Below are 72,089 nucleotides of genomic sequence, written 5' to 3'. Positions count from 1 at the left end.
CAAGCACCACGCGCACTGTCGATGCTTGGCAGCATGTTTGACGGTGACGGAGGTCGATTCGGTCAGTCAAGCACTCCTGGAGCATCCAAACACCTTTACGAAGATAAAATCAACTCAAACATTCAACCAAAATCATGCCAAAATATTCAAAATACAACCGGAGCTTATCCAAAATGTTGATCGGTGACGGGATAGATTCGAACGACAAATCCAGTTGCGTTTTGGTCGAAATCTCCTAGGGAGCACAACGGCGGTTGGCGTGAGGCTCACCGGCAGTTGAATCGATCGAAATTTACAAGAAACTGAGGGTGGAGTTGGGTTTTTTACTATCATTTTGAATACTTCTCCATGAAGGATAATATGGGGTTTTGGTAAGTGGAACCCTGGGTTACGATCAGACAGATACAACGTTTCAAAAGGTTCTGGTAGTGTTTTCAATCTAGAAACGGTGGCGTCGAATCGAAGAGGATGAGTTTACGGATTTTCATGATTTCGTGCCTAACATCTGTCGGATTGGGTGATCTGAGAGCTGGGATTGGATCGCTAGTCACTGTTGAGCTCGGTGGTAATGACAATGCACTTGACCACCGATCGGAGTTGGCTAGCTAGAGGAACGACGGAGATAGATAGGTTAAGGGTTTTGGGTTTCACGGGGGGGGGGAGGTTGGTGCCTGATTCAAGAACGGGGGGGGGGTCTGAAATGGGTTAACACTCATAATATTAAAAATAAAAATAAAGTTTTACTTGTTTAATAAAAAACAGTAGCCTAGCCTAGTGGCTAGGGCATGGGCACCCACGACCCTAGGGTCACGGGTTTAAAGCCCTTCAGGCATCATTTCCTTTTTTATATTTTCTCTATAGAACCGTGATGGAAAAATTTAGGGCTTGATCCCTGGACTTCCAAGAAATCCGTGAACCATGCAAACATTTCCAGTTCTCATAAATTGGTCCCTAAAATTTCCATTAATTAATTCAAATTCAAAATTACAGGTGTGACAATTCTTTTCCCCTTAAAAGAATTTCGTCCTCAAAATTCACCATAGTCAAATAGGAAACATAACCTAGATATCTAATAGTTTCTTCAAATGGCAAAGACTTATTACTCTATTGACGATTATGGAAAATCATGCTAGACTCGGAGCGAAAACAATGTTCTCAAAGTCCTTAATTGAAAATCTAATGGTCTCAAGATAAGAGATTCGAATATCGACAGGGAGTAATTTGATATGCTTGACAATAAACAGAAATAACAATAAATATACCTACAGAAGTCCATGTCTCAACTCGATCACCAAAACGTCAGGTAACATAGACAAGGGCAGGTTGTCTAGCCTTAGAAACAGTTGGTCCTCTACTTTACACTTGAACTGTACTTTTGACCTTAGAAACAGATTTAGAAGTCCTACCCCGACTATGACTCCTAGCGGGGGTTTGAACAGAATCCTGAGAATATGCAGGAGTCTGAGCGAGGTTTTGATTAACAGAAGCTAGATGTGGACAATTTCTCAAAAAGTTCTCGCTGGAGCCACAATGATAAGAGGTACACATCTTCTTACGACACTCTACCTCGTGTCGATTTCCACAATGCTCAAAACTTGGTATCAGAGTGAAACCTGAAGAATCATTTGGACTAACTGTTGGGAGTGGAGGTAACACAGGCCTTGAATCATTATGACTCCTTTGATGAGAAGCAATACGAGTTCTCTTATCAGGGCGTACATAAGACTCATACTGACATGAAGGCCTCCTAGATCGATCTTGATCTACCCTATCTCTATCAGGTGCAGAAGCCTCGACTTCCTCAGTGTCTTTCGTTCTCCCAACTACAACATCAAATATATCATCCTGATGAGTAACCACATAACGATGTAGCATGTATCTGAGTCATTGAGCAAACTTACGGTACCTATCTCTCTAGGTAGGTACCAAATTGAAACCATACCTCAACAACTTCAGAAACTCTATCTCATATTCAGAAACAGTCATATCTCCCTGAACCAAGTCTTGAAACTGTTGTGGCCTCTGTGTGAGATAACGCTCTCCCAAAAAATGACTCCTAAAACGCTCTTTGAAGAAGTCCTAGGTCAGACGATCAGCTGATACAATACTCACTGCCGACTCCCATAAGGTGTGGGCATTCCCGTCCAATATCGAGATGACTCCCAAATAACGCCACTGCAGATCTAATCCTAGCTGATTTATGCGTCGCTCAGTATCGTAATGTAACACCCCAATCCGTACCCGATCCGAATACGAGTCCGAGATGTCATATTGACTTTTTAAAACACTTTTGCTTACAAATAACAAAACATTTGAACTTATTTTATGAAAATACGATAATAAACTATTGAATTATGTTTGTTATAAAATTTTAGGTAAAAATGTATTTGTGAACAGTAAAATACGTATGAACAATAATGATGCATTCCTTTTGAATATGAACATGTGATCTATCCATTCAATGATATAACATATAATTCAATATGGTAACATACAACAATAATAATGCAATTACCTTTGATAACATTTTATAAGCCCATGTATATTACTGAGAACTCAAGGAATTCGAGTACATTGAGGTTGTGCACTATTGCTGTCACCACAGCTCGTATAAGTCCCACTGAGTGGCATATGAAATTTGTCCCGAATGATATGTGAATATGTCTCGAAGGACCTATGAAACCCTCGACTCTTGGCATGCCAACTATACCTATAGCTCTCATATCGTATACTATGGGCATCATTCTTATATTTCATATGTTCATGTGCTCATGTCACTTATCATATCACATGTGCATTTGAATTTATTCACATATATCATTTATCGAATCATATGACCATATATACCTTATGCATGTATCATAATAATTATCATGTATACATGTTCATAACTATTGTTCTATAAAAATCAACATAGGAATTAGACTTATCACAAGTCTTATTCCATTGTACTATACTTATAATAGGCACTCACCTTGGCCTCGCTTTCGTTGATTCAATCCTAACTCTTCGATTGTTTTGGAATAGGATTACGTTTTATATCTACATAAACATAAATTTCGAGACAATTTTTAGAAGCCTAACCCTTGTAATTTGATACTAATAATAGACTTATTTAATGAACTAAACTTCAACTTTTCTTTTAGGGAGAATAGATTCCCCCCAGGGGGCATGTTCCCTCTGCATAATCTGTAATTTTATGTTCAAACCCGAAAATCATCAACTCTTCACTAAATTTCTCATACAAAGTTCCTTTCATACCACCAAACTTAACTACAACCATTTTAATTAATTTATATCAATTCCAATACTTTAAAATCTCCCATGCTTCATTCAAATTCTCAAAGCTAAAAATCATACCCAATTTTCAACATGTTTTAAATCTAACTCTAACACTCATATTCCTTAATTAACTTCTTGTCAAGTAAAAATCTTATTCGAACTTCAAAAACTCATTCATATCAAAATTTCATCTAAAAACCCATTTTCCAAATCTATCTCTAAAACACTTATCTTGTTGTTTTAATGTCATATAAGCTTTTCTTTAGCTTATATAACATCCAAACTTCAATTTCCAAGCTAAAAATCAAAGAAACAACCAAGTTCAGATTCTTACCTTAAGCTTGGGTCTTCACGTTTGGAAGAAGAAAAGAGTGAAGAAGATAAGAAAGAAGGAAGAAGAGATGAGAGAAATCTGGAAACATTTGTTTCCTACTCATGCCCCACGTGGGTTATAATATAACCCCATCCAAATTTCTAATTATTTTTTTCCTTGCAAATGACCATTTTGTCCTTTAATTCATTTCATATTTACTAACAATTATTTTTAAACTATTCAATTATTCTACTTTAATCACCAAAGTCTAAATTTTTACAATTTAGTCACTAACCCGTTATTTGGGATGTTACACGTAAAACCAAACCTCAGCGTTAGTCGGAGCTTCTCCAGTAGGGCCTCCAAAGGTCCTAACTCCGTTAACAATAAGGGTCTGAGAAATAGGAACTTCAGGTGCAACACATGCAGCTCTAATAGCTTCCTGAATCAATTGGAGAAATTGTCTACCGAGATTTTCATCTAGCACTACTCTAGCAGGCTCGATCTCAGAAACGATCACTCTTGTAACTTGGGTGATAAAACCTATTCCAGAGGCAAGGGCAAATCCATCGGGCTCATAGGAGCAGGATTATCTAACGGATTTGGGGGATCTACAAGTATATCGTCTATGGGGTCTGCAAACCTAATCACTCGACCTCGCCCACGGCCAGGTCAATGAGCACATCTAGCACTCATCTTGGTAAATCTTGAGGTTCACCGCAGAATGATAAAGCCTAAGATTAGATTGATACTTGGAATCCGTACACATTTAAACTCATAAAAACTTTGAGACATGGCCTTCGTGACTTATTTTGTAAAACATTTTAAAATCGTATTTTTAGTTTGAACCCATTCACAGTCTAAGGTTTTAAAAACCAAAAGCTCTTATACCAAAACTGTAATCCCCTAGATTCAATCTATGCGTTACGACTAAATCTAGCGAATTACTATAAAGTTTTCCAAAACATTTTCAATAATTTAAAACTATATTCCAAATAAACATCTTTAAAAATAGATTTGATAATATTAAAATTCAATTTTAGTAAATAAAAGTCATTGTAAAAACTAAATAAAAATAAAATATTCCAACATCAGTATCAAATGCAGTATAAATCAGAAAGCCAACATTTTCAAAATATAAACACATGTCATCCAAAATAAATGCAGCTCGGAAGATAAATATATTACAACAAAATATCAGTGTACTAATGTGTCGATCCTCCAAGTGCCAGGTCTGGGATGCCTATCCAAAATATTTGTAAGAGAGAAGTTTGGAGGAGTGAGCTAGGGAGTTCAGTGTGTTCCAACAGTACATAAATAAAATATATAGTTTAGATTTCAAAATCAGTTCATCAATAAAGTCATGAAATGTCGGTAGAGTTTTCAAAATCACTTCAGTTCCAAATTGTGAAAACGTTTATAATGTTTTTAACTTAAAATACAAAATCATTCTCCAACCGAACACCATATACAGTTCCCCTAAACTGCATCCATAAAGACTTACCCTAGTTGAAGCGTAGGTACCCACTAGAAGGGAGTACCCTCAGGCCCATAAGGACTTACCCAATGCACATAGCAGAGGTGTCACTCTAAATGAGTACCTTAGGGTCTATAAGGTCTTACCACTAGGCTCATTGGGCCCAAGACTGCCTTAGGTCCATAAGGAATTACCAGTTCGATCGGTCTGAACCTATATAAGGAATTACCAGTTTGATCAGATCTGAACCTGCAAAGACTTCATACAAGATCCCAGAGTACCCCGAAGAAAAAATATTTTTCAGACAGAAACCTTGTCCACGGTGGCCGAAAGGCTGGCTTGAGGCTCACTGGCAACCGGATTAGTCGAAATTAGCGAGAAACTAAGGGTGGAGTTGGGTTTTCTGACTGGTCTTTCGAACACTTCTCCACGGTGGCCGATGCAAGCTTTTGGCGAGTGGAACCTCGGGTTGCGATTGAATAAATGTAGCGCTTCAGATGGTGTTAGCGATGTCTCCAATCGACGAGTAGTGGCATCGAATCGAGGAGGGCGAGTCGAGGAGGACGAGTCGAGGAGGACGGCGGTGCACTTGATCGTCGTCCGGAGGTGGTTGACCAGAGGAATGATGAGTATAACTAGGTTTGGGGTTTGAGATTTCACGAGGGGTTTAAAATGGGTTAACACCCATAATATCAAAAATAAAAATAAAGTTTTACCTATTTAATCAAAAACAATAGCTTAGCCTGGTAGCTAGGGCATGGGCACAAATGACCCTAGAGTCATTGGTTCAAGCCCCCTCAGCCACTATTTCCCTTTTTTTTTATTTTCTCTACAGAATTGTGATGGACAAATTTAGGGTTTGATCCTTGAACTTTCAAGAAATCCGTGAACTAATCAAACATTTTTCATTTCTCGTAAATTGGTCCCTAAAATTTCCCTTAATTAATTTAATTTCAAAATTGGGGTGTGACAATTAGTGTTTGAAAGGTTGTGAGTCGATCAGATTTTGAAAGAAATAAACAACACACGTTAAAATTTACAATTAGCATGGAACTATTAATGTTATATGGAGTAATATAAAAGCAGTAACTAAAAATTAAAAATTATAGATAAGCGTGGGGATTAAAATTGTAAGTTAAACATTAAGGCTATTCCACATTAATGAGTAGTGATTAACATTATCTCATCCAAAAAGTTTGGCCAAACCCCATTAAATTAAGTCCATTTACTTTTACAATATGAAATACAATCTTTACAATTTAGCAGGTGTGCCCCCGTCAGCTCATGTTTGATAACTAATCTGTTTTTTCTTGAAAATATTTGGAGATTTTTTGCTAAGAATCTAAAATATTATCGACACCACTTGGTTTGAGTGACACAATAATGACACCATCAATTCTCTTTACAAGATATGTTTTAAATTAAGGCAATTAAGTACATTACCTTAGTTCTCACGCATAATGAATGGGGACAGGACTAGTCCCATAACAATATCAACAAAGATCGTGTGATGGCTCCTAGCCAAGTGGCAAGTTTATGTCCATGTGGCTAACCTATTGGCTAGGCTGATAATGGTGACTGATGGCGTGACGGTGGTGACCGGCGGTAGGGGTGTTCAGATCCAATCTGATCCAGAAAAATACCTGAAAACCAATCCAAAAAATCGATAACTAAAAAAATCAAAACCGATTTAGTGTGTTTTTTAAATCGATCGGTTCGATTCGGTTTCGGTTTGGAAATCCGGAACTGAACCGAACCGATGAAATATAATACCAAATTTACAAGCTTGAAACAAACCCAATCCATAGCTCAGTGATAGAGCATTTGACTGCAGATTAAGAGGTATTGGTTCGAACGTGGTTTGGCCTTAGTTTTTAATTTTTTTCCTTTTGCTTTCCTGAGAATACAAACTCTCCATGGGAATTAACAAGGGTATGTTTAGTCGAAAGCAAGCTGAGCCATTGGGAAAGAACTCATTTACCAGGAACTCTGCTCCATTACCAAATCCCAGCCACTATAGGTTGGAACACTAAGGGAGGTATCAAATAAGGTCCATAATGCAGAATTAAAGTTGTTCCTCGAAGTTGAGCTTGGAGTGGTAGTATGGTTTTCCATATCTTAAATTTTCTGTCTAGTGATGTTATTTATCTCATTCAGGATCTTCATTATCAGCCCCGAAATAAGAATAAGAGATCCAAACGGATAAGTCTTTTTTAGATTCTAAGAGCTTCCAAGTGCAAAAGGTTGTTTTTTCATAGTAGAAATTAGGCATTGCCAACAAGCCTTGTCATTTATTGGTAGACTACTGAACTCTGAGTTCCAGTGCAGTGAGTCCATGGATCTAAGCTTGGCAACCTAAAATGTATAAAAAAAATTATGCATCAGACTTCGAAGTTTTATGCTTCACTCATGTCCACTGTAGAATTACTTACTGTTACCCGTTCTTGAAATACAAGTTAGTGAGATTTGTAACTAGATCCCATTTGTTGAATTCTTCAGGCAGTGCTCTGTATGAATCTTGTAAAAATTATTTTGAAAAATTAGAATCCAAAAACCGCACAAATCCAAACCGAATCAAACCACACTTAATTGGATCAAATCGGATCGAATTATTTTAGAAACATCCAAACCGATCCAAACCGCAAACATTTATACTTTCCAGATCGGATGAATTTTTAGCCAAAAACCGATCCAACCCGACCACGAACACCCTAACTGACGGCGTGACTGGTGGCGATTGCTGCTCAATTTGATGAAGATATAAAAAGAAATTAGGGATCGGGCAGGAGAAAAATTGGGGGCTTTTATAAAACTATCGCGACGTTTTCAAACAAAACATCACGAACGATTTAACATATTGCGGTGTTTTTTTAAAAAAACGCCATAAACATTATGATATATTGCGGCGTTTGTCTCAAAAACATCACTAAAGAACGATTCTTTTACGGCGTTTTATTAGAAATGCCATTACGTACTAGGTTTTAACGGCGTTTGTCTAAAACGCCACAATATATGTACCCTATTGCGACGTTTGTTTAAAAATGTCACTAAAGAACGTTTCTTTTGCTCCGTTTGCTTAGAAACGCCACTAAAATAGGGTTCTATGGCGGCATTTGTTTAAAAACACCACTAAAGTACTTAAATTTAGAGGCGTTTGTGAGCCGCTACAGTACGAGTTTTAGCGGCGTTTATAGAAAAAACGCAATGAATGTTACCAATTTGTGGCATTTTGGATATAAATGTCGTGATATGTATAATTTTAGTGGTGTTTGCTTTGAAAACGCCGCTTCAAACACAGCTATATACATGTTTTGTTGTAGTAGAGTAATATAAAAGCAATAACTAAAATTTAAAAATTATTGATAAGCGCCGGAATTAAAATTGTAAGTTAAACATTAAGGCTATATATTCCACATTAATGAGTAGTGATTAACATCATCTCATCCGACAAGTTTAGCCAAACCCCATTAAATTAAGTCCATTTACTTTTACAATATGAAATACAATCTTTACAACTAATCTGTTTTTTTTTCCTTGAAAATATTAGGAGATTTTTTGCTAAGAATCTAAAATATTATCGACACCACTTGGTTTGAGTGACACAATAATGACACCATCAATTCTCTTTATAAGATATGTTTTAAATTAAGGCATATATATATATATATATATATATATATATATATATATATATATATATATATAAGTACATTACCTTATTTCACACGCATAATGAATGGGGATAGGACTAGTCCCATAACAATATCAACAAAGATCATGTGATGGCCCCTAGCTAAGTGGCAGCAAGTTTATGCCCATGTGGCTAACCTATTGGCTTGGCACCCACTATCACAACATCACCGCACCCATGTTCCTTTCCACCCCCACCAAGAAATCTGCCCATTTGTAAACCAATGAGCCTCTCCATGTGTGCTCAACTTGAAGCTTAATCCTCTTATTCCTTTGGATAGATGGACCATGCATCTGGACAATGACAATAGTAGAGTTTTATATTATGGGTAAACTTTTAAAATTTTAAGAGAAAAATATATAAAATTTTAAAAGACAAAAATAATTATCAACGAAAATATATAAAATATAATAATTTAAAATTTTCAGTAGATAATTGTCCTGTGGGTTCATCCATATGTAGGGGTGGGGGCTATTGCCATGAGTTGGGACAGAAATGCAGCCGGCAGTTTCTCAACTGTTTCATGCCTCCCACAAAGGTCCTTTAGCTCCTCCACCAACAAGTCAAAATATTTTCGGTGTTCCCCTCTCCAAGTAGTTGAAAGTGGGGTCGTTTACTTTGTTGGCTTTACCCTAAATTTTCTCAAGTTTTTCTTTGATGGGAATCAAACAAGAAATTGAGGCAAAAGAAATCACGATTGTTGGGAAGGTGACATGCACATGGGTTTTGAATTCCAATCTCATTTCTTTTAAACGCAAGCAATGATGCTTTTGTCTGCCAAAAAATAAATATATGTCACACCCACAACAAGAAGTCTTGTTTAGGAGGGAAAATTGTAGTGGGACAAGCCAATAATTTTTCTTTAGTATAAGTCGGTGATGCTTGCTCCCTTATCTTTATAATGAAAAAAAAATAAATGTATATTCCAAGCCCAAATGATAATACCTTTGTATATAAAATTGTTCAAACTCATTTATCGTGCATGGTATTTGTTTTTCACGATTTTCTTTTGTAAATTCACAAAAATAATCAAATTATAAAGTAGTTAAGGGGAGTTTAATAATTAGAAGGTTAATATTATGTATATTTATCAAGAAACGGAGAAGATAAAAATTGATTGATAATATGATTAACTTAACTTTAATTTATTTAATCGATTATTATATATTTTACAATTCATATGGTATGATGTTTATTTTGTATGATGATTATTAAGATTGCGACTTATAATATCTTAATTAATTACTCTTCATCCTCATAAAAATGAAAATTTTCAATTTCCAACTTTCCTTTATTAATATAAAGAATTATTCTTAAAATCTTTACCATCCAAAAGAAAAAGAAAATAAAAAATGATTACGTTGGAGGAGCTTCGAATATACAATAATATAATTAAAAGTTTGCGTACAAATGGATTTCATATGGTACGGTATTTGTTTATTTTGTTTAAATATTATTATTATTAACGTGGATGGAAATATTCAAAGTCTAGTGTCTATACAACTGTACCTAACTTTGCAATTTCCCCCTCACCTCTTAATATAATAGGAAAACTCGTTTCCTTTTGAATTATCAAAAAGAAGAAGAAAAATATCTATTTTAGTATCGAAACAATAAGTCAATAATCATGAATTCTTCGTTAGTAGTTTTATTAGCTTACCCATTTATTGTCCATAAATTAACATTCTAATAAAAGTTATTACATTTTATTTTCAATCTAACCCTAAATATTCGCTACAGTTTTTATTAATTTCAGAAAATTATTGGTATGTTGCTTTAAAAGTTAAAACAAAATTAAAATTATATGGAAAGTCAAAGACATAAAACTTTAATTAAAAAGATTTATATTAAATTATTTGAAGACCATAATAATAATATTACTATCTCGATCAGTGCCACATCCATTATATAATTTAAGAAGGTTAATTTCGTACATAAATAATACCATAGTCTTGATTTCATTCCGTTTCAAGTTTGTATTCTTTGAGATTGAGATTATGAATGGTATTTAATAAACGTGAAAATTAAGATTTTATATTCTTTATTTGACTACAAACTTTTGTCTGATGAGAAATCTCAATAATCAAATAATACTGTTTAGAATAATTGGCGTACAATGTTAAAAGTATAAAAGCATATGACATAAAAGTATTTTGTCTAAAATATAAAACACGTTTGATAAAAATGACTCGTACCAAATTCTAAACATTCATCATCGCCAACTTCGACGATCCAAAATCATCGAACTCCTACGGGATCTAGTGCCCATCAAATCACCCCTCCTCCGCTTAAATTAAAATTCTTCCTCACAGCAGGCCACGTCTATATTATTTTAATTAATTAATGATTAAAAATAAATTTATTAAAACCAACTATCATTATTTCTTTGTTTTCTCTTTTAGTTTAAATTTTAAGCATCAATACTGATTGGAAGTATATTTTGAGTAGGTGGGGGCCTAAGCCCATGGATGAAAGTAATTATTGTAGTTGGTTGGATCCGATAATAATTAAGCTCGTATTGTGGTTGAAGGGAAGAATATGTATGACAAATCTCACCTACACCATTACTTTTTTAAAACTACCAAAATGTCCTATAAAATAACAATAAAAAATTAATAAAGCTTCCTTTATGAAGTCTAACATTCTACATAGCTTTTCTTTTTCTTTGTTAGAGTATGACACAAATTTAACTTAAATTCATCAATAAATGTATAAATTAAAAGAAAATTAAAATTTAAAATTTAGTTTGGTTTGGTTTGGTTTGGTTTGGTTTGGTTAGAAGTAGAAATTTTAATTTTTCTTTTATATACAAAACATACTTTGAGAGTATTTCTAGTTTATAAGTTTTTTTTTGTAATTAAGTATATACTTTTATAAATAGATATTAAGCATTATGATTAGATAGGTTTTTCATGGGGATTTCTCTCGTATTATTCTTCTCTCGACATCAGTTAATTTTTTTCTCTTATGCCCATTATTTTTCCCGAAACGATTTTTTATATCTAATCTTAGTATCTATTTTATTAGATGATCATTGTGCATGTCGTTATATTCTAACATTCTCATTATTAATAATAAAACATTTAAAACATATTAAAATTTATATAATATAAATTAATAACATAAAAAATAAATATATAATACAATTTAAATGATTAGCTTGAAAAAACAGATACTAGTTAAAATCAAATATATAAAAGGAAGATTATAATTAATATGTCATGTCTCATTTTTCAACCTCACATCTTATATAATCATTTAATTTTAGTTTCAAACTTATTTAAAATTGAAATAATTTATTTCTAACATTCATCATATACTTTTTAAATAGTTTGAGATGATTACAAAATAGTATATGTTTAGCCAACGAATGTTGGTATAAGTGGTTGAGATTCATGAATTTAAGCTTGTAAGGTAAAGTTCGAATCACACAACCGTCGCTCTTGGTGATCATTCTGTAAATTCTTATGTAAATTCTAATTGGGTCTTAGGTATGCCATGACTTTGGATTGGGAGAATACCCTTTACCTAAACTTTAATATACAAAAAAAATTCAGTATCTCAAAAAATATCAATATTTTTTTAACTACTAAAATCATTTAATAGATTAGTGTATATATATATATATATATATATATATTAAAAAAGTTGTATGTATTTGGAACATAAAGGAATAGAAGCATATTCTAATAGAGTAATAATAAAATGGTCGGATACAATCGCAGCACATTATCTTGTTGATTGGCTGAACATACCTTTTCAAATATGCGCAGTCACCGTACACACGCGTTTCAGCCTAATCCCGACTAAGAAGCATCATCAGACAGCCGAATTGCTTTCAAATTCCAATTGATTGGCAATTATAATAATATATTTTATCAAAATTTCAAACTTGATCAGCAAATTTTGCATTTGTTTCTTTGTACAAAATTTATATTTAATTTGGTTTAGTGAGTAACTACCCAAAGGCTTGATCTCATGTTGGTTAGTTGTAATATTTTAAAGCGATGATCATGTTTTACAGGTGACCTAACTTTTTTTTATAAGTATAGCCGACAGAAGCATTATTAGGAAGTGCTTACACAATGTATAGGATAAGGAGGTAGTAGGGCCCCCATTGCTCTCCCACTTTAGCTTTCTACTAGTTAAGCAAGCATCCTCATTCTCGCCCTTTAATCATATTTTGTTTTCTATTTTTTTTTAAAAAATCATATTTTATTTTCGAAATAATCATAAAAAATATTCATAATATTTAATTAAATAATTATTTTAATTCTTATTTTAAAAATATTTTAATTATTAAATTTTATTTTAAAGTAAAATAACTCTTAATTATATAAAATTTATTAATTGATTAACTATCAATACTCTTCATTGATGAGATAAGATCTATTTATCAAAATTATTAATATAATATGTATATGAAGTATTAATGTGACACATATTATGCGTATATAAATAATGATATGATGTGTGTTATATTGTTATTTTAAATACATAATTTTTATTACATCAGTAAATATCATTAATTATTAATTAATTAATAATTTTTATCTAATTAAAAATTATTAAATCGAGTATCATGGATATCTTTTATCATTATAATTCTACTTTTCTAGTTGTAAGTATGAGAGAGAGAGAGAGAGAGAGTGGACATCTTTTTCCAATCTCAATGCTCGTAATTGTAAGCAGGGGGAGATTAAAACAGCCCACCAGCTTCTTGAAATAAGAAAAGAAATATTTGGTAAGCAAGGGTGACATGGTACCCATCTCCAACCAGTTAAACCGGGCATGGAGTGGGAGACAGTTCATGTGGTCTGTTGTAAAGGGAATTTGTTAGTATCCAATGATGCCCCCATTATTTCTAATTAATTAAGTCAGGCTTTAATAATTCCCCAATTCAATACTGTTATAGCATAGGTAACCTTCAAACGGGTGCAAAAACATAGGCCGTGTACATTAATTATTCAGTATTATTTTGGGAAAGTGCAAAAAGAATTTGTGATATACATATAAAAATTATTTTATTATTATATTATTTTTAATATATAATTTATTATTTATGCTTGAGGTTGAGGTTGATTATTATTCATTCTAATAATATTATTCTAAATTATGAATTTAATATTTTTCGTAAGAGTAAAAAAATTGAGGATTTCTTGTTGATGAGATAAGAAGAAAAGGAAGAAAGAATTATACATAAAAGAGAGAACCGGGTAGTAGTGGTGGAGGATCTAGAAATTTAAGAATTGTGGTCTAAATTTTTAATTTTCTTTTCTTAAAAATAATAGATATATAAAAATTATAATTTTTTTTTACTTAACATATTAAGTTAAATTTAACTACTTTTTCAAAATAATATATATACAATTGACCCTATCGAACTTCAAACTTAGTGCATCCGCCCTGGGAAGTAGTTAAAAATGGTAGATGAATGAGTGGAGTGGCGAAGTGTTGACAAATCATTCCCTTGATATGTTAAGAGCAGCCATGTGGATGGTGGGTATATCTCTATAGGAAAGTGCCTTGGTTGTTTATAAAGATAATGTTTGACAAATGTCGTGGGGTTCTAATGGTCAACCTTTGTATGAGGGGAAGAGAAGAAAAGAGTATGGTTTTTCTCATAACAATTCATTCCTCTTATTAATAATCATAGCCACCCACCCACCCACCCAACTTCCCTTCTTAAGACCCCTTTTGCACCCCTCTTTTCATTTCAAACCAGCCCCCTTCAACTTTCTCTTCATTCTCACATTTCATAAACCAAGCCAAAAACCTCTCCATTTCCATTGGTAAAACAAAAAAAATCTTGAGCTTAATGGGTCTTGATGAATGTAATACTGGCCTTGTTCTAGGATTAGGCTTCTCCTCCACCCTTGAAGGTCCCACCAAGAAGCCATCATGTCTCAAGTTTGAACAACCACCACCACCCACGACGGTAGCGCCACCATCATGTTTTGAACCTTCGTTGACCTTGGGGCTTTGTGGTGATCAGTTTCACCAAGTGGCCAAAAAGGTTGACGTCAGTAAAGGTGGTTATCTTCTTCATCGCCATGATCAGGAACCTACCTCCGGTGATTTGTATCGTCGTCAAGCTTCTCCCCATAGCGTTGTTTCTTCGTTTTCTAGTGGCAGAGTCAAGAGGGAAAGAGAGCTTAGCAGCGAGGAAGTAGAGGTAGAGAAGAATTCGTCTAGAGTTAGTGATGAAGACGAAGACGGTGTTAATGCAAGAAAGAAACTTAGGCTCACCAAAGAACAATCTGCTCTTCTTGAGGAAAGCTTCAAACAGCATAGCACTCTCAATCCCGTTAGTTCTCTCACCTTTTTTATTATCAAATCCTTCATCTCTCTCTATATATAAATCACGAAATCTAATCTTTGGCTCTTTTTTATGCTAAAACAGAAGCAAAAGCAATCTTTAGCGAAACAATTAAACATGACGGCTAGACAAGTTGAAGTTTGGTTCCAGAACAGGAGAGCAAGGTAAATCGATCGTCCATGAAGTTTTTGCCTTTTTCAATTCATCAAGCAAAATCATGAAAAAAAGTATCTTTGTTTTATATTTTCTGTGTGTGTTTGTGCAGGACAAAGCTTAAGCAAACTGAGGTGGACTGTGAGTTCTTGAAGAAGTGTTGTGAGACACTGACAAATGAAAACAGGAGACTGCAAAAGGAACTACAAGAACTCAAGGCACTGAAAATGGCGGCTCAGCCTTTTCACATGCAGATGCCGGCGGCTACTCTCACCATGTGCCCGTCTTGTGAAAGAATCGGCGGCGTTGCCGACGGCAATCCCAAAATCCCATTTTCGATGGCCTCGAAGCCTAATTTCTATAATCCCTTCTCCAATCCTTCTGCAGCATGTTGATTAAGTTCTTTAGAAAGTATAGGAGGAAGAAGAAGACAGAGAGGAAAGACTCCCTCCAGCAACCCATTTTTTGGTTAAAGGGGTTTGTAGTTAATAAGAAAATTAAGCCAATTTGTAGAAACAAAATCGTGTAATTACTGATCAATCTTTTTCATATATATATTTTTTAAATATATGTGTTTGTAAATGTTCATTAGAAGATGATATAGTATCTATGAAGCGATTACTCTTGCTAATTGTTATTAATTCTTTCCTTCCTTCCATATCTAATGATAGATTTCTTGTTTAAATTTTTTATTGTTAAGATAATATTATATGGATACGGATATACAACAACATTTGAAAGTATAATTGGACATGGTATTTTGCTCCAAAGGTGTAAATAAAAAAATACAAGTAAATGATACGGTGTTCGCATTGACTTTGTTCTTGGTGGTCATGTTAGTTGAGAATCAACCATGCACTTTCCCATGAAACTTCTTGTTACACGCACTTGTCAAAGAACTGGTTCTTAGTTTCTATATATTTAAGGTTGGAGGACCAATATTTATTGAAAACGGAGTATTGGTGGGATTAAACAAGAAATATCTGATAATGTTATCTTTGGTTGGAATAAAAATAAGAATGTTATTGTTGTGGGAAAGGGTGATCCCTCCAAGTATGAATTATGATGGTGGGAATAGTGTCAACCTTTTAGGATGAAGAAGAAAATGGGATATGGTTGAAGCTTATGATTAACTGAGAGAGGAAAAGGAGGTTAGGTCACGTGTTTTTGTGTTTCTTACATGAGAAAAATAAAATAAAATAAAAAGGGGTGGTGGTGAGAGGCGTCCACACAAAGAAAGGAATAGATGGTTGAGTTGTAAAAACAAAAGTCCCAAAAAAATGGGTCAAGGGAAAAGTGGAGGGCTCTAGGCTTAAGCCTAGTCATAGTCTCGTCTGATGCTCTCTCTTTAAGGGAACCTGTGGGTCATATCCCACGTGATGTGCCAATGGTTTCTATCTCTATACATAAGATTCAACTTTTGAGGCAGAAACAAGTCTTTTCTTTTCCCTCAATTCCATATCTCATCCCAAAAGTTATATATTCCACTTTACGACAAAGGAACCTTAGGTTTCATCAACTTGATCAAGTGGATGCTCCTCCACTCATTCCACTTCCTTTGCAACTCATTCATGTATTCCTTATAGGCACGCTCCAGAATTCGGTACAGAAAGTAACATGAATGATGGCTACTCAAACAATGATCGAATTTCTTTTTAGAATATCGAGAAATTAAACTTTTAATTTTTCAATAAATATTATATCAAAACAAAATTAGTATGATAATATTCTCTAAAGCTAGCGTGTGAATATATTAAGATCAAATACTTATATATACATATTATATTTAGTGGTAAATTTAAGAATTTTAAATTATGATATTATTTATTTTCAAATAATATTAATATTCTTTTAAGGTAGTATTAATTATATTTTTAATATTTTATATAAAATTTTACAAGTTTTTTAAAAAGTTGACCCTTTGTAAAAGAATAGTTCTATTCACGATAATATCTAATTAGTTATAATTTTACAATTCTTGAATTCGAGGCAATTATATTTTATACATTTGAAATCATGATTTTTAAAAGATCATCAGATAATAGATAGGATGCATATGGTTATAAAAAAAATCCATAAATAAAATACACTATAACTTATTAAACATGTTTACTACTTTTTTTTCTTAAGTAAAGTACATTAGAGCCTAGAGGTTAATAAATTATATGTAAATGGTCATTTTAATCATTAAAATTTTAAAATATTATGAAAAGATCTTTAATTTTATTAAAATATTATAAAATAGTCATTAAATTTGTTAAATTATTATAAAATAATCATTAAATTTTTTCATTTTTTATAATTTATTATATCACAATAATTATTTTATAATAAATTTTAAGAATTAAAACTATTGTTTTAATATAATTTAATGATATTAGATAGGGATGGCCATGGGTCGGGTTGGATTTTTGGTCCACCCTACCCAACCCGACCCAAGAACAATGACTTTCCCACCCGAGATCCTACCCGACCTGCATGAAACAAGATTTCACCCGACCCGATATATAACTTAAAAACCCGACCCGAAATAATAAAAAAATATTATTATTATTCAATAAAAACGTTGACTTAATTAAAAAAAATAATATATAGATGAATATTATTATAATTATTCCTAAATATATATAAGATAAAATTATAGTTTCCTAGCCGGGTTGAGTACTTTTACTCTAAACCGACCCGACCCGAACATCACATTTAAAAAACACGACCCGATCTGACCCGAACCTATTTTTTTTAAAAACCGACCCGATCGAGCCGGATCAGGTCAAAACCCGTTTAGTTCGGATCTCATACCCATCTCTAATATTATATACCCAATCGAACAAGAACCCGTTGGATTCGAGTCTCATGCTCATCCCTAATATTAGATGTATTTCATTTTTGTATGTGTACTATTATTGTAAATTGATGGCGTGAAATTAGGGTATGGACCAACAAATGAAATAATGATTAAGCAGTGAGAGCAGTTTCCTTGAAAAGAGTTAGACTTTCCAGGAAACTACTCGAGTCTTGGCTCCCTCATTCTCATCATCACTTTCGTCACCCAATACTTTTACCGTCGCCATCATCACTATACGAACTCTTCAACCCTCTTTTATGAAACTTCAAACATGGAAATTATTATTTAATTGGACAACCATTATTTACTTTGTTATTCCTACTCCATTTGCCTCTTTCAAAACGTATTTTCTTGTCTTTGGGTGATAACAAGTGGGGGAAAGATCAAAGCTTCTCCAGTGGGAACATTGACGTATCTCATCTAATTTAATACAAAAGATTCTCATCTATTTCTATTGGTATAAAAAACAAAGAATAATGGAGTATTAATTAATCAATAATCTCCACTTTTACATGATTAAAAGATTTTGCCTTACGTGTGTGCCCACATAATTTTTTTATACTTAAACATAAACTCAAAAGACATGTGTCTTGTCTTGGTTAATTTGTTGGTCCATGAAGCTTTCTTTCTTTTGGATATCAAGGAGTTGGATATGGTGCATTATTTGATTTTGTATTATTTTTCATTAATTAAGGTTTGATAGCAGCTATGTTGTTTTTTTAATGCAGACAATATCCGATTCTAATGAAACAGCGAAGCATATTTACAAAACAACCTACGTGTTGTTTTGTATTAAATGACAACCTCCCTCCAATTATGGATAACTTTGATTGCATGCCTGCACCAATCAAATTTACATCACTCATTAAAAAAATAAAGAAAGAAAGAAGACATTGTCAAGATCGAATTATTTATATTTAGTTTGGTTTAGGTTTGTTTAAAGTTGGGTTACCATCCGACTCCTCATATCAGTTGATTGGATTTCTATTTGAGATTTGATTAGTTCAAATCAATTATTAATTAATAAATAAAAAATGTTTTCATTTAACTTTTATTTTAGAAAAACTGGGGTAAACTTTTGTTTTATTTACAACGAGATCTATAACTTTAGGTTAATTTATAGTTTTTGCCTCTCTATCAGGATAAAATTAAATATTTAGTTATTTTTTTCGTATTTATTTCCGATTATTTTGTAGGTATAATTTTTCATTCTAATAATATTCTTTTTATGTTTACATGGGCTTTCTTCTTGAATATAAAATGCATCTTGCTATAATATCCTAATTTATTGATAATTTTAATATTTTAATTTTACAGAATTTGATATTATTAATTTATCAACAAATTTCTAGTATCCTATTCCTATTAAAATGCTATAAATTTATTTTATAAAGATTTATATGTCGAAAAAATGATTACGGATGAATTTAATGAGACCGTTCTTTAAGTTTTAAAAGTTTTACTTTTTTTTTACATTTCCTATCTAAGTAGAAGGGAATGAGAATTTTGCTCATAATGTATCCACGACCTAAAAAAAGATGTGCCAATTAAAAACTTTTATTTACCTATTTTAAAAATTATTAACAAAAAAAATTACAATTTAAATTTAATAGGGCTGAATTCAATGCATAATCACCTCTAATTCAATCAATATGCTTGAAAGAATGAAATAACTTTTTAAAAAAAAATGCTCGAAAGAAAAAAAAAAGTGTGAAATAATGAATTGAGTAGATTTTGGATGAATTATTTAAAGTAAACTTTTACTGTAAACCGACTTGGTAGTTGGTTTGATTAATATATAGGGCCAGATCTTGATTAGGGTTATGCAGGAGACTAGCTCATCATTATTGCTTTGATTAAACAGCCAGAACATGATTCCTCGGTGATTAACAAGTGGGATTAATGATAATTTCAGAGCTTTCAAATCGGAAAGAGAAACCGACCTAGAAGACCAGGAGTGAGATTAAAGCACAATAATAAAATGGCGATGAATATTTGATATGTGGATTATATATAGTTTTATATATTATTAATGAATTAGATTAATGATATCATTTTAAAATAAAAAAAATGATATTATTGATCAGTATTTAATTCATAAAAATAACTTTCTATTTGAGCATAGGTCATTTTAGTTAAACTCCTATTGAGATTGCACAATAATTAAAAGTCAAAAAGGAAATGGAGGGGAAGGTTTATCTTCACACACTCGATGGAAAGGCCCACTTAAATTAAGTATTGGAATGATGAGCCGAAACCAATGATATGGATACCTGTGATTTTGTTGCCTTTGTTCAATACGTTGAAGATTTACTTTTGAAAGCAAATGTAATAAAGGTGGTCGGCAGATCCAATTATGATTAAATTGGGTCTGGGTCCTCTTCCGTCGGTGAAATATTTTAGTTTCTATTAACTAATTTCTTATGATTAATTATTAAAAATAAATTCTCCTTTTCCCTCTTTATATATAAACCATTTAAAAAATATTAAAAATAAAACAAACATAACAAAATTTTTGTGTATGACATAAAAACACAAGCTTGTTGATATCTTGGGAGATTTGGTGAATATAATAAGGTGTTTAGAGATGGATCGAGAGAATGTTGGGGTGTGATCGTATCTCTTGAAAAATTTAATATTTTTAATATTTTATATATATATATTTTTTTATGAATGATTTAGATTTTGCCTCTCTAAATTTATACCATAAATTCTTAAAATCACTTATTCTTACATAAAATCTTGCATTTGTCCTTAAAGATGTTATTTATAGTACCGACTTATTTTATGAGAAATCTTTCAAATATCACTTCTTTTACTGTAAAAATTTCGTATTTCACACCACCCGTAAAAGAATTAAATCATAGAAACTTGAATCATAATCATTCAAACCTAACCTAATTTGTGTATTCTCGGATTGATAATGGAAAAAAACTTGGAAATTATGAGCCCAAAAATGAAGGAGGAGCATATTCCAAATGGAGTCAAGAAAAGGGGGCCCTGGGTAAGTAATGTTTCAATCAAAACACATGACGGGGAAACTTGTTTCATATATGTTATCAATGCCATCATCCTAAAGCAAAACCAAATCATTCATACGAATAGTATTTCCATGACCCCAACACTCGTCTTCCCAAGACCTTAATACAAACAAACAAAATATAAAAAAAAATTCTAAATAACGATTACAACACGAAACCGTCGTCGTTATTGTAATGCAAGGACATCAATCTTATCATTAGAAAGAGAATTAAACGAAAACAAAAGGCAAGTGTAAACAGAAAATAATGAGAAGTTGATAATGCAGTTTGTCAAACCTGAGGCCATTCCTTTATGGTTATGTTAATCTAATCATGAATTCACACCATTTCGATGGGTCCCGTTCATCTAATTTTTAGCTTTTTATTCTTTATTTTTTTAAAAAATGAAATTGAAATGATTAAAATCACAAAACATGACAAGAATTGGAATGAGACATTCAAACTCCATACTAAATAATCGGATGGATTTAGATTTATCAGACCATCTAAGTTTGGTCCAAAAATGACCACAGCATCTGCTGCACCGCTCTTTCTTTGTTTTTACCAATCAGTTTCTGAAGTGTTGCTTTGCAATTTCTTACTCTGTTTCAAACGGGCCAGATTTGCACAACAGAGCCACAAATTTTACACCCTTATATATTGGGCCATGGCTCCATAGTCCATACTTTACCAGATAAAAAATAACCAGAGTTTTTTTATAACTATTTTTAATAGGTTTATAACACAAAATGACCCACGAATTTATAACTTTGGTCAAATTGGTCTTAAACTTTTTCTTAGATCAAATTAGCCCTTAAACTTTGGCAATCTTTGTAAGACCTCCTATCCATTCTAGTCATAAACCGGACCGAAGAGGTTACATTAACTGGTTAGTATTTAGTTAGAAATAAAATATAAATTTTTTTGAAAGAGTTTTATATGATATATATATGAAGAAGCATACAAAACAAACCAATAATAAAGCCCTCATTAAAAAAACCTCCCTAAACCTAAATAGAAAAAAAGAGTGCACCTTACCATTGGGAGTAGCTGTTTATCTAAGGATCAATAAGCAACCAAGCATCCCATACTGAACAGTGGACAACCCCAACACTAAAAGAAATGCCGGCAAAGTAACCAAACAGTAAGTAACTTTAAAAAACATCTTTAGGACATGAATATCAACCTTCTAAGAATCGAATCTAGCGTTCAATATTGTTATTAAATTTAAAAAAGTTTTTTCGATCATCATTCTAAAAAAAATTAATTCAAGAAATTAATACAATCTTAGTAAACTAGCCCCTAAACAAATTTGTTTATTTTGGTGAGGTGCTAAGATACATTTTACTCTCTCGTATAATTGATGGCTGTCTGGAAAGGAATTGAGTTTTTATCCTATAAAATAGTTTATTTATCAACCTCAATAGATAAACATAATTAATGGTAGAAAACTAAGGGATTATATATGATATATCATCGGTGTATAATTCTTATATACCATTTATGAATTATATATATAATTTTATTTAATGAATAAAATAAAATAAAATATATTAAGAGATATGAAATCATTAAGTGGCTTGAGTGAAAAAAAATTAATGTTGTTCTTTTTAAAGGACTTGAGTTCAAGCAGTGTCGGATTTAGAAATTTAAGATTGAGGGTCCAAAAATTTTATAATATATATTTTTTTAAAAATGATGGGTATGCACCTGACCTCTTACCCTTATGGGACTTAGAGCATCCGCCTGTGAGTTCAAGTAATTATATTTGTGAGATGTATATGTATGTCAATAGCCTAAAAAAATTATAAACACATGATATATTATAATTATCTCATATTGTTTCCAAAAAATATTAAAATACATATTGTAATTTTATTACTTATTTATAAATACTTATATATTTTTATTGTATTCATAAGATAGATGACATATAATCTATTAACGGTGTATTGAATACAATCCACAAAATTAATTAAACATTCTATATATAGAAAAAGAAGAAGAAAAATCCAAGAAGACGAGGGACAAAAAGAAGGAAAAATAACCATAGGATTCACATGTACTATCAATTACCAGGGAAACAGAAAAAAGAGTATGAAAAAGATGATCAATCAAAGAAAATCACATCAGATTGTGCATCAAGACATGAGCTTATCGCAGGTGGTTTAACTATCATAATTGAAAACAATAAGAGAGATACGAGGAGAGAAGAAGATACATTTACATTATTTTCTCCTCTTTTCGTTACAAGGACCAAGGTATGGCGTGATTAATTGGAACTGCTCAGTAACCAACGAAAGGGAAATTACCCAAATTTCCCACAGCTTTTATTTCATGTCCTTTTGTGGGAACTCGGTGGCGTTTCTGATGTTCTTTGTTGAGCTCCTCTTTTTCCTGAGGCTTGAACTCCATTATCTTCTCTTCTTCAAGGTTTCTATTTTTACTGTCGTTTGCAGCATATCTTGTATTAACTTGTCTGTATTTGAAAATCTTTGTAGGAAAAAAGGGCTCAAGAAACGAGGTTATTAAATGATTTCTTCCTTCTTCACTATAATTTCTGCAGAACGCTTGCATTAATTTGTCCTTCCACGTTCCATCATTTCAACAGAGTGTGAGACAACGCTTATATTAAGCTGTCAATTCATTCACTGAAACGCCTATTGTGCTCTTCATCAAAATGGTTGCTACTCACAGTTTCATACTTTGCCCAAGACATTGCCACTTTTTCCTTATTTTTCTCTTGATTTTAAGCCCGACCCAAGTTAGATTCAAAGCTGAAGGTACGTAATTTAGCATCTTATTCATCACAACCAATAAGTTTTGAAAAATAGTTTTTGAATCCAAACTTGTTCTTGATTTTCAGCTAGGCCAAACCCCAAATCTAATACCTTTTCCAAGGTAAGACGCCAACAGTCAATTTGCATTAATTAAAAAAAACTGTGTTTCCTCATCTCATTATCATACAATGAATGCTAATAATGTTTCTTCTTCTTCTTCTTCTTCTTCTTCTTCTTCTTACGTTGGATAGGCAGCAAATGAAGAAAAGGAAATATTGAGAGGTCGGATAGGGTCAAGGCCGCCAAGGTGTGAGAGAAGATGCAGCTCATGCGAGCATTGTGAAGCCATTCAAGTGCCTATAGATCCACCAGTCAGAAATGGGAACATGAATATTTCAACATTGAACTTCCATGCTGCTTACGCTAGAGGACTTGATAATTCCAACCACAAGCCCATGAGTTGGAAATGCAAATGTGGGAACTTCATCTTCAACCCCTGAATATATTATTTTCCAGAAACAGGAGTTTAGGTAATCGCGTCGATTACCTATTTTTGCACTTTGTAAATCAGTGTAAGAGAATATATAGATTTGCTTTAGTACATGTTCTCTTGCTTTTGAGATTCAGATGTTTGAAGATGTTGCACCTTCATAGTTCATACTATTATTCTCATTAAATCAGTCGATTAATCTACTCTCAGAGATAAGAAACCAACGTTTAAACTTGATGGGATATTAAATTGGCATATTTTTATATCTGCGTTTATCTTTTTCTAAGCATTCTTCATGCAGAGATGATTAGACAAGTCTTTCGTTCCATATGTACTGCAATTTTGACTGTTTAAATCAATCAACTAAACAGTAGCTAAGCTCGCAAGCTATCAAATTCCTGAATGACAGCAGCGAAATTAAAGGCCAGACACAGCTGCAACAACCAAAAGTCATGGGGTCATAGCTAAGTAAATATATAATCAAAATTTCAACGACAGTAGCACGTGAAAAGGACTAACCTCAGTAATTCATTCAAAGGTTTGAATCCTCCGCCCTTTGCCTGTTAAGTGTACAAGCTATAAACAGGGAATTTAAGATCTAAATAATAAAATAGATTAATAATAGAAGTTAAGTGATACAGTTGAATGAAATTAAAGAATTGTAAGATACAAGCAAGTTAATGTTAAATTATATTATATTATCTCAACTTAAAATTATTTTATAAATTTATAAAAGAAAGAGATTAAATTATATCAAATTCAAATATATTGATTAAATAATAAATGTAAGTATAGTAGAGGGATCAAAATCAAAATAAGACCTTATAACCCAAATTGAAAGCGATTGAACCGAAAAACGGCGTAGTATACATATCATGTAATTACACGCGCCATTAAGAGTGTGAAGACAAAAGAGAATGAGAATGCAGGAGAATTTTTAGTTTTGCAGAGATCAATGGAATGCCACTTTAAGGAGCACGAATGCACCATTTATGTGTTCCAAACTCTCTGATTTGCCATTTCGAGATCCAATCTCATTTTGTCACCCACCCCATAGCTTTTAATTCTTGAATCAAGTTTCCTTCTTTTTTTCCATTTCGTCCAAATTCCTGGAAATATTACCATTCTCGGAATTCACTTTAAAAAGCAAAGAGTTTCCCTTGTTAGTCCTTCCTGATCATTTTGGATTCCAGGTGAGTCTCTATCCAAGCTTTTTCAATTTAATTTTCGGGTGTTAAAACCGGGTTTTCTTTTAAAATTTAAGTGGTTGATTTGTTTCAGATTTTTAGTGCAATTTTGATCCTGCATTGTATTCATCTTTTCCTTTGTTATCTCTTCATAAGACGTTTGTGTCTTGGTTAAAGCTGTAAGAGCGTTGGATTCCTGTTGTTTGGATGGTGTGCCATTGATATCTTTTCCGAATTTTGTCAACCTTCCTATTGTTCATTCATTATTTATCGTCATTCTGTGGATTGGATCAGTTGTAATTGTTAATATTAGTGTGTTCGACCATATTCTCATATGGAAATTTGAACTGAATATATTCATGTTCATGGTAATCTACCATTTGAGCTTTAGTTCATGGGATGATCTGTTTTTTTTTTGCATGTATTGCATTTTAACAATAGAAACATTGTCTGCTTGAGTTTTCGTTTTCATTCTGTCGTGTTATTAAATGTTCTCGATGTTGTAATGAATGACTGTGTAAATACAGAAGAAATTTGATGTTTTGTGGTGTTTTGGGGCAGATTTGTTGGAGAGAGTGCACCATGTTCAGGGTTTCATCTTATAGGAATCAAAGATCCAAAGGTTTGAAGGTAAAGCATGCTCTCCAAATATGTGTTCTGGCCGCTATTTGCATTTGGCTGCTTTGCCAAGTTTGGCACAATAGTGAGAAGAAAGCCGAGTACGAGAAATCCACCAAGGAAGTCATAAAGTTGGGGAGAAAGGACCTTCCTCAAGCAGAGGAAACAGTTATTAAGGATGTGCGGGTCAAGGATGAAGACGAGGAAGGAAGGAAGATTGGAGAAGAAGATAACAAGCTTGAGGAAACTGGAAGTGAAGGAAGAGGGAATGGAGAGGATTATGTGTTGGCTGAGCGCGATGATGTTAAGGCGGAAGAGGAAACCGGTCACACACAAATTCTATAGATGGAGAGAAGGAAAATGAAGAACGTCGGAACACTAAGATTGAAGAGAAGGGAAGCGAAGACCTGGAGAGTGAAGAGACTAAAGAGAATGTTAGCAAAGATAAAGTGTTAGAAGAGAGTAAAGAGGAGAGTGAAAACAAGGCGAGTGAAGTCAATGCAGAGGATGGGGAAAATAAGGCAGTTGAGGGGAAAGAAAACACCAAGGAGAGTCGAGAGAAGGAAAATAACCATATTGGGGAAGAGAGTAATGCAGCAGAAAGTGGCATGAAAGAGACTGAGAAGAGTGGAGGTGAGATAGAAAATTTAGGTACTTCAGATGATCATCTCCGTGATGGAGCTGACAGGAACAATGGAGAAGCAAGAGAAGAACACTACAAGGGGGGTGATGCTTCAAGCGAAGTAATCCATGATACCCGACATGTATCAGTTGACAATGAGACGGGTGGTTCAGAAAATTCAAACCAGTCTGAGCAATTGGAAAACAGAGGTAAAAATGAACTTGACCAGGAGAAAGGATCAAATAACAGTGACGCAACAAATGTCCATCTTAATGAGTCAAACGTGCAGGAAAATGAAACAAATGAAAACAATCAAGATAGTGGTAATGAGAGCACCGAGGCTTCAATGACAGATGCAAACTCAAATATGCATCAGAATGGTTCAGAGGCAACATCAAATTCAACTCAGAATGAAAGTGATCAGCAATCGGAGAAATCCAAATCAGGTGGTGATGGCGGACAGTTAGATTTAAATGCAATTGCTACTTTGACTGAGCACATGAATGGAGCTAACAGAGGTTCTGCAAGTTCTACCAGTAACTCTGAATCTGTTGAATCAAATGGGCAGACTGAGAACTCTGATGCACGGAGAGGAACGGACAGCAATTCTTCATCCTCAGTTACAAGCCAAAATGATGGAGTTCAGATTGACGAATCCAACAATTATTCTGGAGTAGAGGGTACACGAGAAAACCTTGTTTCGTTAAACACAATTGGTAATTCAAATAATGGCCAGAATGAAGAAGACCATTCTTCTGATTCTTCAATTGCCAAAGGGAGGACAGCATCCTTGAACACTAATGATAATGCCGGTTCTGTTCAGAATGAGAATGAGAGTGGCAGCGATACCAACAATAATGTAAATGGGAGAGACAACAGCAGTGACAATCAGAGCAACACTAATGTTATTGCAAATGCAAATGAAGATGTTACTGAAAAGGATAATAACAATTCAAGTTTAAATGAAAATGCTGCTCAGAACAACAACAGCAACTGGAATGCTGGTCAGAATGAGAATGAGAGTGGCGGCGAAACCAACAATGCTGCAAATGTAAATGGGAGAGAGAGCAGCAGTGGCAATCAGAGAAACACTAATGATATTGCAAATGCAAATGGAGATGCTCAGAACAACAACAACAGCAGCAACGAGAATGCTGTTCAAAATGAGAGTAATGCTGCTCAGAGCTATACTGACAATGACAACGCAAGTCAGAATGAGAATAATGCTTCCCAGAGCAACAATGAGAAAGCAAATCAGAATGAGAGCAATGATACTGTTCTGAGCAACAACAACAATGAGAATGCTGGTCAAAATGAGAAAAATGCTGCTCAGAGTGTTACCAACAACCAGAATGCTGAACAGAATGAGAATAATGCTTCCCAGAGCAACAACAACAATGATAATGCAAGTCAGAATGAGAATAATGATTCCCAGAGCAACAACAACAATGATAATGCAGGTCAGAATGAGAACAATGATTTCGTTCAGATCAATACCGGCAACAATGATAATGCAAATCAGAATGAGAACAATGATGCCGTTCAGATCAATACCAGCAACAATGAGAATGCAAGTCAGAATGAAAATAAAACTTCTGTTCAGATCAACACTAACAACCATGAGAACGCGAGTGAGAATGAGAACAATGCTGCTCAGGGCATTACCAAAAACAAAAAAGCCAGTCAGAATGAGAATAATGCTTCCCAGAACTACAACAACAATATCAGTGAGAATGCAAGTCAGAATGAGAATAACAATGCTGTTCAAATTGGCACCAACAATGAGAAAGCAGGTATGAATGAGAAGAATGCCTCCCAGAATTACAACAACGGTGAGAATGCAAGTCAGAATGAGAATAATAATGCTGTTCAAATCAACACCAACAATGAGAATGCAGGTAAGAATGAGAACTATGCTGGTCAGAGCATTGCTAACAAAGAAATTGCAGGTCAGAACGAGAATAATGCTTCTCAGAATTTAAAGAACGACGACAACACCAATAATGACAATGCAAGCCGGAATGAAAACAATGATGGTGTTAAGGGCAACACAAACAACCAGGAAACCAAAAATCAGGATGAAACTAATATGGCTCATACCTACAACAATGAAAATGCGGGTCAGAATGAAAACAACAATGCTTCTCAAAGCAACACTCACAACAATGGGAATTCGGCTGAGAATGACAACAATAATGCTTCAAAAATCTACAAGGACAACAATGCAAGTGACAATATTAGCACTTTGGCAGGTACCAAGACTGGGGGAAATGATGGTGAGAATGTAGCTGCAGAGTGAAAATGATGTTCTGTTGTTCACTATATGACTATTATTGCCATCAAAGTTTTGTTTTCTTCTTCCTGAGATGAAAAGACAATTGTTTGTTTTGTTCTGATAGTGATATCATAACTGGAATTGTTTGTTTTGTACTTATAGTTCTACTTATAATTATTAACACTCCAAGTTCCATAAGGCACATATGTATATGTTTAAACTGTGTTCTCTGTCTAGCAAAATGAAAGTCATAGCTAATAAAAAAAAAAGAAAAAAGAAAATGAAAGTCATAGGTTTTGATTCAACAGAATATCATTCTGAAAGCCTTTTGTTTAAGAAGGATTTTTTTCTTTTTCATGCAAATGTGTCTAGATGCCTCTTACATCATTTTGATTCCATGAATTTGTTGCTTAACTTACAAGGACCAGCAGAGTTGGCAAAGCAATAAAACCTGATGGTGCCCCAAAACCTAAAACCCATCTGAAAAACTAGACTCTTAACCTTATGTTTATCATCCTAACTTCCGCTTGGATTGTACTATGATTCTAGGATTTATTGGTAACATCATTATTTCTTATGAAAAGGACTTTCCATCTAACATTGAACAGTGAAAACACTTGGTCTCTTCCATTGAGAAAGCCATCTCTCTAATCTTCAGTGATTTGTCATAATCTTTACCAATATTCTTCTCTCTCATTGGGCTTAATCATTTTCTTACCATCTATCCTCCTTTTCTGATGGGTAATCTCAACTATCGAATCATTCTCATGCAGCTCCATACTCTCTTTCATATTTCCAATAGGCAGCTCTACTGCCAACAGCTCCCACATCGACACACAGGTCAAGACATTCTATTAATGCAGCTCCATACTCTTTCATTTTTTTAATACATCAATACATACTTATACTTGGAAATTGTTAATGTTCGCCCTCTATGTGACCACCTATTATTTGATCGCTAAGAATATTCCTTCACAAAGATTTCTTAATACATTCAGCAGCGCCACACTCTCAACTGTAATAAATCTTCTTTTATACATCATCTATCACATTAACACAATCAACTCAAAATTAAATAACCGTCTTTGCATCACCACAAATTCTTAACTTCAATTCACTCATGTAGATAGATAACCAGCTTGAAATGTTTTCCAATACAAACAAACAGTACTAAGGCATTACAAATATAATCATCTATCATACAAATTCATACAAGACCAAAGGGAGTTTCAGTCCCTAAAAAATATGCAGACAATAACAGTTTATCTGTCTCCTCATTGCTTTTCCTGTATTCCAAATATATGCGAACAACTATGTCTAGCCTCTCATGAAAGCATATCATACATTAACTCATGGATTCAACCTGGGTAACAACGCCATCTTTCATGAATTGAATCAGCCAAGCAAACTAAAAGAAGGGGAAAACATGGTAGACATGGGAAAACCATCTTTTTTATTATTATTATTATTATTATTATCGACTTTCAAAATTGTTCTTGAAGATCCACAGAAGAACAACCATAGGTAGATCAATTCGGGGAAGCATTACTTCCTCCTGCTGACACGGAAGTTGAAGAGGCATTATTAGCCAAACGTTCCTGGCGATGCTTTTTCAGCTTCTGAGTTCATCAAGTGATCTATCCACCAACCATTGGCCCTTTCTTTGGTTCTCCATCTTCATCTGTTCAAGTTGCTTGGCTCGAAGTTTTGCAGCTTGCAGTTTTTCATATGCATCTGAGTATTCTTCGAAAAGCTTCTTGATATTGCACCATTGGCCCGGTCGATGTTTGGTATCAGCATCCTGCAGAGCATTTTCTCCTTGTGTCGTAGACTTCTGATTCCTTCTACGTTTGACATTGAGCAAAAATCCTGTCATTGAGAAACTATTAGAACAACAGCGAAAAGATTTGTTTAAAGGATGGATTTGTGAAGTTTGAGAACAAAAACATGTTATTTATAGGACTTTGATGGCTAGACTAATTATTTGGAGTTATCCAAGTCCCGTTCTCCGATTAGCCACCTCTACTTCCTACCATATATTACAATGGCAGAGATGTAATAAAAATAAACTATTCGATTTTCCTTTTAGGACTTACTGGTAAATGGCAATGCTTTAATGTCCTAGGTTGGCATGATTAAACAAAATCACACTTTAGGTGCTTGGATGGGAATGGAAGTTAAATTCCATAATATACCTGCCATAGCTGCAAAAGAATGAAATAAGCCTACCAAATTTATCTACTAGGAAAATATAATGGCACTAAATAATTCAAGATTTGCAGGATACTGCAATTACTTCATAAAAGAAACCTTTTTATCAGGAAAACAAAATTCATTAATTGTTGGTGTAAAGTTGTCCAAGTGATTCAACTTACCCTAGGGCCACAGGGTTTGCAGAGCACCATACACTTCGTACGGTAACCTACCCGGACATTTTCCTCAAAAAAGGCAAAACACTTAAGATCAGCTAAGAATTGGTAACAAAATAATAAAAATATTATAATAGGTAATAATTCCAAACCTCCATTAATTACATTAAATTAGTATGAAATGTAACATTTCTAATAGAAATGCAGATCATTGCATGATGCAAGATATTTTTGGTTAAGACCAATATTTTGATTTTAAGCCCGGTTTCATTGTCAATCAAGAAATCCGGATTCTTCATTTTCTGATACTTATGCTTTACACATTTGAGCCAAGTATAGGAGTATTGTCTCCAAATATATGAAAAGAACTTAACATGATAACATAGTAGGCTATGGAATTAACATGACAACAGGTGTAAATGGTGTGACTTAAGCCAGAAAATTCTATTAGACATTTGCACAAATAAATATTTTCTCTAACACCAAAAATTAGCAGAATAGTTCATTTTTTAATAGTAATGATGAAATGATCGCAATAAGTAAATTCAGTAGAGCTGTATGAAACCTTGCAAAAGGTATGTTAACGAAGAAAAAGGGGGGTGGGGTGGAATCACAGCCAAATGGATGAGTGTGAACGCTTTTACTCATAATATGATATGATATGTTCAAATCAAACTCTGAAGCTTTATATCTTACAATTGATACCAAATATTTATGTGTTCCTCGCATTTTTAAACCATTTCTGCCACTATTTTTATCATCAATCTAGATGAACTTATAAACCTTAATAGCAGGTCACATATAGCATAACTATGCAAAAGGCTGCAACATTTATAACAATGCTAAGACAAATTTTGTAAGAAAAAACCAATATATTCAAGCCATTTATAATAGAGAAAACTGAAGATCTGAAACAAAAGATGTAAGTCTAACTGATCTCAAATGTTCCAGATGTGATGATAACCCTATCAATAATTTCGCTGTGCAAAAAAGTTGTTTCTTGCTCTTTTCTTTTTCACCAACCCCCACTTTTACTCTTAATTGAACTGACAAAGCTAGAACACTTAACATCTACAATAAAAGAGGGATTATAGATTCCATTTTTCCAAATACAATTCTTTTAGGTAAGATTCAGTATCAGTAGAGTGGAATAAGACTAAAAAGCAGACAAACCGGATATTTATCTAGCATCTAATTGTATTCAGTTCAAGAGTGAACCAATTAAATCCATACTATTATCTAAGGGTCTAACATGTAAGTCCGTAACGGTTCCGCGATTGTTACTATGATTCCCTAATACATTTAGACATTTTCCCCTTCTTTTTGGTCACTATTTTTGTCATCCCTAAAGACAAACATTATAAACCTTCATAGTGGGTCACATGTACCATAACTACACAAAAGACTGCAGCAATTATAACAATCTAAGACATTCTTTTGTGAAAAAAAAATATCAAAGCCATTTACAATTCAGAAAACTGAAGATCAGAAACAAAAAATCTAAGTCTAACTGGTCTCAGATGTTCCAAATGTGATGATAACACTGTCAATAATTCTGCTGTGCGAAAAAAAGTTGGTTCTTCCACTTTTTCAGTTAAAACTAGTTGGAAATGAGGCACCAACACCACCCCAACTCCCACTTACTCTTAATCAAAATGACTATGCTAGACCTCTTCACATCTACAGTAAAAGTGGGAGTATAAATTCCAATTTTCCAAATAGAAGTGTTACAGGTAAGGTTAGGTATCAGTAGAGTGGAATAAGACTGAAAAGCTAAGACCAGTTTCACATAAGTAGGCACTCATCAATAAAATACTAGGTAGAAAGATTCCAGTCATGCCTTGATTTCAAGAGTAATTTGTTTTTAATGATTTGTAGAAATAGAGAAGAAAGTTTTTGGAACAGAGAAGAAATTGAATTCTCTGTATTTTCTCACTTCGAAAACAATTACATAGGTTAGGCCTTATATGGGCAGATTTACAATGAAGATACAATAGGAATGCAATTCTTAGTGTCCCACTAGGAGTTAGCTTAATCTAATTAATATCCTATCTAATCTCTTAATTAGATAAGATGTAGAGTACAGAGTAAACAGAAAATAAAACTCTTAACAATTAAGTTAAACGAAAACTCTAACAATTAAGTTATGAGGCTACAATCTACATGACATTTAGCTAGCATCTAACCGTGTCTGTATTATGTTTGAATTAAGAATGAACCAACCGAGCCATACCATTATCTAAGGGACATAATGGTTCTGCAACGCCTCTTTTATACATTTAATTGTTTATTAAAAGTATATGATAAGAAACTTATGTTACCGGACATTATTTCTATAACTAGCCTGTTTCCTTAAGCTTACCTATTTTTATATCCTCAATTCACATCTATTCATTCGATAATAAATGTAAATCAAACATGTTCTCATTCAAAAAGGTTTCCAGTTTGATGGTTTTCATTCCACTATTATTTAGCCAGTTAGAATCAACTAAAAATTGCATCAGATGGTCAACAATTCATATGCAAACATCAATAATTATGAAACTATTTCTAATTTCCTCAGTTTCTTATGACTTTCTTTCATTCTATATCTAGTTTGATCACGATTCTTCCTCAAATTTCATTTTTCAAAATTTTGGGTATCTTTGTTTTCTAAATTCAAATCAAATACCAGACTAAAATTTTCTTAAACCCAAGAAAGCAAAATTTGAATGAAGTGCCAAAAATAAACGCAAAGTGCAGATAAAGTATACCAACATGATTAATGAATGTGAAAAGGAACCGAAAACGTCGAATTAAGTGAATGTTAAAGAGGCATAAGCAGTTGAAAGAACCCCAAACCTCGTTTTGACTGTGATCTCCAATGTGCACCACAGAAAAGAGAGAAATACTTAGCAGCAGAGACACCCCAGAAAATGAATCTCGATGAACACAAATATCCCAAACCAAAGACCAACTTTTAAGATCCGGCATGTCTTTTCGTGTCCATCAGGATTCTGAGTGTCAATGTTTATCGCTATATTAAAAGTGTTTTCCCTTTTTTTTTTTAAGTAAACCCTCTTTCTCTGCTGCTAAACATGGTATTAGTGACTGCCGAGAGCACTATTAGGTTATAATTCAATTAATCTATCCAATCGGTTTAATCGATTTTTACTAAATTAATTTTATTGATAATTAAAATTTATAATCGAATCTAATGAATTAATTTTTTTTTAATATACTTACAATATATTTACTAATATAATTAAGAATATATAAGTTAAAAGATTTAACCAATCAAATATATTGATGACAAATTAATTTGATCAAATAAAAAGCATGCACATCATAGTTTACAAATTTTATAAGAACTAGAAAATATTAATCACGAATCCTAACGATGAACAAATACAATTTATCATGTACAATATCTTTTCGAACTATTTAATATCAAATTAAATTAAATTAAATTATTTATCTAAAACTAAGAATTAAAGTTCTAATCGTATTTTGACAGATAGATAAAATTATATAAGTGATTTAAGTTAAATAATATACCCAGTTATAAATAGACCTTATGCTTCATCAATTATCATTTTTTTTGTTTCGTATTGAAGTGTTAAATCAACATATAACCCAATGAGGATGATGAAATATATTTTTCATGCGTATAAAACAGCATGTTTCAAACTATTGAGAGGCTGCTCTTCCTTCTCCAAGGTCACGCCATGGCTGAAGTCATCCACAAGCAAAATGACGGTTCATGGCCCTTGGGACCAATTTCTTATTGATGTATTGAGTTTAATCTTTGAGCGTTTGGATTTATAGGATCGCATCCGATTTAAACTCGTGTGCAAGAAATGGAGAAAAAATACAAAGCAAACTCCACATCTATTGTGGTTGATGCTCCCTTATGAACCATATAACGAATATTTGAGCTTTTTTGACATGTATGAGGGAAAGTTTGTAGGTTGAATCTCCCTAAATATGCACAAGTAGGTGTTAAAAGTCAAAGGCATGGGCGTTGATTTTTCCACATGGGTGGATGAAGAATTCAACAAATTTGGGCAACACCAAATTGTTGAAATTGTGAAAGGATAATTACAAAATTGAGTCATTGAACTTTAGGGTATTTACAAGACTAGTCTTTAAGCTTCAATTATAAACACTCTAACCCATTTAACTTCAAATATAATCCCCAAATCATTCTAGCTCTCTCTCAAGTATTTTTGTAAACACTTGTAAATTTTCTCCCTTTAGTAAAATATCTACAGCAGTCCGGAGACGTAGGCATAATTGGCTGAACTCCGTTATCAATTTCGGTTATTATTTTTTCGTTTTTATTTTGCATTCTCTCTAATATGGTTATAGGGAAATTACTCGTTTATTTCCCAACAACTGGTAATCAGAGTTTTTTGGTTGTGAATTTTGTCAATTTTTCTGCGAGGTTACTATTTATGTGAATAGTGAATTTCGTGAATAGTAAAATTTGGTCGGCGATACGAGTTTGTCGACGGAGGTGTTCTAATACACGATGGTTCGCAAAAATTATCAGAAACGAACCAAACGAAGCTAGATTCGAGTGGGAGCGATGGCTGCAGACAAGGGAATATGAAAATTGAGAAGTTGGATGGTGCGCTCAAGACCTTCTTGTAAGGACTTAGACCAGGGGAAATGCTCGGGAGAGAGCAAGGTGATGCCCAGAGACTTTCGGAGGCCATAGTTGTAGCCGGAAAGCTGACTGATCTTGCAGGTGATAAGCCAAGTAGCGATGTGTCATCCAGGCCCATGCCTAGAGATAGTGGCAACAATGGTGGAGACCGGGAAAATGTGTAGCAGGGAGATGGTAGAGAAAACTCTTCGAATGGACAAGGTGAGCCATTGACTGTTCGTAGCCAAGGAAAGCCATCGAGAAAAAATGACAAGGCTAAGTCCGGTGTAAAGAAGAATGGGAGCAAAGAAAAATTGAAGTGTTATTTCTGTAATGGTCTTCATTTGATTAGAGGATGTCCCGAGAAGCTTCGCCATGCAACCATCATGAAGAGGATGAAAGAAGGAGAAGTGGCGAGAATTGGCACGGTTGCAAGTGTTAAAGCTGCCAAGCCAGGGAAAAGACTTGGTTCGATTGAGGGGATCAATACGGCCAAGCAAGGAACAAGACATGGTGCGACTACAAGTTCTCAAGTAGTCAATCCAAGATTGAGATGTGACGAGACTGCAGGTGTCAAAACAGTCGAGCACAAGAAGGGACCCGGTGCGATAGCAAGAGATAAAGCCGTCAAGCCGAGAGTGCAGAGTGAGCAAGTCCACTCACAGTATGTCAAGATGGAGGCGTGGTCTAAGTTGAGGTGTCTCAGGCATAAAGGGACACTTAAGGAGTATGTGAGTCGATTCAGAAAACTCATGCTCAAAGTCCCAAGTTTGACAGAAGAAGATGTGTTCTTCACCTTCATGTTCGAATTAAAGTCATTGGCGAAGAGAGTGTTGGCACGAAGGGAAGTCAAGGAGTTGTCTAAAGCCTTGATAACCGCCGATTCCATCAAATAATTTGGAGTCAATAAGAACAAGACTTCTTGTAACATCCTCAATACCGGGCTAGTGATCAAATTGTAAAGTTTTAAAATTTGGTAACTAAAGAAGAACAATGGATCAGTTCAATGATTTATTTGGAAATAAATCCTAAAAGTTGTTAGTAATTATTAGATGAATTAGAGGGCAAAGTGGTCATTTGAATTGGAAAGGATAAGATAATGATTTATATGGGATAAGCTTGAGAGATTTCTCCAGAAACTCTCTTTTCTTCTTCTTCTTCCTTTCCTCCCGTGTCTCCATAGCAAAGATAAATTTTCTGGTTAGTTGATTATTTGTTGATTTTAAGTATGGGTTTTGATCATTAGAGGATAACTAAGTTTAAGGAAAGCTTAAGTTATCTTAAAATCAAAAGATAAAGGAGTTAGAGAAGATTAAAGATTTGGAGTTCATGAGTGAAATCTTGAAATAGAGTTTATAATAAGAATTGGAAGTTAAATTTGACTTGTCATCAATCTAGTTAAGGCATACGAAGTGTTAGAAGTGGAATTAACACATGTTGCAAAATTAAGGTAATTCTTGAATTTCATATGAAGGATAAGATTTGGAGGTTTAAGATGAAATAAATGAGTATAGATTGGTTTAAGTATGTGTATTGGAGTTAAAAATGAAAAAAGGGATGAAACATGAAGGATTTAAGCAAAAATGGATGAATTTTTGGGTTCAAAAAGAAGATTTTGGGCAGGGTGCATCGATGCACATTCAATGTGCATCGATACATCAAGGTTAAATTCCAGAAATTGTTGAAGGTGTACTGATGCACAAGTAGTGCATCGATGCACTTCTTAATAATAGAAACATCGAATGCAATTAATGCATGATGCATAAGGCGTGCATCAATGCATCACCTTAATATTGAAACATCGAATGTATTTTATGCACCGATGCACAAGTAGTGCATCGATGCACCGTTAAAGAATGCATCGATACACTGTAGAGTGCATCGATGCATACCTTCATTGAAAGACGAAATTTGCTTTTCTTTTAGTCTAAGGAGTGAATCATTAGAGTATATTAGTTATAATACTGATATAAATCCATATGTGATTATGTAGATACTAAACGTTAGCTTGTTCCGGAACGATCAAAGAATTAGAATCGAATCAAAGCAAGGCTAAGCTGAGTGCCATTTAAATTGTACTTATGTATCAAATAAACATTGGCTTGCGATGAGCCAGTGATGAAGTACTATAGTAGGAAGGGACTTCTAAAATGTTATTTGAATTGTGATTTTTTATGTTTGTATGAGTACATGAAAATGGGTACATATGTTATATGTATTGCATCTGTTATATGAATTGAGTGAATAAATGTTAGTGTGATGAGTTATGTGAACTGGTTTAAGTAGTGGATGTAATTATATACGATATGTAATATAAATATGTGATTTAAGACATAAGTTAAAGAACTATATGATATGAGATAAGATAGACACATGTTATTATAAGTGACTATAGGATCACGAACTATGTAAATAGTAATGATTTATGTGATAACAATAGAAAGGATATAAATTACATGAGTTATATATATATATATATATATAGGAATTTGTATAACCAACTTATGAGATTAGATGAAAAGTGAGATAAGTTAAATAACATTGATTTATAGGACAATATAAGAATAATATATAAATTAGGAGACATTGACAGAAGTGATTATATGAACATGTAAAATAAGTTATACAGAGAGGATTTATGAGCTGAAATGAACATATAATATATGAGTCATATGGTAAAGATTTATAAAGCTATAGGAAAATGTTATGCGAATTATGTGATGATAAGTTATGAGAAAATATTTATATAGGTAACAAGTTATGTGAAATTGAATTAAGTAATATATGAAACTAGAATATAATTAATGTGAAATAAGTGATTAGGTAAAACTGTGAGAAATTATAGGGCATTGTTATTCGAAGTATATATATGGATACCTGTATAAGTTTATATGTTATATTATGTGATATGTGATGTATATATGAATCATATGAAAGTGACATGTACATGTGAATATGTGAAAGTGTGATAACATAAATAATAATTCCCATGTTATGTTATACGAGAGCTAGGGGTATAGTTGGCATGCCAAGAGTTGAGGGTATATTAGTCATTCGGGACATAGTGGTCCTTCGGGACGTATCCAGTGGTCATTCGGGACGTATCCAGTGGTCTTTCGGGACGTATCCAGTGGTCATTCGGGACATATCTAGTGGTCCTTTGGGACATAGTGGTCCTTCGGGACGAATACTGAATAAATGTTCGGTGCCCCGTGAGGGAATTGATACGAGCTGTGGTGACATCATTAGTGCATAACCTCAATGTACTCACATACCTTAAGTTCTCACAGGTGTATATGGGCTAATAAAAAGACAATAACAAATTCAATACATATGATGCATATGCTTTTGGTGATATGGAACATGTTTCATGAATTATATGATATTATGTATGTTTAGTTGTGAAATGATAAATGTGTTATATGATATACATAAATGATAAATACAAGATCATATGATAAATATAGATTTCGATAATGATGGTATATGTACATATATGTATTTTGATATATGAAATGTACTATGATTTATATTATATGTTTTATATGCCTCACTAAGTTAACGACTTAGCGTGTGATTGTTTCATACGTAGGTATAAAGAAGAGGAAGAATTTTAAAAGTTAAGCAAGACATGTCAATTTCTCCTTTCCAAAGATCATATCAGAAAAGCATTGTATAAGATATATTTTATAATGTGGATGGTAGTTGGCATGTAAATAAAGATTTGAATTTGATATGCTCTAATTAGTTTTTTTAAAATCATATGAATATCTTTTATGTAATTTAGTCAAATGTTTTAATAAAAGTTTTAAAATTATTCACTAGTTAGTACAAGTACCGGTTTTGAAAAGTCAATGTGACACCTCGGATTCGTATCCGAGTCGGGTACGGGTTGGGGGTGTTACATTTAATGGTATCAGAGCTACGGTTTAGCCGATTCTAGGCTAAAACGAAGTCAAAAGTGTTTTAAAAAAATATACATGCCAACATAAAGTGGAAAATTTTCTGATCTGATAGGGTAAGGAGTGTGCTGTCTTGTTAATAGAGTTAATTTTTTTTATGTTATATAAGATAAATGAATACCTGAGAATGATTTATTAGATATTTATGTTTATATGATATAATAGATGATATGTGAACATATGCAAATGATATGTTATATGATATGAATTAGATGATCATATGTACACGTGATATGTGATAGAAGAAATGATATGAGCTCATTAATATATGAAAGTTTCCAAAGAGAAACACAAGGCAATAGATTGAAGGTAACAGCATTCTCCTGCCCTGGCCAGGCAGGAAGAAGAACGAAAATCTCAGGGAGTGCCTGTATAATATTAGAGAATATTATATGATGTGCAATGACATGTTAGTATGATATCAATTTTATATTGCTATAATTCATAGAATGAATGTATCGAAGAGAGTTGAGAATACCCGAGTTCAAGGGTGAATTTTAGAAATGTTCTATTGTTATAGATATTTGATTAAATTATATGAAGATAATGTTAGAAGGTTTTCATTTCTCCAAAGTGGAGAAGTTAAATTGAGTAGTTTTGTTACTACATGGGTAATCTAGAAGTATGGTGGACAAATGTCACCATAAGAATGTTAAAAGATCAAGTAACGTGATTATTGTTGTAGAAGAGTTCAAGAATAAGTACATGGATAATCAGTTCATAAGATAAACGAAGTTCAAATATATAAACTTGAAGCAAGGGAATTACACATGCATGTGTATGAGTATAAGTTTAATAAGTTAAGCAGATGTATTGCTGAGTTGATTTTGATTAAGAATGATACATATGATTGGTTGTTTAAGGCTTGCGCCTTAAATTAAAATAGTGTTATTGATTTTGAATTTGTTCTTATTTTAAGAAATGGTTAATTGCATTAAAGTTTTTGAGAGAGCTCGGAATAAAAGGATTGAAGAATAAAATCTCAGATGATTAAGAGAATTAGTGCTTCATAAAGTTAAGCACCATAAAAGAAAGATGGGGATTATGATTTTCAGCTTTAAACCAGATATGAATTAGTTGTTTTCTCTGCTAGAGAATAAAGTCAATCAGTTCAGACGGATTGGAAATTGTAGTATTAAAGAAACTTTATTGTTCTGAAATAGAATAGTTTCTTAACAGTATGGGCAAGATAAAGTGGAAGAGATTGATGTTAATTGGAGAATATTAAAAGACCAAGGAAGGGTTTAAGAATATGTATATCAGTGATCAGTTATAAGACAACGGTAAATGGAACGGTTGAATTCGAACCAAAAGAATTGTATCATAGAAGAGTGGGAATAAATGTTTGATAAGTGAAGGAAATAGCGAATGAATTATTTGGACTGGAAAGAATACATATATGGATAGTTTGATGAAGATATATGTTTTGATTGTCAGAAATAAGTTGAATAATAAAGTAGTGTGATAGTGAATGTATTAAGGTTAAAGGATTTGTATGTTTGACGAAAACTAAGGATTGATATAAAAGTTGAGAATGAGTATGTCGGTGAACTTTATAAGACAAAGAAAGTTACAATTGTTTGATTTTGAAACAGAGGAATAATATTGTATTTGAGTAAGAGTCTGAATTTGAAAAGTTTAGTAACATACAATTGAGGAAAATTTCAACGGAAAAAAATTAATATGACAAGAGCATGTATATTAAAGTACATACAAGGATTAAGATATGATGAAAGGTCGGAAGATATATGATTGGATGATTAGGGCTTGTGCCCTATATTGAACAGTTGATGTTTATTAACTGTAATAGTAAAGGTGATAGAGTTGTAAAATTTGGAAATGATATACGTTAATTTCATCAAGTATGATGAATTTGAATTTGGTTGTGTATTTGGATTATATAGATATGATAAAGACAAAGAGAAGAGTATTTACAAGTTTTAAAGGGAGCTTTGAGGAAGAAAATACAAGTCCAAGAGATGGTAAACTATGAGGTTCTGTATAAGTGAAGTTGATTATTAATGTTATGAAGAGGTGATAAAGATATGATTTGTATATAAGAAAATCTTGATTATAAGAGGATAAATGGATAAAGAAATGAAAAGATGAAGTATTAAGTAAGGGAATCATCAAGAGAACATGAGAAGATATGTTATTATCAAGATGTACAGTGAAAATTTGAGGACGAATTTTCTTATAAGGATGAGAGAATTGTAACATCCTCAATACCGGGTTAGTGATCAAATTGTAAAGTTTCAGAATTTGGTAACTAAAGAAGAATAATAGATCAGTTCAATGATTTATTTGGAAATAAATCCTAAAAGTTGTTAGTAATTATTAGATGAATTAGAGGGCAAAGTGGTCATTTGAATTGGAAAGGATAAGATAATGATTTATATGGGATAAGCTTGAGAGATTTCTCCAGAAACTCTCTTTTCTTCTTCTTCTTCATTTCCTCCAGTGTCTCCATAGCAAAGGTAAGTTTTCTGATTAGTTGATTATTTGTTGATTTTAAGTATGGGTTTTGATCATTAGATGATAACTAAGTTTAAGGAAAGCTTAAGTTATCTTAAAATCAAAAGATAAAGGACTTAGAGAAGATTAAAGATTTAGAGTTCATGAGTGAAATCTTGAAATAGAGTTTATAATAAGAATTAAAAGTTAAATTTGACTTGTTATCAATCTAGTTAAGACATACAAAGTGTTAGAAGTGGAATTAACACATGTTGCAAAATTAAGGTAATTCTTGAATTTCATATGAAATATAGGATTTGGAGGTTTAAGATGAAATAAATGAGTATAAATTGGTTTAAGTATGTGTACTGGAGTTAAGAATGAAAAAGGGGATGAAACATGAAGTATTTAAGCAAAAATGGATGAATTTTCAGGTTCAAAAAGAGGATTCTGGGCAGGGTGCATCATTGCACATTCAATGTGTATCGATGCATCAAAGTTAAATTCCAGAAATTGTTGAAGGTGTACCGATGCACAAGTAGTGCATCGATGAACTTCTTAATAATAGAAACATCGAATGCAATTAATGCATCGATGCATAAGGCGTGTATCGATGCATCACCTTAATATTGAAACATCGAATGTATTTTATGCACCGATACACAAGTAGTGCATCGATGCACCGTTAAAGAATGCATCGATACACTGTAGAGTGCATCGATGCATACCTTCATTGAAAGACAAAATTTGCTTTTCTTTTAGTCTAAGGAGTGAATCATTAGAGTATATTAGTTATAATACAGATATAAATTCATGTGTGATTATGTAGATACTAAACGTTAACTTGTTCCGGAACGATCAAAGAATTAGAATCGAATCAAAGCAAGGCTAAGTTGAGTGCCATTTAAATTGTACTTATGTATCAAATAAACATTGGCTTGCGATGAGCTAGTGATGGAGTACTATAGTAGGAAGGGACTTCTAAAATTTATTTGAATTGTGATTCTTATGTTTGCATGAGTACATGAAAATGGGCACATATGTTATATGTATTGCATCTGTTATATGAATTGAGTGAATAATTGTTAGTGTGATGAGTTATGTGAACTGGTTTAAGTAGTGGATGTAATTATATACGTTATGTAATATAAATATGTGATTTAAGACTTAAGTTAAATAACTATATGATATGAGATAAGATAGACACATGCTATTATAAGTGACTATAGGATCACGAACTATGTAAAATAGTAATGATTTATGTGATAACAAGAGAAATGATATAAATTACATGAGGAATTTGTATAACCAACTTATGATATTAGATGAAAAGTGAGATAAGTTAAATAACATTGATTTATAGGATAATATAAGAATAATATATAAATTAGGAGACATTGACAGAAGTGATTATATGAACATGTAAAATAAGTTATACGGAGAGGATTTATGAGCTGAAATGAACATATAATATATGAGTCATATGGTAAAGATTTATGAAGCTATAGGAAATTGTTTTGGGAATTATGTGATGATAATTATGAGAAAATATTTATATAGGTAACAAGCTATGTGAAATTGAATTAAGTAATATATGAAACTAGAATATAATTAATGTGAAATAAGTGATTAGGTAAAACTGTGAGAAATTATAGGGCATTATTATTCGAAGTATATGAAAGTATATATATGGATACATGTATAAGTTTATATGTTATACTATGTGCTATGTGATGTATATATGAATTATATGAAAGTGACATATACATGTGAATATGTGAAAGTGTGATAACATAAATAATAATGCCCATGTTATGTTATACGAGAGTTAGGGGTATAGTTGGCATGCCAAGAGTCGACGGTATATTGGTCCTTCGGGACATAGTGGTCCTTCGGGACAGTCCTTCGGGACGTATCTAATGGTCCTTCGGGACAAATACTGAACAAATGTTCGGTGCCCCATTAGGGAATTTATACGAGCTGTGGTGACAACATTAGTGCACAACCTCAATGTTTTCACATACCTTAAGTTCTCACAGGTGTATATGGGCTAATAAAAAGAGAATAACAAATTTAATACATATGATGCATATGCTTTTGGTGATATGGAATATGTTCCATGAATTATGTAACATCCCAAATCAGGGTCAGTGACTAAATTGTAAATTTTGAAAGTTTTGTGTTCAATTTAGAAATGAAATTTAAAAGTCTTGGGGTTTAAGTAAAGAATTTTAATATTGGATTAAACAGCAAAGATGGATGAACTAAAGGGGCAAAATGGTCTTTTCATGGGAAAGATTTTTTATCTTCCTTTCTGAGTATTATAAACGTGGGAAATATGAGAGAGTTCCAGACTTCTCTTCTTCATTCTCTTCTTTTCCACCGTGAAGCCATAAGCAAAGATTCCGAGCATAAGGCAATTCTGGAACATTTGGCAAGTAAGATCGATCAGGGGAAAGATTAGAGATCGAGATTGACTAGTGAGACCAGGTGAGTGCATATTCAATAGTATATGGTGTGATGGGAATAAGACTTGCGATGAGTCTATTTCCTGAAGTGTTACATATGAATTCATGATTAAAGGCATGAGTTGAATATAGTGTATGTATGTTTGATTATCTGAATTGATATGTTTTGTATGTGCCATGTGGTTTATGTAAAAACACGATTAAGTGTTATTAAGAGAATATAAAATAAATTATGAAATTATAGGAATATAGAAGATAAGTCGAGAGATGTAGGGAAATAGAAATAGATGTTTATTAAGAGTCATAAGAGAACAAATATAAGTAATATGATAATGAAATATAAGACTATGTAAATACATGGTTATGAGATAAAATATGTAATAATAGGAAAATATGATGAAAGTGAGTTTATGAGAAGTGATATGAACTAGGTAAACATGGGTAACAGTATATGCATAATGGAAACATGAGTTGGACAAGTACATAGTGGTATGATTTATTATGAGAATTAGTATAATGGAGCTATATAAAAAGATTATAATGAATATATGAAATTGAATTAAGTAAAGTGATTAAATTAGTACCTAAATAAAAATACTATTAAATGATATATGTTTAGAAATATGACATAATTTATAATCTAAGGAAATACAAAGAAATGGAGCATAAGGTAGATAATATGATATCAATTATTATATATCTATATGATATATGTCATCAGGTAATATGAAAGGACTCTGAAAATTAATAAAGGTTATGAGAAAGTGTTCTAGGTGTTTCTATGTGTTATATGAAGCATATATGATCATATGTGAACAAGATATGATATGTATGTTTATATGAATATCTGAGAAATGATCTAAGCTATATGATATGATATATGTGATTATATGCACTTTGGGATATATGTTATATGACATGGATCTATGTAACTACGTGAGAAAGTATATAAGCTATGTGATATGTAAATGTGAATCATATGAAAATGTTCTATGAGTAATTGAACTATGTGTTATGTGAAATGATAAGTATAAAAGAAAATGCCCATGTTATGTGTCTTGAGAGCTAGGGGTATAGTTGGCATGCTAAGAGTAGAGGGTCTACGGGGTCCTTCGGGACATATATGTATTCTTTGGAACATGTGTGAAGTCTGGTGAGACACATACTTGATCCTTGGCATATTATATGATTCTTAAGGAATGATATGTTGTCCTTCGGGACATATATGTATTCTTTGGAACATGTGTGAAGTCTGGTGAGACACATACTTGATCCCTAGTATATGTATATGATTCTTGAGGAATGATATGTGGTCCTTATGGACATTATTATATGGCACTACGGTGCAATTCTACGCGGCACTCCGATGCAATTCTACGTGGCACTTCGGTGCAATTATACGAGCTGTGGTGACAGCATAGTGCACAACCTCTATAGACTCACATATCTATAGTTCTCACATGTGTACATGGGCTTTGAAAAGAAAACATAATTTGATATAATGATATGTGTATTTCTCGTGACATGGTAGAAGTGCATATATGTCATGGTGATATGAGATGTTATGTTTTTATATATTATATGATTATAGAAATTAGTAATGTATTGTGGTTTATTAAAATATATATAATATGTTTATATTCATTATATGCTCATATGACGGAATTGAAGTAATGACAAGGGAATTAGTAAGGATAAACAGGTTGGTGATATGAGAACAATGTATGTGATATATGTATATGATGTGTGATATGATGTGTACATGATATGATATATGTGTGATAGGGGTTATGGTATCTGTTACATAATATACATGAATATATGTTGATGTATATGTAAATGAGTTGTATAATTTGATAGCATAAAACAGTCATGCATGATTAGTGGGTATGAATTCCATTAGATGTGTTTTCTTTATGCCTCACTAAGTCATCGACTTAGCATGTGAGTGTTTCACACTCAGGTTACAGAAAGTGAATATGGAAGCTGTGAGGAGCAATGCAAGTCAGCATCTCCCTTACAAGATTTCAGATCAGAAAAATAGATGAGTTAAATGATTTTTGTTATTTTGAATATAGTTGGCATGTACTAATTGATTGAGTTCAATATGCTCTGATCGATTTTGGTTATTGTGGTCAAATTACGTAACTAAACTGCTTTTACTCTAAGGAAAGTTTTAAATTTTCTTTGAATTTTGTCAAGAGTCAAAGTTTGAAAAGTCAATGTGACACCTCGAACTCGTATCCGGGTCGGGTACGGGTTGGGGTGTTACAAATTATATGATATTATGTATGTTTAGTTGTGAAATGATAAATGTGTTATATGATATACAGAAATGATAAATACAAGATCATATGATAAATAGAGATTTCGATAATGATGGTATATGTATATGTATGTATTTTGATATATGAAATGTACTATGATTTCTATTATATGTTTTATATGTCTCACTAAGTCAACGACTTAGCGTGTGATTGTTTCACACGTAGGTACCAAGAAGAGGAAGAATGATAAAAGTTAAGCAAGACAGGTTAGTTCCTCATTTCCAAAGATCAGATCAGAAAACATTATATAAAATGTATTTTATAATGCGGATGGTAGTTGCCATCTAAATAAAGATTTGAATTTGATATGCTCTAATTAGTTTTTCTAAAATCATATGAATATCTTTTATGTAATTTAGTCAGTTGTTTTAATAAAAGTTTTAAAATTATTCACTAGTTTGTACAAGTACCGGTTTTGAAAAGTCAATGTGACACCTCGGATTTGTATCCGGGTCGGGTATGGGTTGGGGGTGTTACACTTCTAAAGCAAAGCAGAAAGTCGAGGATAGCGGTAAGAGATTCCGTGATGAAGGCAAGTCTGAGGATGAGGAATGTTGTTCCTCGAGTGGTAGAGAAAATCCACTCAATGATGAACCAGATAGTGAATATGGGGAAGATGTGTGCAGTCTTGGCACAAGTTCAAGTGTCAAAGATGCTAAGTCAGGGTAAGAGTCGAGCAAACGAGGGGGCGCAGACTTAAGATGCCAGAAGTATTGCAAAATTACCCGAGGGGAACCGAGTCATCCAATGTGATGGATGAGCCCAGGATCGAGTTTTCCAGAGAAGAGGACAAACCCATGATCGAGAAGGAGTTGAGAGTTGGCTCAATACGATTCATTTCTGCCAAGGCAAGTAGAAGCCAAGTACAGGAGGAGTTAGCCATGTCCAAGGACTTTGTCGAGCATGTTCGAGTAAAGAACATGGCTTCAGAGACCATCTTCAGAGAAGGGTCAAAACAAGGGCTTGCCGAGGATGTTCAAGTGGGGAACAATCCTTCAATGACTAGTAGACAAGAGTCGAAGGGAGCAAAGACGTTGAGAAACAAGACAATCACGGAGAAACTGCCTAATAACAACAGGGCGGTGACTACAGACAAACTGAAGTTGTGTTCAACTTCAGTTGGCATGCTACAGTAACAAGAGCATAAATGCTCATGCATTGATCAAGGTGTGAAGACAAATTAAAATCAGTCTTCAAGTGAGAGATTGTTAAAAGTCAAAGGCATGAGCGACTGATTTTTTCCACATGGGTGGCTAAAGAATTCAACAAATTTGGACAGCACCAAATTGTTGAAATTGTGAAAGGATAATTACAAAATTAAGTCCTTGAACTTTATGGTATTTACAAGATTAGTCCTTAAACTTTAACTATAAATACAATAACCATTTAGCTTCAAATATAATCTCCAAATCATTCTAGCTCTCTCTCAAGTGTTTTTGTAAACACTTGTAAATTTTCTCCCTTTAGTAAAAGATCTGTAGCAGTCCGAAGACGTAGGCATAATTGGTTGAACTCCGTTATCAATTTCGGGTATTATTTTTCCGTTTTTATTTCGTATTTTTTCTAATCTGGTTATAGGGAAATTACTCGTTTATTTCCCAAAGGTTGGCTCTTCCTGGTTTTTTGGGTGCTCCAAAGGTTGGCTTTTCCTGGTCATGGGCACAAGTTGTTGGTAATATGCAAATTTTCCTATTCTATCTGATCTTAAGAGCTCAAATTCCGCTTCCTCCATTATCGACGATATCAAATTTTGAAGATTGTAGCTTTGAATGGAAACCTGCTGTTAACATAACAGGTTCAGTTGAACCATCTTCCTCTGATGCATCGCAATGCATAGTTGCGCCAATATTCCATCCAAACGATAGAATTGTGGCACTGTGTAGGCCATGGGACAAGAGTTGGACCGTCGTTGAAGGACTATTTGTTGAAGGATATTCTTATGGGAGTATTACTATTACCTTCTTTGATGGAGAATTATACGCCGGAGTTTTGAGTTCAGACGAGGCAAATAACAATAATCAAGCTCATTTTCAAACTCATTCCATAACGATAGGAAGCCATCGTATGAACCTGAAGCTAATCTGTTCCACACCTCCACCCCTTTATTTATTTCATGCTGAAGATGCCAATGAGAGAATTGTGTCACAAGGACTGCCTGCGATGGTCATATTTGGTGGAATAGAATGGTCAACTACTAATGGTCACTCAAGTATGGGATACCATGATGAACACCAGGGAACAAGAAGAGGAAGATAACGTCGAATGCATATTATTGTATTTACAAGCTGCTACATTCCAAGTTTTCAAGATCCACACAACTGAAGATACAATGTGTATAACTAGGTTATCTGATATGGGTAATCTGTCATGTTCTTGGGATCCGGGAGATGCCTTGCACTGGAAAATCCAAATCAATTTGATAAGAATTGCATTTACTTCTTGCAAGTGTGTGATTATGGAGTTTTCAATTAATTTCCATTAGTTTGTCGTGAAGCCGGTGTTTATCGCCTTGACGATGGAAGCATTACACGATGTTCCCAAGCATTAAATCTAAATACATTAGCAGGTATTGGTTCACACTAGAGGTGTTAACTTTTCAGTTTTAACCGAATTAACCGATCGAACCGAATTAGTTCAATTAATTCGGTCAGCCACCAAAATAGTTATGTTGGGAAACATGTAACATTTTTTTTCAATATTTAGTTAACGGTTAATTTGGTTCGAAATCGGTTAATTAACCGAAATTATTAAATATGAAATATATTATATATATTAAATACATATTTTAAACTCAAACTCAATAAGAATTAAAACTCAATTATTTTTAACCACACTAAACTCATTAAATTATCAATACCTAATTAAAATTTTAACCCAAATAAAAAAATACTTCTATTATATTCAAATTAATCTAATTAAAAAATTGTAAAAAATTTCGGTTAATTCGACTAACCGGCCGAAATAACCGAACTTTGTTCGGCTCGGTTAATATTTACAAAAAAGTTCGGTTCAGTTAACGGTTAAAGAAAAAAGTTTAATTAATTATATTAATGAAAATTCAGTTAAGTCGATGACTGAATTAATTGTTTGAACACCCCTAGTTTACACCAAATATCAAATTTGTTTACATTTAATAGAGACATTTTTAAAGACTTTTTGGCTCCATTTTAATGTTTTTTTTGTTTATTATTCATTTATTTTTAAGGGTATTTTGTTTAGGAGTGTAAATGAATCGAGTTTGAACAAACAAGGTTCTATTCATGTATGTTTGTTTATTTTTAAAGGTGTTTATGTTCGGCTCATGTTCGTTTAAATTTTTAACATTGTGTTCATGTTCTTTTATTTATTTTTGAATGTGTTTATGTTCGCTTATTTATTGTTCGTGAATGTGTTCATTTAATGTTCGCAAATGTGTTGTTTCTATATTATATGTCCACGAATGTGTTCATTTAATGTCCATGAACATGTTCGGTTATTGTTTGTTTAGTGTTTGTTTATCGCTTGTTTATATGTTCAATTTTTAGATTTATCCATTCATTTGCAAGCTATAGAAAAATGGTAAAATTATACAATTAGTGCTTAAAATCCTTAAGATCAATTTAGTCTCTACTTTCACAAATATTTAAAATGTAAAAAATAAAAAGAAAAGGAGAAACAACTTGTAAATAAACATAAATAAGTGAGTTGATAAACAAGCTTGTTCGTGAACAATAAACGAACTGAAAACACATATGTTCATGTTCGTTCGTTTATTAAATGAATATAATTTTTTTTTGTTTATACTTGTTTATTTAGCGTAACAAATGAATGTTATATGAACGATTCACGAACAGTTCACCAAACACTCTGTTCATTTACACTCTTAATTTTGTTTAACATTTTCATTAGGTTTAATGTTTTTTTTGGTGATTTTTTTTCGTGAGCGGTAACATAATTAAATTCTAATTTTTTATTTTATTATTTGTTAGAGGAGGTTAATTAGAAAAAAATAAACTTAATGTATAAATGATATAAAAATTTAAAAATAATGTGAATTCTTCTATTTAATAGAAATCATGAATGACTTGGTAGAAAGAAACTATGAAATAATTTCTCCATGCAATATACAAGTATTATATATTTGCCATGAGCTGTATGAGCATAAGATGTGCAAATATATAGGGAAAGTATAATCCCAACGATTTTGAAAGCATAATCGACAACAGCAACACACACATTCAACTCTTAGTATTCATCTCCCTCCTCACCATCTTCACCTTCAGCAGACTCAGCACCAACCTCCTCGTAATCCTTCTCCAGGGCAGCTAAATCCTCACGGGCTTCGGAGAACTCACCTTCCTCCATGCCCTCACCGACATACCAGTGCACGAATGCTCTCTTTGCATACATGAGGTCGAACTTGTGGTCGATACGAGAGAACACCTCTGCAACGCTAGTTGAGTTGGAGATCATGCAAACTGCTCTCTGCACCTTGGCAAGATCACCACCCGGAACAACAGTTGGAGGCTGGTAGTTAATGCCACATTTGAACCCGGTAGGACACCAATCAACAAATTGGATGGTGCGCTTGGTTTTGATGGTGGCCACAGCAGCATTCACATCCTTAGGCACCACGTCACCTCGGTACATCAAGCAGCAAGCCATGTACTTTCCATGGCGAGGATCACATTTTGCCATCATCGAAGAGGGCTCAAATGCACTGCTAGTGATCTCTGCAACGGATAGCTGCTCATGGTAGGCCTTCTCAGCTGAGATGACAGGAGCATAAGAAGAAAGCATGAAGTGAATCCTGGGGTATGGGACAAGGTTGGTCTGAAATTCAGTGACATCCACGTTTAAGGCACCATCAAACCTCAAGGAGGCAGTCAATGATGATATAACCTGGATCATTAGCCGTAAGCAAATTATTGTGCGTTCCGTGCTACAAGTAGATCACTTAACAGACGAGATAATGAAATATACCTGAGAAACCAGGCGGTTAAGGTTGGTGTAAGTGGGTCGCTCAATGTCGAGAGACCGCCTGCAAATGTCATAGATGGCTTCATTATCAAGTAACACAGCAACATCAGTGTGTTCCAAAAGGGAATGGGTGGAGAGGACACTGTTATAGGGCTCAACAACAGAGGTTGAAACCTGTGGTGAGGGATACACAGTGAACCCCAGCTTGGACTTCTTGCCGTAGTCCACTGAGAGGCGTTCCAGGAGAAGGGAACCAAGTCCTGAACCAGTGCCTCCCCCACAGCATTAAAAACAAGGAACCCTTGCAGACCAGTACAGTTATCAGCCAGCTTGCGGATGCGATCCAAGCAAAGATCCACAATCTCTTTCCCAACTGAGAAAAACAGATGGTAGTTAAAGCAATCAGCATTCCAAGTATAATACAAAACTGAAGATGGCAAGAACTATTACTGGTATAATGGCCACGAGCGAAGTTGTTAGCCGCATCCTCTTTGCCACTAATGAGCTGTTCAGGGTGGAAGAGTTGGCGGTATGTTCCAGTCCTAACCTCATCAATGACAGTGGGTTCAAGATCTACAAAAACAGCACGAGGAACGTGCTTTCCGGATCCAGTTTCACTAAAGAAGGTGTTGAAAGCATCATCACCTCCACCAATGGTTGTATCACTCGGCATCTGACCATCAGGCTATATAGAACACGATACAAGTTTTACAAATATTATAAAAGGAAAATATAGCAACTAAAGAATTTGTTACAATATAACAAGAGCCATTGACTACTAAAGAATTTGTTATAATATAGCAAGAGCCATTGACTACTAAAGAAGTCGTAGCCGTAGATCTACACAAAGATCATTGGAACAATCAGCAGAAAACGAAGAAGAAATCTCGGAAGTTAAAAATTTACCTGAATGCCGTGCTCAAGACAATAGAGCTCCCAACAGGCATTGCCGACCTGAATACCTGCTTGGCCGATGTGAACTGAAATGCACTCTCTCATTTTCTCTCTGATAAAACGTAGCAAAACGAGAGAAGCGTGTATTAAGACGCCTTTCTTTTTTATCTTGAGATGGGAAAATGGGTTGGGTCTTTGATTCTCGGAGTCGGTTTTATATAGGTCGAGAAGGAGTTTGAAAATGCCAAAATGAGTTAACCACCCAATAATTAGTTGGGATTTCGGTTTCATTATACTCGGATTTTTCATAACGGTACAATTTCAAATTTTATAAGTAAAGTTTTGTTTATTTTCTTTATTTATTTTAAAAATATTAATAAAAAATATCGTATGGTTTCTTAATTCTAATTATAAATTTAACAAACTATTCAAAATTTTTATAAAATTAACAAACATCATCACTGATATATAAAATAATTATCCTGAATTTAAAACAATTCCTTTCACATATAAACAATTGTGTTTCAACCTACATTTTTAAAATTTTACGAGAAAATTAAAAGTCACAATCCTAACGTAGAAATTATGATAACAATATCATAGATACTCTCTATAATTTGATGAAAATTAAAAGAAAAATCACTGACCATGTGTAGAAACCAATCTGAACTTTATTTCGATTTGTATTTTGATATAATTACTAATTGAGATTATGTTAAATACTAAATAAGAAAACTGTTAAATAAAAAAATTGATTCTTTTTCCTGTAGTTTTAATGAATAAAAAAAAGTTAAAAAACGTAAGGTCATTTACATTGGCAGATCAAATGTTGCTGTCAAGTGGTTGATAATTTATGCACCTTAGCTTTTAAGCTAAGCATTCATGATTTGATCTATAAATAGATACCTGACATGTCTATTAAGTAATCATAGGAGAATTCGTGTCACATCCCAATTTTGGGCTAAGTTTTAAGAATTATAAAATATTGAAGTAAAGGGTATTTTGAAAGAAATTGAGGATTAAAGTGTAAAATCGTAAAGTTGACATACCATTTTAAAAGTGTAGGAAGATTCACGGACTTGATCTCGAATTTGTCCATTTTTGTGAGATGTTAAAAAATAAAAGCCCCTCCCCGTGTAATTTGGTTTTCCCCATATTGTTCTCCCCCAATTTCCTTCCCCCATCGTTCCAACTTTGTAGCCTGATTCTTCACTGTTCGACCACCGTTTGTCGATCTAAAACCACCAATATATTCACCATTGAACGGAGAATAAAACTCGACCTCTATTCCGTCGTGAATCGGCGCCAATCGTCGTAAAACTCAATCGAAAGTTTAGTCGGTTTTAACGCGTTCGTCGTTGGTTTTCTGTCGATTCCGGTCGATCCGGCCACCCGTTCATCACACCTCCTACACCATCGTACTCACCATCACCGTGCGCTCAAAACCATACCAAAATCGTCGCGTCGTTGTTGCTCCGTCGTCCTCACTCGCTGATCACTGTCGGATAAGTTGGTACATTTTAAAATTCTACAATCTGATATGTTTTTGATGAAAAATAACACTTGCACGAGAATCCCAAGGTCTCGGTCTACAAATCTGGAAATTTTCATCGCCGTCCGACGACCAGAGCCGCCGCACGCGCCACCCCCTGGACGTGAGCCTCGTCTGTCAGCCACGTGAGCCTCGTCTGTCAGCCTGGGGAGTATGTTGACCGGTTAACCGCTCTGAACCGGATGAATCGGTCTGGACCAAGCCGAACCGCTGAGCTGAGCAGCTGATCGCATTAACCGTCGTTGACATGCCGTTGACTTTTTTCGGGTACACCTATCCTGACATTTTTCGACGTCTTGAGTTCGTTTTTAGGTCCGTTTCGCCAAATTTGAACCCGATAAGTTATTTTTCACTGATTAATCACATGATTTGATCCATTTTTTGCAATTAAACTCTGTTTCTTTTGAAATTTATGTTGTTATGTATTTGAGGAATTATTGGAAGTTAAATTAAAGATTGAGGGCGTTCGAATGAAATTTAAATGGTCGATCAATATGGCATGAAAATCGAGGTAATACATTACTACATTTTCATGCTTTATAGAACATGTTAGTATTGGCAAATGCATGAATAAGAAAATGTTTGATCTCATCTGTATAGTTAAGTAATTCCTACACTCTATACGAATACGGTAAAAAGTCGGTAACTGAATAAAGTTCTGATGGTTTGTACAAGAAATTAAAAGTTTGATAAGGAATACTTTCAAGTTCAGAGATTATTTGGAAAAACATTTAACTCTCTAAATTCTATTTATCCTTGTTAAGAGTTTTAATACTGAAGTTATTTGGTTAAAGAATTACGAAAATGCCCTTGAGAGGTAAAAATAGTCCGAGTTGACTCTGAATGAGAAAGTATCCTGAGAATTTGTACCTAAACTGATAAATTACAGATTTAATTGTTAAGATCTGTTTTTGTACAAAAAATTCCTGATAACTTGTTAGTAACATATGAGAAGGCACTTGACCCGAAAATCTCCGAGTAAAGGATAAATACCTGAAGAATAATTTATCGAGGGTGCTCTTTTGTCAGAATTGTTCGAAAGGACTGGGATAGCTGATAAGTTTGAATTAAATAATAAGATCGGACGGAATGAAAGAATTGAAATACCTTGTATCTGTAAAATGAACAAAATACCCTTGGAATGGAAATGAATCAAGAATATCACAAAGCTCATGAATGATTGGATATCCTCAATCTCTGAAATAACTGAATTAATATTGAGCATCAAAATAACCAAAATACTCTTATGGCCAAGAAAAAGTAAATGTCTTGAATTCATTAAGGAATCTAAATAAACATGGATCTTGCACTGCCTTAAAAGTTATGGAACACAACTTAAGCCGGTCGACCAATGCTAATGTTATCTCAGTATTTGAATGGTATATATACCACTTGAATGTTTGTTTATCTCCTCAAGTTTGGATTGATGATAATTCTGGAAGCACTCATCTCAAATCAACTCTAGAGCGCATTCGGTACTAAGAAGTGGATATTCGTTAGACAAATCAACCACGAATATCAAATTGAACTGAAAGAAAATACAATATGTATACGAAATTCAGAAACGTCCTAATTACTCTGGAAAACTCTGAAGTAATCGGGATAGACTTGATTGCTAAATGAACTAAGTAACCTCAATGACTGAGGATTAAATAATTGATTTGGATGAGTCTGGGAAAGCTAATGAACTTAAATGATATATTGTCTTTATGGGTCATGAACCACGAAACAAGTACATCAACATTTCTTGATATCGTTGAAACATGAAAATGAAATAAAGACCATTGGAAGATCTATTCAGCGATGATTCTGAAGATGATTTATGGACAATAATTTTTTGTATTAAAGAGTAAATACCCTGGAAGGACAATGAATTGACTAGTCGACAAGCACCCGTTCTGGAGTTGTTCGATAATTCGATCAATCGACATAGATTGTAAATGTTCTGAATCTTCGTTTCTTCCTTATCAGCTCAAATCACATTTGAATAACTGATGATTATGTCAGTTAATGAACTCTTCCGATAGTGATTCTAACTTCTGGCATTCTATCGGTATATTGAAGATCCGTGTTGCTTTGCCCAATAAGATTATCCAGTATCTATGAATAATATCTGATACATACTTCGATCCTCTAGTATGTTTCACATATACTACACGACAATTTTATATATTTGAAATGAGTTTTAACGAAAGTATTGATTGACTGGTTTATGAACCATGACAACATGATATGTGATCTCCGATTACGGTTTTCATCGAAAACTATAAATTGTTCATGGTTTATGAAATCATGGATTTACTGGTTTATGAATTATGGTTACTTGAAATGTGTTATCGAGTTTCCTGTTTTCACTGGAAATATGAATTGTTCCTGATTTATGGAATCATGGAATTTATTAGGTGTGCAGGTGGGTGTATAGTTCTAGGGAACCTACACATTATGGAGTGTCGGTTGGAGGGATTACTATGATTTTTTATAAATGTTTTATGTGAGGGTGTTGTTGGAGGAAGTTACAGTTACCGTTACTGTAGGCTCCTCTGCTTTGTGCTCAGGATAAGCCCTTACTTGGTGTGTAGGTAGGTGTATGGTTCTGGAAAACCTACACACTATGGAGTATTCGGTTAGAGGGATTAATATGATTTTTGAATAAAAATATTTTTAAACTACTATTGTTTTAAAATAAAAGATCTATATCTTTTCACTGGTTTTGTGGGAACACACTAGATAACATATTCTGATCTCTTGAACTCAGTCATCCGAAATATTTCTCTGAACTGAAATCTTACTGTCTGTTACTACCTGAGATATCAGTGAGACCTCAACTTATCCTAAAAATCTGTAGATGTTTGAACCAATAAGGAAATATATGCTTATCTATTATCTGCACATTCTTCAGCATCATCTGGTAGTTCTGTATTACTGAGCTTTCCAAAGCTCACTCTGTTACTCACCATTACAAGTTAAAAGAATCGTATCAGTGCAACTATCTACATCAGTAAAGGTGTTTCTCCGACGTTGTTGGCAGAGTATGTTATATGTGATTAGGGGGCATGTAGGTTGTATTTTTACGGTGGGTCGCTCCGGTGGCCCTAATGTGACATTCTAGATCGGATCGAATTACTCGCATCGGTATGAGGGTTACACAATTTTATACAACTTGAAATTGATTTCGTTCTGGAGTCATTTTCAATTAAGAAATATCGTCTGAATACAAAGAAATTAGCTAAAGTCGAAACTTCTCATTTAATATATTTGGATAGTTTTATTTTTCCTACTTTGGAATGTTTCGATTGGGTGTGTCATCCATCAAAAAGGTTAGATTTATTAAGAAAAGTTTCCATAATAAATAAATTTCAATGTTAGATATTTGAACAAAAATCATTAGATAACGACTTATTAAAATGTATAGATTAATTAGATTAACTTTTAATTTCAAATAAACATATTTTTTATCATAAAACTGAAAATAGAAATAAAACAAACTAGTAAAAAATGCAAAAACTAAGTGGGCATATTAGCAGTAGCACACCTTTGGTCCTTTAGCAATTCAACTACCTTCCTCATGGAAGGCCTGTTCATGGGGAAGGAGGAAGTACAGGTAAGAGCCACATTCAAAACTTTCTCAATCTCCTTGAGATCAGACGGTGATGGGTTCATCATTGGATCAACAACGTGGGCTAGATTTTTGCAGTCATTGTCAACTTCGGGAGAAGACGACGATGATGATAGAGCAACCTCTGTGACCCACCTCACAATGTCTTTGTTCTCACCAAATGACGGATCATTTGGCCTTTTCCCGGTAATCAATTCTAGCAGCACCACACCAAAAGAATACACGTCACACTTTTCCGTCACTTTAAGCGTGTATCCATATTCTGTAACGTACCAAAATTTTCTTATTTTGAAGGAAATTTTTAGAAAAGAAAAAATAAAGGGAAACTTGGGTCTGTCTGACCTGGGGCAATATAGCCATGTGTCCCGGCGACGCGAGACATGGCGCCGTCACCGTTCCCGGCCTGTACGTGCAACGTTTTAGCCAATCCGAAATCCGCCACGCGTGGTCGCATCTCCTCGTCTAATAAAATATTGTTACTCTTCACGTCCCGGTGCACGATAGTCGGCACGCAGTCGTGGTGCAGATAAGCTATCCCCTGAGCGGCGCCGATTGCTATCGTGAACCGCTTAGGCCAATCCAGTAAACCCGCGCTCTTGTCCCCATGCAACAAGTCACCCAAAGTCCATTTCTCCATGTATTCATAAACTAAAAGCCTTAACAATTCACCGCTGCAACACATTATCAGTTTCACGATGTTGCCGTGTCGGATCCGACCCAATGTCTCGGTTTCGGATTTAAAAACCGTATCTGTCTCAGGTTTAACTTCCCATAGTCTCGGCCCGAACCACCCATTCCAATTATATTCTCATCCTTCAGAAGCGGGAATATTTCCTCCTCGTTAAAACCGATTCGTTGAAATGCGGTGACTGTATACGGGCGTCGGGTTTTGGTCCGAACTCGGAACGGGTTCTAAAATACCATACGAGCATCCCGACAAGAAAAAGAAAACAGGTCGCTAGAATAGCCACAACGTAAGAGGTGGAGGGGCCGATTTTCGGGCACGTAGGAAGTGGTTTCATATTCGGGCTACAAAGATCCGGATTACCCAATAAACCCGAAATGAAATACTCATGATTAAAACCCGAAGGCACTTTACCGTTTAACTGATTCCACGAAAGGTTAAATTGGTTTAGCGTCAGCTTAGTTAATTCCTCTGGAATTTCGCCGCTCAGTAAATTGCCGGACAAATCAAGGTAAGTTAAAGCCGGTAAGCTACCGAGAGCAGGTGGAATTTCTCCAGTGAATCGGTTTCTCGCCAAATTCAACTCGGTCAACTGAGTCCACGAACTTACTGCGCTCTGTATCTTCCCTGTTATCATGCAAATCAAGCTTTTGCAAGTTCAAATCAGTGATGCAGAACGGCAGTTCACCAGAAAATATATTTTGCCTCAATCTAATTTGTGTCAAATTCACCAACCGACAAAGTTCGTCGGGAATCTTGCCGGAAAAATCATTATCTGAAATCCGAAGAGAGGCTAGCTGCTGAAGGGATGAGAATAAAGGAGAAATCGAACCTTCGAAACGATTGTTTCCCAATTCAAGGAACTGAATTAAAGGAAGACCCCAGAATTTTTCAGGCACCCAACCAGAAAGTGAATTATCAGCCATCCGAACATAATTCAACGAGTGGCATTCGCCGTAGGATTCCGGTATGTTCCCCGACAACTGATTCTTTAAAACAACAATGCGTTGAAGCTTCTTTTTATAACAAATAAATGGCGGTAATTCCCCGGTAAAGTTGTTCATTGAAACATCAAAATCTTCTAAAGGAGAAAATTTACCGAGGTTGAATGGTAACTCTCCGGTGAAACTGTTGTTAAAGAGCTTTAACTGCACAAGATATTGATTGGAAGCCAAAACAATTCCTCCGGTGAAATAGTTGTCGTCGAGATTCAGTGACTCGAGAGACAATGCTGCTACTTTCGCCGGTAAATTACCAGTGAGACAGTTTTGTGACACGTCGAACTGTCGCAGAGCTGTCAGGTTAGCTAAATTCTCAGGTAATTCACCTGTTAGATAATTCTGGTAAAGTTCAAGGTTCTCCAGATTCTTTAACATTGATAAACTTTCTGGAATTTTACCGCTCAAAAAGTTGGTCGATAAATCGAGATTCTTTAACGACACGAGATTTCCAATCGAAACTGGAATTTCTCCGACGAGATTCGAGTTTGTTATCCATAAAAATTAGAGGTTCGACAAGTTCCCGATCTCGCTCGGCAAATGACTTGCTTTAAAAGGATTGTAACCGAGTTCCAAGTAGGTTAACTCAGTCAGATTACCTAAAAATGAAGGAATCTCACCGTTGAGTAAGTTCCCGCTAAGTGATAGAACTTCGAGAGACTGAATCCTTGCGAAGCTAAGCGGAATATCTCCGGTGAAGCTTTTGTTAAAAAGCCGAAGAACTTCCAAGTGTTTTAACGGGAAATCCGGTAACTCTCCAACAAACAAATTTTCCGAGAGATCAATCTCCTGGAGATGAGAACATGGAGAGAAAGCCCGAGAAGAAAGTGAACCGTTGAGGTTATTCCTAGCAAGGGACAGAGAACGCAGGGTCCGAATAAGACAAAACACGAACGGGAAACCGCCTGAGATACCCAAACCAGAAAGATCAATCGAAACAACGATTTGGTTCCTAGATTCGCAGGTAATGCCGGTCCAATGACACGGGCTTTGATCAGGCGACGTAAAAACCCAGTCCTGGAGATTTCCATCCCGGTCGACGAGCTGATAATCCTTGACCCGAGTCAAGATTTGGGTGTCCCCATTAAATGAGAACACTGAAGGAAGATCAAGAGAAAACCAGAAAACGAAAAGTAAAGTTTTGAACTTTGAGTTCCTCATTTCAAAGCAAAAGGGGAAAACACTGGAAAGAGCATGGCTTCGATACTGGGTTTCGGGTTTTTGGAGGTTTCGTGAGAGGGATTCAGTAACGGCCAGAGAACGAAATTGCTGCATGAAGATGGTGAGAAATACGAGGTAAACAAATTTAAAAAGTAAGATTACGATTATAGGAATTTCTCAAAGAGGTTCACATGGAAAGCAACATCGGATAACTACACAGCTGTTGAAGACTTTTCTTGGTATTTGAAAACGACACCTTTTATTTAATTCCATAAATTAAGAATTTATATTCAGTGGGATAAATTAAGAATTTGATTTTTTTTTAAAAAAAATAAAAAGAGAAATGATAAGTTTAAAATTGAAAATATTACTATGCAATTAGATTTTTAAACCATTTATTTAAAAAAAATTGAAAGTTTTTTTTTGATAATTCAGATTTTTATTACTCAAAATAGCAAAGCTTTGCTACAAACCAATCAGAAAAAAAAAGATAATTGTGCAAAACCTATACAAAACAATGATTGGTAAACAAAAACTATAAGCCTCAATTATTACACAAGAAAAAATTAGTGGTATCAATCATATTGATTTTTTTCCCCTAAGACATAATCGGACAACATCATAAATTTCAATAAAAAGTTATTCGATAGATCTGGACCGAGCTTGAAAATTCTTTGATTTATTTCCTTCCATATAGAATAGATGAAAGCAGACCATGCAATCTTCAAAATAGAGATAATAAGAGACTTCCCTTTCCATAAGGTGTTTACTCTATCAACCATGCCATTCCATGTCAAATCGGAAGCATTCATTCCATTCATATTTAAAATAATGTTCCATAAGTGAACTGCTAGTGAACATTCTGTGAAAAAATAATTTCGAGTCTCAGGATAATTTCTGCAATTAACACATAAAGCAACAGTGTTTAACCCCATATTTTGCAGATGGTCTCTTATAGGCAATCTATCTTGAATGGCCATCCAGACGATTAAACAATGCTTCGGTATATGCAGTGGAAACCAAAGGAGATAATGCCAAGGGACTTTTTGGCCTTTAGGTCTAATATCATCTCAAATATCCTTCATCGTGTATGAATCATAACTGAATTACAGTGCATCTGTCCTCATTTTGAGGATTTTTCTGGTAATCCAACTGATATTGGAACCAGAAATGAACTGTCATAAGTTTTGATTTTTAATTATTTAAAAGATTTAATTTCAATAAAAATGATTATTTATTATTTATTTTAAATAAGTATTATTTTTAATTAATTTTTATTTATTTTTAAAATTTTATACTATTTCTAATAAATTATTTTAAAAACTGTATAATAATTATACTTTGGATTAATACAATTTAATAATTTGAAATTATACAAACTTAAAATTATATAGTACTAAATAAATAATACTTTTTCCGATTTTTTTATGGAAATGGTTAAGTACTATTGAATGATTGCAAATGAAGTAGCTAAATAAATATTACTTTTTTCTCACGATTTCCTGCCAAATCTAGTTGTAGTTTAGATTATACATTATAGTGAAAAAAATAAAAAATTAACTAATACTAATTTTTTTTACATTACATAATCATATATTTAGTAATACTTATAATAAAAATTTTAAAAAAATAAAAATGATTTTAGTCTTCGGATATGAATCTTTATAAGTCATAAATTTGTATGTGTCAATTTAATTTTTAGATTTTTTTCCTTTTTCTAATTCGACAAGATTTGATCAATCTTACTAATTTAACAAGTAGAATTAACGATTATGTAAATAAAAAATAAAAGTAAATATTTTTAACAAAAATATGAAATTACTAATAACTAAAAATATAATAATAATTAAATTATAAAATTATTAATCATACATTTAACTAATTAAATTTATAAAAAAAAAAATCATAATTTATAACACCCACTCGGTATATGAAAAAATATCTATTCTAAATAATGGTTATATATTAAAAATAAATATGGTAAAATATTATGTCTTTCAGACTACTCCTCTATTAACAATTCTTTTGTTTATTGAGATCTCTTCGAGAGATCCCCTTCCATGAGATCAGTTTTATGCCCAACAATAAATCCTTGCAATATTATTGACAAATCTAAGAGATTTATCAAATTCAAATTTATTGATTAATGGTCGCATTTATATACTTTATGAGTTTACAAATCTAAATCATAATTGTAGGTCTAACACCAACATGCATGAGTAGTTAGTATATAAACCCACATATCAAGCAGGAAAATAAAACTTCTTCTAGATCTTCATTTTACTCTCTTTATTCTTCTTTATCTCTTCATTACCTACATCATCGATCAATCATCACATAATTATTGGTTGTAATTTTCCGTCTAAATTAGAAGGGTTAACTATTAACGATCGCCACAATCATCTTGTTCCATCAACAATTAATGTGATGAACATAGACCACTTTCGTCCCTCACAAATCAACCATGATGAACCCCCAGGAGCAATCCCATGACAATCGATTCAACTTGCCACCTTCGTCTCAAAATCCATCCCCACATGACTCTTATGTCCAGCAGCATCAAAACACGTACGGCCCAAAATACTATGGGTTGATCATACCAAGCCTAATATAGTGCTTACGACCAATTTGGTAATCATCTTCTCCAGCAACACTATCAACAATACGCATACCCTGTAGACCAGATCATCCTACAAGCCCGTAGCTTGTAGGCTGAGTTTAGAAGCCTACAAGTACAATTTCAAGCCTCTCGGTAGGCTCATCTACAATAAAAGCAATAGAATCAACAACAAGAGTTGACTCAGAAAACTCTTCGAGTTGTTAATCTCTCAACAGTAAGGGAGTGGGCACCAAGGGAAAAGGATTAATGGAATTCCAATGCTGAACAGAAGCATCAACATGAACAGGCAGTTGCTTGATTCGCCACCCTAGAGGGCAGAATCTCCCTCCCACGAGATGACCAGAAAAGGGAAAGTTGAAGGTGTTAAGTTAAAAGGGATAACAAAGTAACGATGCAAACCTAGAAACGCGAGAGTCGAGATGAACTTAGTCCCGTTTACACGAATAACATGACGTGAACGAAATATCGAGCAGTGGTATGATGAACGATGATGAAATCAACGATAGAACCTACTAAAGCATCAAGAAAACAAGGAGGAGGAGAGAAAAGGTTTTAGACAACAATAAAAAAAAAGGAAAAGGATTGGCTTTTTGGGCTAAAAAAGTGACTTGTATACCCTAGAATTTTTTTTCCATTATGAAGAAAATTTTAAAAACCTACATGAATGCATAACCTCAGCTCAACGGCAAGGAAGACACTTCCAAGCCCTGGTGTACGGATTCAAATTCCTAAAGACCTAAAACCCTTCAAATTCAAATTTTCTAAAATCTCTTAACTTAGTCACCAAATTATGAATTTAATTAATTTCTTACATTGGCTATCCATTAGAATCCATGTGCAATATGCATAACGTTTTGTTAGGTTTCATTTATGGAACCAAATAGTGAATAACTAATTGGTATTCCTCCACAAATATATTATCCTTAAATACAAGATAATTGTTTTAGTGGACTTTAGATGATGACGATTATTGATCTGATTGAGAAATTTAAAGACTTTTTGAAGATTATATATTGAAGCTTTGTTATTCTTGAAAGTGATGGAGATTAATAAAGCATAAATCAATTAATGAATAGGAACATTTTTAGTGTAAATCATTCAGTAATTAAATTATTTTATTAGTTGTTAAAAGCTAAAATGTATAAAAATGAGACTACAGCAGTTTGGGTATTTATCAAATTACGTTATAAAATTTCTTGTATATTTTACTCTTAGAACTCATATCAACGTAAAGTTAAACTTAAACCCCACAGGTGATATTTTACATGTAGTAACTTAAATGATTTAACCTCGTCTCTTGAACAGATAAAATGATAGTCAGATATCGAGAATATCTTCAAAAGTAGAGATAGCAAAAGGGTAAGTAAGGACATTAACCCTATCTTTTTTTCACTTTGTAGCTGATAATTGGTGACGCCACAAATATATACGCATACGCAGATTGAAGAATAATGGAGGGGTTTGGGAAAGGGTTGGTCTCAGTCTATTCACAGTGAGAGAATCGATTCTAAATTTAGTTTCCAAAGCATTGTTAATTCCGAGTGTTTTAAACATATGCCTCAAAAGTGGAGCTTGGCCTTTGACTAAACAATATTAAGAAGATCAAACGCATTGTGATTTGGTTTCCGGTTTAGATGTTGCAGCTGCTTGGGAAGTAGCGACAACTCGCACACTATGCGGTCTTCGCCGTCAAGACTCAGTTGTTTGAAGACCAGAAGCTAAGTTACTAATATCGATGTTATTAAAAAAAAACAATTATTACAAAAAGAAAAAGATTAATGGAATTAAAGAAACTTTGGCCACGTGCGTACTCAAAGCTTAAGTTAATAATGGAGTACCATTTTGTGTCAAATGCATTAATATGGGTTCGTATCATACTTCACTTGTGCAAGCAATTTCCCTTTTACAAAACATTCCAAAGGGACAAAACTTGGTTGGATGAACTAGCACATTCTACCCTCGAAAAAGAAACATAAATTAAGTCTATTTCATAATTTGATTAACAAACTTGATCACATATTAAAAAGAATTCTAAGTCTTGAGTTGCTCTATATATAGTGCATCTTCAACATTTCCACTTAAAAGACAGTGGTGCAACTATTAATTCGACAGTATGAATAGTTTTTTTCCTACAAGTGAAGAATTTATCCGGTTCTCGACGCATAACTTTATGCTTTGGCTTCACTGATCATGTATACTCTAATATTTCCTTATTTTTTTGACTTGGTCGTTCCATATTATTAGCTTATTAATATACTAATATATATTACTTTATTATCATCTGTCGATGCAAAATACACATAAATTAAACATGTATATGAACACATGAAGCACCCAAGGCCAGCAGGAAATCTTGAACTTCAAAGTATTTTATTTTAGTTTCAAGGCTGGATTCAGCGGAAGTTTAATAAACAGAGATACCCAGACTAAGTTTTGCTGAAATAAGACATGAATATTAGCATGATTTTTCTTTTAAAAGAAAATCTTGTACCTCTACAAATAAAAAGATACGTAGATCGTGAAAATAATTGTAATCATAAAAATGAACAGAAAATATTCGAGAATAATCAGCCAGCAAGATCTTGAGAAAGGATCTTTCATATCATTATATGTATGAAAACAAATACAATCTATTGAAAAATGCAACATCACCACGAAGCATCGTGGTCGTCCTCACATATGATAAAGCATGAGAAAAGAAGATATCTTCTTCATACATATTTGCTTCAAAGGACTTGTTTGCTGCTTTTCCTTTTTCTTGGATTACATAGCAACCAAAGGGAGCATATTATATGATGAGAATAATCTAAAACTAAGCGCTGAAAACCATAACTTATACACAATTGCCTGGCTCCATCCTGTCTGCCTATTTCCTTTTTTCTTATTCGAAGCAATGCTGTTGTAAACCTGTAATTGTAGTGGGATAGATAAAGAAAGAGAGAAAAGAGTTTTACATTAAGTTGCAGCCTTGTCCAAGACATGTATGACCTTTGGGATTACAAAGGGAAATATGAATGGAAGGGCGATCTGGTCTCACCAATCGTCAGTATAGAGAAATGGGTGGTCGAGAAAAGTGAGAATCGCTTGTCATCTGGAGCCATTTTCTGAAAGTTTTCCATTTCAGCTCCTCCCCAAACCCCACCAAAAGAAAGTAGAGAAAAACAGGTATGAAACCGGGAGGAAGATGAGTGAAAGAGAGGCAGAATAAGGCCATGCGGGGGAATAAACTTTTTTTCTTTTCTTTTCAAGGGACCAACGCCAAGGCCAAAGCCTAAGCAATTGCTTTTGGGGGATTGTTGGCTTTAGGTGGCCGGTGAAAAACCCTTTTCAACTTACCCTTTGGTCTTTTTATCTAGTAAGACAGGTCAAACTCTTTCTCATTGTATTTGCTCATTATTTAAAATTTAATTGAAAATTAAATATTTTATTAAAAAAACATTTAAATATTTATTTTTTTTATCAAATTAAATGTCTAATATTTTATGATATTATCATTTAAAGATCAAATTATTAATTTATATTAAAAAATGTTATTCAATCATTGTTTTAATGTAGTCTTATTTTTATTTTAAAAAAATCAAAATTTATAACTTATAAAATAATCCCTAAAATCATTTTGTTGTTGTTGTTGCAATTTTACCATCTTTCTTGCAACCTCTCTCGTCATAATCCCCCTCACCTCTCGGCATTTAAATCCCTATATCACATCGTTTTTTGTTTATATCAGTTTGCCAAAATAACAATAGATGTCATTATTGCATCGATCCCTATCATATATGCTCTGTGCTCTTTTAAGATCGCTGTCTGTCACACAACGTCTAGTGGAGGCCCAATGACAAAGATGAGATTTAGAGGCTTTAGTGACATGTGTTCATTAAAGGAAAATTTTACAGTGCGATATTTTTAATATAAAAATAATAAAATTGGTAAAAAAATTATTTAAAATATTTTTTCTATTTAAAATATTAATATTTTTTAAATAATTTTGGTAAAGTGTCTAATAATAAAATCAGTAAAAAATAATTAAAGCGTCCAATAATAACAAAATCAGTAACACCTTTTTTTAGCCGTATGTTAAAACTATTGCACGTGATCATTTTCCGTTCATTAACGGATGCTTTATACGGACATTGACATATGGATCTTAAAATGATAATGGAATAAAATGTTATACACATATTTTGGTAAAATAATTTATAATTTCAACGCTTATTTTTTAGTTAAGTCATTATTTTAAGAGAATTTCATAATCAAATGGATAATTTTATTTATGAGTTCAGTTATTAATTTATTCTAAATTTTATTTTTTAAAATAATATTAAATAGTTAGTGTTAAATCTTTTTTTTAAAAAGAAGAATTACTTTGACCAAATATGTAGAAAAGCTTAAATATTTTTTTAGGAAATTTGGAATCCGTAACAAGATTCGTTTAACCAATGCATGTAATTATAAAAAAATGTATTAAAATTTTCTTTATAAAATTTACATTTCACCCTTTTAAAATTCGAATTTTTTATTTTATAAATACCATAATATACAAGTTTTACCGAAATAATTCGAATGGGTTTCATGAATTCTAACTTTTCAGCTTGGTTTTCATTTCTTATTTAATGAATATTTAAGTGCAGTGACTTGGAAAGCATAAAAATATGATTGGGCGACAAACCAAATTTAACAAGTAGTACTCCAATTAGTGAGTCAGCTATACATATTGTGGGCAAAAATATTTTTAAAAAGTTTGTAATATTGTTGAAGATTGATTTAATAATAATTCATCTCATTTTTATTTTTTTAATTAATCACTGGTATCATATCTCTTTTGATCGACTAATCCAGATCGGATATTACAGAGGCAAGGGTGATCTTCTCAATCCAACTTGTTCCATTCGAAAACATCAAGGTTTGAACCCTTGATCGTGCTTAAAAATCTAGTTTCCCGTCCCACTAAACCAACGAGTTGTTGGTGTATGTTTTTTTTTATTAATACTACATTTTAAATTTGATCTTATTTTTTTACTTTTCATGCAAGAGAATTACATGATGTAAGTTTTTTTAAAACATATATATTTTTTGTTTATAAAAGAGTCATAAAATGTTAACTTTTAAATTTATTAGTAATTTATATTTATTTTAATTGTTTTATGAGTTAAAAAACTAAGTTGAATTAATTAATTCAATCTGTTAAATAAAAAATCAATGAATTTAACAGTTATATGAAAAAAAAACCGGAAATTGATTAAGCTGTTACAATTCTTTTCCTCTTAATTAAGTTAGGGAATCAATTTTGAAAAATTTATTAGTAATTTATATTTATTTTAATTGTTTTATGAGTTAAAAAACTAAGTTGAATTAATTAATTCAATCTGTTAAATAAAAAATCAATGAATTTAACAGTTATATGAAGAAAAAAAACCGGAAATTGATTAAGCTGTTACAATTCTTTTCCTCTTAATTAAGTTAGGGAATCAATTTTGAAATTAAAACCTGTGATATTGCAAACAAATATGGATTATTTTAGGCAGATGATAAGGGAAAAGCAATAATAAATAAATTATGAAGCAAATAATTTGACATATGCAACATTAAATTACCAAAAAAATAATTAGCCAGCAGACCGGGACACATTTTGGGATGAGATGAGCAATTTATAACTTTATTTATTATATACTATATTTAATTATACCCTTGAATTCCAAGTAAAATGACATTGTTTCTCACTTTCATTATGATGCTCTTGCTTTTTTGCACCACTTTTTTTTTTAAAAAAAAAGTAAAAACTTTTTAGAAAATTGCTTGTCTTATATTTTGTTTTATGCTAACTAATATGGGATAAAATAATTAGATTTCCATTTGGGGAACGGGTAGATTTTGATAATGGAAATTGCAATTCTATCTAATGTAATCATATTAATTATATTTTTTACTTATTAAAGAAAAATATAAATATTATAAAATATTATTTTATTTTTAACAAAAAATCGAATAAAATTATAATTTATTGTATAATGTCAATATAAAATGCACCTACTCTTATTATTGAGTGATTAAAATAAAAATGGCGCGGCACAAAGACAACTAACCTTTTCCTAATTGATAATGACATGGATATTCGAGTGCTGTGCCTTAGACGTCAATTCTTCTCTTTATTCAAAGGATGCAATCATCGCTGTTCAAAAATTTTCTCAAATTTTGTAATATATTTATATTATATTGATTGCAATTTGAAAACAATATTACCTTTTTTCTAGAAGCCCTATTTCTTTTTCTTATGAAATTGTTAAGCTTGGGATCAGAAATGCCGACACATTGGTATGCATTTATTTAGTTGCTAATTATAGTGATATAGTTGGTTCAAGTGTAGGTGAAATAATTGTTGCTCAATGTATCGTGTCGCATATTACTTCTATTTCCCTCTTTAAATCGAATGTATTGTCATTTATTCAACATATTTTTAATAAAAATTTAATATTATATTTTAACTTTTGGATATTTCTTAAATATAAAACCATAAAAATGTAAATTTTAAAACTCAGAAATAAAGTGAGTGTGTTTTATATGTTAGCTTATACGATGTATTAAGACTTTTGAATAGTTTTTTAATATGAAAGACTTAGAACGTATCTTAACTACATTCGAATGTAAATTCTTTAAGTCTCTACTAAACAGATAAAATTATTATATATTAGCGTTGATGATATGTATGTATATTAGTAAAATATATTTTGTACGAGTATTATACGAGACAAATGTGTACGAAATATGTAATGGTACTAATTAATATTTATATAAAATTTAAAGGATGCTAGCTTTTAATTTGATTATTTGAACATGTTTAATTTACTTTTTCGTCTATATGATGCATATATCATATATATATATATAATATGATGGATTGATACTGCTGACATATAATATTTAAGCTAAATGATATGTTTTAAACACCCTCAATATGTATATCAATATGATAAATTAAAATATGAATTATATATTAAAATGATATATATATATATATCACATGTTTATATGTTTCAGTGAATGATATATAATCATATCATAAATATAATTTATTTTAAAGTGATTTAAAATGTGAAAAAAATCAAATCTAGGTTAAGGCCGCTCATTATTTTTTCATAGAAATTTTCATTTGCGTCGCTCACTCTTTTTATTTTTACTTGGTCAATAACGATATTAATTTTAGTGTTGATTGTGGATCTATGATACTTCTTATTTTCATTTATTTTCCTATATTATTTCTTCGTTTCCATTTTGATTTATAGTTTTTAATAATTATATTTTTATGGTACGTTTTTTTGTCTTTTGACAAGTTCTCTTCTGTCTTTTCGTACGTTTTCGGTCGTTTGATCATTCTTTTCGTTTTTATTTTTATCTTAGGGTTGTATTTGATGACACCTCGAATCAAAATGACACTTATTTGTTATCTTAGTGATTTTTCCTGCTTTGGACCCTCGGATTGGATTGAGATATGCGATTGCGTTTGTGGATAATTTTCTCACATCGCTCGACTATGATTCGCAGTTTGTCGGTGATCTTTCAGTAGTTTTCATATCCTTTTATGATCTATTTATCGATGTAGTTAGATCTATTTGTATCTATCTTTGTTCGAGTATTTTTGTTAAGTTTTTAACTTTTTTCTTATATGATCATTGTATGATCTTAAGTGACTAGTTTTTGTGCTAGTAATTATAGGAAAATATCTTAATTATGTGTTTAGTTTATGATAATAACATTCATTATAATTCTAAATATTTTTCTTTTAATAAAATTAATTGTTTCTATTAAAAAAAGTAACTTAATATTTTTTATCTTACCTTAGAATATAAAATTACACTTTATATTCCTTTTGAATTATACTTTACAATAATTTAAATTATTATTATTATATTATAACCAAATATAAAATTGAATGGTTAGAATTTGATAATATTAAGTTTATTTTATATTCAACTTAAATTGGAATTTTATTATAATTTGAACTTTTCAGATTTATAGAAAAGCAATATCTTATCATTTTAAATTATTTCATATTTAAATAAAAATATTATTTTTATTATATTAAAATTAATATATAAAATTCGACAAATATTAGATTATTTATATTAATTTTGGTTACACTTTCATTGTAAATTAAACTGTTGACATTTATAGATAAGTATTACATTAATACCAAATATTTTTATTATATGAGATAAATATATAATTAATTAAATAAAAATAAATTAATCACGTCAATACAAATACTATGAATGTGATAAAAGAAACTTAGTACATATAAAAGATTCATTAATAAATGGTAAAAATCAT

The 72,089-nt window shown here is 32.9% G+C and overlaps 3 protein-coding genes and 2 pseudogenes across 3 annotated transcripts; 3 read left to right on the top strand and 2 right to left on the bottom strand.

Annotated features, from left to right (window-relative positions):
• Positions 1 to 14,504: 14,504 nt before the first annotated feature.
• LOC120125639 (homeobox-leucine zipper protein HAT22-like) lies at positions 14,505 to 15,725 on the top strand. Its single transcript, XM_039144019.1, has 3 exons — positions 14,505 to 15,070; positions 15,167 to 15,246; positions 15,348 to 15,725. The coding sequence occupies exons 1-3, from the start codon at positions 14,582 to 14,584 to the stop codon at positions 15,628 to 15,630; spliced, it is 852 nt and encodes a 283-aa protein (XP_038999950.1). The 5' UTR covers positions 14,505 to 14,581; the 3' UTR covers positions 15,631 to 15,725.
• A 7,925-nt stretch (positions 15,726 to 23,650) lies between these two features.
• Positions 23,651 to 24,380, top strand: LOC120125640 (EPIDERMAL PATTERNING FACTOR-like protein 2). The gene is made up of 3 exons (XM_039144020.1): positions 23,651 to 23,883; positions 23,967 to 24,001; positions 24,132 to 24,380. Exons 1-3 carry the CDS (start codon positions 23,781 to 23,783, stop codon positions 24,378 to 24,380), a joined length of 387 nt encoding a protein of 128 aa, XP_038999951.1. The 5' UTR covers positions 23,651 to 23,780.
• A 1,759-nt stretch (positions 24,381 to 26,139) lies between these two features.
• LOC120125596 (putative uncharacterized protein DDB_G0286901) lies at positions 26,140 to 47,499 on the top strand. The gene is made up of 3 exons (XM_039143991.1): positions 26,140 to 26,500; positions 26,542 to 29,177; positions 47,489 to 47,499. Exons 1-2 carry the CDS (start codon positions 26,140 to 26,142, stop codon positions 29,094 to 29,096), a joined length of 2,916 nt encoding a protein of 971 aa, XP_038999922.1. The 3' UTR covers positions 29,097 to 29,177; positions 47,489 to 47,499.
• A 3,847-nt stretch (positions 47,500 to 51,346) lies between these two features.
• On the bottom strand, positions 51,347 to 53,300 carry LOC120125675 (annotated as a pseudogene).
• Positions 53,301 to 58,191: 4,891 nt separating this feature from the next.
• Positions 58,192 to 61,232, bottom strand: LOC120125595 (annotated as a pseudogene).
• Between the last annotated feature and the right edge of the window lie 10,857 nt (positions 61,233 to 72,089).

Source organism: Hibiscus syriacus, unplaced genomic scaffold, assembly GCF_006381635.1.
Source record: "Hibiscus syriacus cultivar Baekdansim isolate YM2019G1 unplaced genomic scaffold, ASM638163v2 tig00110435_pilon, whole genome shotgun sequence".
Classification (NCBI taxonomy): Eukaryota; Viridiplantae; Streptophyta; class Magnoliopsida; order Malvales; family Malvaceae; genus Hibiscus; species Hibiscus syriacus.
Note: the sequence above shows the minus strand (reverse complement) of the source record. Positions and strands in the feature narration are given on the sequence as shown.

What these genes read in the sequence shown, in the direction of transcription:
- LOC120125639 (XM_039144019.1), top strand. Translation starts at nt 14,582, where the DNA reads ATGGGTCTTGATGAATGTAATACTGGCCTTGTTCTAGGATTAGGCTTC. An exon ending in AGCATAGCACTCTCAATCCC is followed by an intron (nt 15,071 to 15,166) that starts GTTAGTTCTCTC and finishes ATGCTAAAACAG; the next exon opens with AAGCAAAAGCAATCTTTAGC. An exon ending in TTCCAGAACAGGAGAGCAAG is followed by an intron (nt 15,247 to 15,347) that starts GTAAATCGATCG and finishes GTGTTTGTGCAG; the next exon opens with GACAAAGCTTAAGCAAACTG.
- LOC120125640 (XM_039144020.1), top strand. Translation starts at nt 23,781, where the DNA reads ATGGTTGCTACTCACAGTTTCATACTTTGCCCAAGACATTGCCACTTT. An exon ending in AGTTAGATTCAAAGCTGAAG is followed by an intron (nt 23,884 to 23,966) that starts GTACGTAATTTA and finishes CTTGATTTTCAG; the next exon opens with CTAGGCCAAACCCCAAATCT. An exon ending in AATCTAATACCTTTTCCAAG is followed by an intron (nt 24,002 to 24,131) that starts GTAAGACGCCAA and finishes TACGTTGGATAG; the next exon opens with GCAGCAAATGAAGAAAAGGA.
- LOC120125596 (XM_039143991.1), top strand. Translation starts at nt 26,140, where the DNA reads ATGTTCAGGGTTTCATCTTATAGGAATCAAAGATCCAAAGGTTTGAAG. An exon ending in TAAGGCGGAAGAGGAAACCG is followed by an intron (nt 26,501 to 26,541) that starts GTCACACACAAA and finishes AGGAAAATGAAG; the next exon opens with AACGTCGGAACACTAAGATT.